This window comes from Gobio gobio, assembly GCF_949357685.1.
Source record: "Gobio gobio genome assembly, chromosome: 20".
In the NCBI taxonomy this organism is placed as follows: Eukaryota; Metazoa; Chordata; class Actinopteri; order Cypriniformes; family Gobionidae; genus Gobio; species Gobio gobio.
Window position 1 is genome coordinate 13,767,708 of NC_137113.1, and position 72,089 is coordinate 13,839,796.

Consider the following 72,089-nt stretch of genomic DNA (forward strand, 5'->3'; position numbering starts at 1 on the left):
CATTAATTTGGAATAAGTGGCAAACCCAAATGAAAGATGTTTTTGTGGCCTTTAAACATCAAAGGTTTGTCAAGCTGATTTTGAATTTTTTTTTACAATGAAGCTCATAATCACCCGCACAAAACATCCTTCAACCTTTTTCACTTTGGTGAAGAAAACAGAATCTGTCCTTCTGAACTTTCTACTCAGATTTCTGGGTCTTGCCTCTCACTTTATCGTCTCTCAATTACACATGTCTGTGGGGAATTCTTCTCCCTCGTTGCCTTGTCATTCATTCTTTCAAGATCTGCTTTCATTCCTAGCCTGCTTTCATGCACTTGGTGACACTGTAGCCTTCTGTCTGGGATGGAGGAATTTAAAGACTCTTTGTTTGTGTTTTGTTTGTGTTAATTATCATTTTTCATTTTTTGTAAGGTATGAGGGGGTGGAAGAAGGAATCAAATCTAATAAACTAAACTGTATGTTTTCTGTCTTTTCCTTCTTTAAAAAAAAACATTTAATTACTGTTTTTCTCACCTGTCACATGAGGCATCTGTATATTCTCTTATAGACCTTAGTCTGGTTAGTCGCCATATTGAATTTAACACGGATGCAAACGAAGCTTTGATGGACAGACATAGTATTTACAGGTCCTAGAGCTTATCATTTTCACAACTCGCAATGGATTTTTAGTGATTTTTGAGGTGTTTACATGACAACGATGTACTAAAAACGGAAACGTTTTTTTCCATATATTTTTTTGCATAGGATAACAACGTTATGAAAATTATGTCCATTTACAAGGATTCACGAAAACGACTAAAATGCTGTATTCTGCTGCCAGGCCAGTAGTTGGCAATGTCACTTTGTAAAGAAAAAACATGCGCCTATACACCGATAAGGCATAACATTATGACCACTGACAGGTGAAGTGAATAACACTGATTATCTTTTCATCACAGCACCTGTTAGTAGGTGGGATATATTAGGCAGCAAGTGAACATTTTGTCCTCAAAGTTGATGTGTTAGAAGCAGGAAAAATGGGCAAGTGTAAGGATTTGAACGAGTTTGACAAGGGCCAAATTGTGATGGCTAGACGACTGGGTCTTGTGGGGTGTTTCCGGTCTGCAGTGGTCAGTATCTATCAAAAGTGACCCAAAGAAGGAACAGTGGTGAACCGGCGACAGGGTCATGGCTTATTGATGCATGTGGGGAGCGAAGGCTGGCCTGTCTGGTCCGATCAAACAGACAAGCTACAAATTGCTCAAGAAGTTAATATTGGTTCTGATAAAAAGGTGTAAGAATACACAGTTCATCGCAGTTTGTTGTGTATGGGCTGCATTGCTGCAGACCAGTCAGGGTGCCCTTGCTGACCCCTGTCCACCACCAAAAGCGCCAACAGTGGGCACGTGAGCATCAAAACTGTACCATGGAGCAAGGTGGCCTGGTCTGATTGACTTTTACATCACGTGGATGGCCGGGTGCATGTGCTTTGCTTACCTGGGGAACACATGGCACCAGGATGCACTATGGGAAGAAGGCAAGCCAGTGGAGGCAGTGTGATGCTTTGGGCAATGTTCTCCTGGGAAACCTTGGGTCCTGCCATCCATGTGGATGCTACTTTGACACGTACCACCAACCTCAGCATTGTTGCAGACCATGTACACCCTTTCATGGGAACTGTATTCCCTGGTGGCTGTGGTCTCTTTCAGCAGGATAATGAGCCCTGCCACAAAGCAAAAATGGTTCAGGAATGGTTTGAGGAGCACAACGAGTTTGAGGTGTTGACTTGGCCTCCAAATTCCCCAGATCTCAATCCAATCGAGCATCTGTGGAATGAGCTGAACAAACAAGTCCGATCCATGGAGGCCCCGCCTCGCAACTTAAAGGATCTGCTGCTAACATCTTGGTGCCAGATACCACAGCACACCTTCAGGGGTCTAGTGGAGTCCATGCCTCTACAGGTCAGGGCTGTTTTTGCAGCAAAAGGGGGACCAACACAATATTAGTCATAATGTTATGCCTGATCGGTGTAGACTGAATATGTAAAATGCATGATGTCAATGGTTTCATAAATTTGCATATTTGTTGTTTAGATGGAGATGATAATAGTATCGTTTTCAAAAACTTTGAAAAGCGTTTTCAGGTTCCCAAAACGCCGTTGTCGTGTAAATGAATGGCCAAAACGCATAAAAAGTTTTCTGCTTTTAGTTGAAAACGGTTTCGTGAAAACAGCCCCTTTGTCTACTGAAAGCTTTTTTTCAGAAAGGCGTTTCGTCAGCTGAACAATGTATGTTGTCAAACAACAGTACAACCCATTGAACGCATTGTTCCTTCTATCCCTCGTTTTCATTCCTATAAAACTTAAAAATGGCACTACCCTGATTAAGGTCTTTCTACTTATTTTCCCTTTCTGTCACTGTTACAAACTTACATTTTTACACACATTATAGCCAATTTATGTGTTATATTTAGAGCATTATAATATATGTTACCATTATTATTATTTGAAAATTTGTTTGATGTTGTCTAATTTTTCCTGTTTCTCACTGTAGGGGAATTTCAACAGAAGACCTCAGTGATCTGCTCATGCCAGCTGTTTTTTTTTTTTTTCTTCCTGGTGTTTCTAAATTAAGATTTGTGATTTTTGTTTTTCTTTCCATCACTGTGGTCGACTGCATAGACCAACTTTCATGAACTCAGAGTGACGATTTGTTGTTTGCTCTACTGAAAGAAAATGTGTTGGGTTATCTCAAGCTGATTGAACCATTGAAGACATGAAATTGTACAGTATGGCTTGTTTGTGCATGGGACACAATAAAAAAGATTAGTTGTACCAATGATTGTATAGACTACTGCAATGCTACCAGCTGCGTTTACTAAGAAAGCACCAGCAAAGGACTGTAAAATAAACGTGTGCTGGTTTTCTATCACTCATCCTGTATATGGAGTTCTGACACGCTGCTTCTACCACTTTAAACATTGGACATCATACATATGCATAAACATTAATTTACATGTATAAAATATTAATAATGTGCAATCATAATCATTTTGGTGCAGCAACCGGACTAATGACTGTTTTCCAACTTTGTATTTATTGTCAATGTACAAATAACATTACACTCAATCTGAACAGAATATCTTTGTAATTGTTCTGTTGTATATATATATAAAATTCACTGAATGGGAAATTGTCACTGTGAGACTGATTGCTTGTATGACCTGATCACAGGGACATCATCGGGATAACTTCCCAAAGGGAAATTTATTTCACTGTCATGACATTTACATAAATGCTACAGATAAGTTTCTCAACAGAGGGTTGTTAAATTACCAGTGTTGGGAAGGTTACTTTGGAAATGTAATAGGTTACAGATTACAAGTTACCCTATTTAAAGGGGCTATATGCAACTTTTTCCCCAAAATAAACGTAACAATAGCCTTTTTATTTTACCATTTATGACTCAAACATCTCCTGATGAGCATACTGACACCTTGTCCGCTCACAGTGGGTGCACCTATAAACCTGTATCCTATTTTTCCTATTTTCTGGCGGGTAGGTTTTTCCAGCGCTGTCTGCGGATGTGACGTCACCACCGCTGCGAGAGCGAGCAGAAAATAAGAGCAGTTCTATTTTTTGGCCACAGGTGTCAGTCGTGAGTTTAAATTTCAGAAAAACGCATATAGCCCCTTTAAACTGTAATAAGTAGTGTACTTATTTCAATTACTTTATTAAAGTAATGTAACTGATTACCTTTTGATTATTTTCTAATTTGTATCACTCTCAGACAGGTTGTAGCCTAAAGCTTTCAGCGGCAATGTGGAGTGATGTAATTGGTAGATGTGGTGCTGCAAATTCAAACGAGAACCAATCAAAAGCATCAGAATAGCATCGCTTTACTAAACAGCCTTTAAATGGCAAGAGGCATCGTGCACATCAAAAACAGGCAAAGCGACAAATTAATATTAATTAACATATCCTTGCTTTTTACAGAAATATTCAGATGCAACCCCTTTTAATCATTAACATTTTCATAAGTAACTGTCATTTTTATTACACATTTTTTTCTCAGTAACTTTAACTGATTAGTTACATTTATTTTGTAACTAAATTACGCAATCTAGTTACATGTAACTGGTTACTCCCCAACTCTGGCCATTACATCAACAAATGACGAAAGCATGAAAGATATAGTTCACATTGTTGTTGTTTTTTTTGTATTATAACTGTATTAGCTATATGACCAATGTCACCTTTTATTTATACAGTGCTTTTACAATATAGATTTCAAAGCAGCTTTATGGAAAATAATGCAAACAAAGTAAAATTCTACAGTAAAAATCAGCTAAAGTCAGTTCAGTGTCGATTTTGTTAAATAAAAACATGGCCGTGCTTAGGGCGGTGCAACTGGTTTGACCATAGCAGGCCGCGCATATAGAGGCCTACCGTTCAAAAGTTTGAGGTCAGTAAGGTAAAGAAATGAATCATTTTATTCAGCAAGGATGCATTAAATTAATCAAATATGACCGTAAAGACATTTATAATCTATTTTAAGTAAATGCTGTAATTTTGAACTTTCTATTCATCATAGAATCCAAACAATTATCTGCATTATATCAGCAATCAGCCAGCCTTTGAAAATCTTTGCAAAGCAAAAACCTCTCTGAGCAATTTAACAATAAGACTTTGTATGTGCAGCAGGTGTATAAAAGTCTCTGGAAAACAATGCTGAACAATTGAGTGGATCTTTGGGTGACTCCCTCGTCCGGTAATGCCGACTTTTCAGTAAATGAAGTTGCAAATCAAGCTTCTCAGAATGTTCTTTTCCACAGCTGCACAAATGAGTTAGCAGTAAAATGTTTGCATATATCAGTATCAGTGGTTTTCTATTCCAGTAACTATTCTCCTTTATGCATATCATCAGTGGTTTTATATTCCAAATAATATTCACCTACACCACATAAATATTTACCAATGCAAATTATTTTATATGTTGAGGTTATCAATGCATCTCAGCCTCCACACACACAATGAAAGTCAATAGGGTCCAATTTTGTGTTGTTCAAAACATCATCTTACATTCTTTACTGGTTTGGAATGAGTAAATTATGAACTTTTAAATTTTTGGTTGAACTAGCCCTTTACCTTTTCTTTCTGTTCATCATACATATTTCATTCGTCTTATATTTCATTCTGGTGAGATAGCAGGAGCCACCCGAGCTAAATTCACCATCAAAACACAAACTACCTTCTCGTTTTTATGGCATGAAACATGATTTAGGATGCAGTTTCTCAAATGTCTCTGATCACCTTCATTGGTGTAGACGAGTTCACCCCGGCTGCCTTCTTGGATGTCTTCTCTGCAGCCTGTCCCGACGACCGTGTATCAAATGTTAAGCGCTGCCGGTAAAATCTAGATGCTGAATCTATATGTAATATGATAAGCATTTTCTCCTCACATTGAGAACACAATGTGCTGGGTATTTAAGGAGAAAGCAGACATAAAAACCTGTCCTTGAGACACAAGTATCTTTTCTCCAATGACATTGTATAGCTATAATCTTGGCGGCTGTTATTCTATTCCAAAAAGACATTTGGCACATTAAATCAATGAGTAGGTGTTATGGACGTATCGGTTTTCCTTATTTCCACCAACTTGGCTCTATTATGTAATATATCTTATGTAAATTACTTCTTCGCAATCTGCCGGTATAGTTTAACAGGAGACGAACCTTTAGCAAGTTGATTTCGATTATTGCCACCTGTCAGAGACAGACATCTTCAAGGGGTCAAAGTTTAGATGCACATCATTTTTAGATAAGATGTATGCATACATGATAATCAGAATATTTTGAATACCTGTATTATATTTCCTGTAGGCATAGGCTAGCCTATAAGTGCTTGTGTATAAGTGCATTTTTGTGAATGCAATTGACAAATGCAACTGCCTGTGAAATTATTTATTTGTTACAAAACATATTTACATTTTAAATATTTGTAGGCTATATAGGGATATATATCCTATAGTTTGGAGTTGACAAAACCAAGATGCTGATCTTCAACTTTCTCTGTTAACTCAGGCTTTGATTGAGGAATAACTTGCATATGAAAGTGTGGCAGTAGCGAATATATAGCTATATAAGTATAACTTTAACATGTAAACTCCCATAGCTTTATATATTGATTCTAAAGTGTATTGTATTACATTTTATAAACAAGGCTTAAGCCTAATCCCAGACTAAAATGCCTGTTTGAGCTGTTTTAAGTGAAAGCAACTTGCACTGACATCATTTAAAATATGTCTCAAGGCGCACACCAGTAATGTTTTTTTTAAAGGCACTTTTAAATAAGCTACTTAAATGGTTACCCTCGATTTCTGGTTTTGTTTTGTAGAAACATACATTTTATGGAAACGCCAAAGACGCTTTAATATATTATGCGTTTTAATCAGACAGGTGAGCTGTTCATGGACAGAAAACAAATCATTGTTATACAGTCTTATATCTTATTGTTTAAATCTGTTTTTCTTGATTTACCGCAAATACCATGCAAAATACCATCAGTGTACAACAAGTGTCTCATAGCAGGTGCCGATCGAACGCACAGAGCATTATAACATAACTTTCAACATACTTAAATAATGTATCTAATATGATAAAACAGCGCTGGATGGTAAAGAACACTGCTTAAAGCAGAGCCACTTTCATGGTGCCTGAAATCCATTTGCGCAAACTAAACTGAAATATATCTGCACTCAAAAAAATAACTAATTGGACAAACTCAATTTAATTGAGGGCAGGTTTTCCATTCAATAAATATGTGTAGCCCCAACTCATAAAAAAACGTATTAGTGCAATGAAATGTAATTGAGTTGGCCCAACTCGATTTTATCAAATACAGTTTAAATTATATTTACATACATAACATGAGTTTTGTATAATTGTCAAACTTAAATTAAAACATTTAATTGGAAAATCAATTATAAGCAGTTTCATTCATCATCATACACAATGTATATAATGAAATATAAGACAAGAGGTGCCACTCCTGACATTAGCAGATCACACTAGCACAGGCACCACTCTTCAGCATAACGGTAACCACAAAATTAAAAAAACATTACAGAAACCTCTCTAAATGTCCAACATAACTGAACATTAAACACTAACATTAACTAACAACATCATTCCCTTTACAGAAAAACATAAAATAACACTTGAATCCCTACATTTACTTTCCTAACGGAGTCCCTTGCAAAGCATGCTGGGAACTGCAGTTACTTGCTTCAACACAAATATTTCATGTAGTTTTAACACAGCTGAATTAAGTAAACGTCAGTTTTAAATATATATGGTTGAACACAATTAAATTAAGTTGTGACAGAATTAGATATGTTTAAGTAAAGTAAACAGAATTGTTTTTCTTGATTTACCGCAAATTCCATGTTTTACCATGCCTAATATCGATCTAGCTTTCTGCAGTGTGCAACAAGTGTCTCATAGCAGCCGCCGATCGAACACACAGAGTAGCATAACATAACTTTCAACACACTCAAATAATGTATCTAATATGATAAAACAGCGCTGGTTATGGAACATGGTAAAGAAAACTGCTAAAAGCAGAGCCATTTTCATGAATCCGTTGGCGCAAACTAAACTGAAATATATCTGGCTAGCTAAAGCTAAATTTACCTAAACCGGCTTCATGGTATTAGCCCCAGGACAGCACTTTTTATTATAGCCTAGTCAAATGATGACTATTTACTTTTGTGCGTGTAAACTCACTGTTGTGGTATATGAACAATCTTGTAGAACATAAAAGGGTGATATATTATTTGCCTGTAATGATCAGTGGCCATCTTTTTCGTTTTCATAATGTTGCACAAACATTAAATCGAGGGCTCAGGGTTTAAACAATTCCTTCCAGGAACTGTTTTTGATTATTATTTATTTATTTAAATGGGTAAAATCCTCACTTCAGGGAATTTTCTGTACTAAACCTGAACTAAACTCCAGCTGAAACTGGATCTTTGTTTACAAACAGATTTGCATCCTCTCATAAAGTATTCAACCACTTCCAGCCCCGAGCAAACTCACAAAGAACCGACTGTTTTCATCCAGGTGGGGAGAGAGGCTTTATACAGAGATCCATGAGGTTGGTTATCAGGTTTATGGAGTCACCACAGCGCTTATTCATACTGACTCACCCATTAAAACAACTTTTATATTCTGTATTATACAATCTTCATTCTTTACCACACAACTTCAAACGACTGACCCTTTGTCATTTGTGTAATAAAGTTCAAATGATAGGCCTTTAGGAAAACAAAGGTGTAAGATTTAACCAAACCGAGCATGTCATGTTTGCTAAGTGTCTGACGTTAGCTAAAGCAATTGTTGGAAACATACAAATTCAGTAAACCAGAAGTAATTCATCTGCAAACTCATGTTTACCTCACAGTTCATCAAACACACCCAGTGACTCATTTATAAAGTGCTGCCTTCAAGCTAAAAGAACATGGATGAATAGAAGCTGCTACACTGTATTTTTAAGTGTTTTTAAAGTGATATTTATGTCAGCAGCTACTGCTAAATTAGTCTCTGGTCAACATTAGCTGAATGTATGTGGTGACTGAACATATGTTGCATTGAAAAAGTATGTAAGTGTCCAATACTCATTCAGTGGCTTTAAAAATCACATAGTCAGTATGAGAGGAAAATATTTACTCGATATGTCTTCTAAAATGCATATTATTGAACTCCCACCTACACCCCTTCACCCCAGGGGTGGGGTTAGGATTAGGCAATCAGGTAGTGACTTCAGCGAGGGGGGTAATAATTTGGCGGGACAATTTGGGAAATTTGACACCGGTACTGCATGAGTTGTGTTCCAAATTTGAAGTCAATATCACAAATTGAGCCAATTAAAAGGTTTCAAATTATACTAACAACTGCTGGGACTCTGACAGTTAATAGTCTAATTTATATCAAATAAAAATTTAGCAATAACTGTGAAGCCAAATGTGTTGTGAAACAAACCACATATTAGAATGAGCACAAATAATGGTATGCAAACAAACTACTTTTTCTGAATTTTGAGCATGCTCCTCCTTCATTGATTTGTTGAAAAATACTGTAAAAAAGTTGCTGCCTTAAATTTTTAAGTACATTAAACTCAAATTACATTAAACTGACTTAAAAAATTAGTTGAATCTTGTATAAATTATACAAAAAAGTTGTTTAAGAGAGTTTAAGCAATGTAAAAACATATGTTGTCATAACTTATTGATCATAATTTTTTTAAAGTGAAAGAACAAAAAAAAACTTTTTGTGCCCTATTTGCATGTCAGATTATTTGTCCTCTAAAGAAGGTGCCTCGATCAGATTTTACAGAGAATACCAAAATTCCCAGAAGAGTTGACTGGCTTTGGTCTTAATTGGACCGTTCTCATGACTCCTATGTATTGTTTGTCTTGTTGCCCTTGCGGCCTCCCTGCTGGGATTCAATTTGTTGTACCTTGTGAGTCGTGACTTTTCATTACACACAACAGCCTCACAACACAGGAAGCTGCTGCGCAGTCATTATTAGCAGTTGCTTCATACTCACACAACACAAAGTCTTTTTGAATAGTTCAATATGTTTGCAGAAGAGATCCATACATCTGTAGCACTATCCATATTAATTTCATCCCACTGTTGGACAAGATAGAAGAGCAGCGCTGCCTGTCACAAAGGTGTCATTCTGTGACTGTCTCAGTTAGGAAAGGAGGGGAACAGTGTCGTCTTTGTGCGAGCTGGACAAAGCTGGACCTGTGTGAAAGCAGGTTAATGTTCCTCTACAGGTTTGGAAGCCAAGGACATCTGAAGGACCCTCACACACACTTATCCAAACCCACCTCTGGATTCTGCTCTCACTCTCTAACACGCAACAAAACTGTAAACAAAGCAAGTGCTCAGACAATTGAACCAATTAAAAATTGGTATTTGAACAAAAGGCAGTACAAAAAGATCCAATTCATCAGAAAATATCTCAGTATAACAGAGGTGTGTGCTGTATAACGGCCCTACTGTGCATTCAAGCGGGGTGTGGAGGGCTATAAATAACACACTTACAGTGCACACAATTGTGGAGACAATTTTCAACTTCTCAGAATTGCTAAAGAACTGTTGAGACGTGTGTGTTTGTGTGTGTGTGTGTGTGTGTGTGTGTGGGTGGCAGACAGCGTAATGACTTGGCAGTGAAACAGGGCACCATGCACAAGAAAGAGAGTCCCAGAGGGTTCCAGGTGTTTGTCCAGTGTGTTGTCTTACATCAGCAGGTGAATTAGTCCTGAAAGAGTAAAAAAAGCTTGGCACTGGACAGAACTTTGTTAATAAAGATGATAAAAACAGATGTCTGAAGGTTGCACACAAGCTGAACTCGTTTTGCAATGTTTATTTTCTTTTCTTTTCATGACGTCATAGCTATTTACAGGTAGCTCAGCAAATGGTGCCGTTTGCGTATATTGTGTACTTATATACGTATTGTGAATGCCTGTATGACATTCACTTATATTAGAACTTATTTGACATATTTAACTGTTGAACTCCTGTTAATATCATACCCAAAATGTAATTTCTTAAAAATATTTATGCATATACTGTTATATATATATATATATAGTGAAATAATATTTTTATTTTGTAATTATGTAATTACTCTTTCTGACTGCATAAAAAAGTGACATTGTAAAAGTACACACACATATATACACCATTCAGGCATAACATTATGACCACCTTCCTAATATTGTGTTGGTCCCCCTTTTGCTGCCAAAACAGCCCTGACCCGTCGAGGCATGGACTCACTAGACCCCTGAAGGTGTGCTGTTGTATCTGGCTCCAAGATGTAAGCAGCAGATCCTTTAAGTCCTGTAAATTGTGAGGTGGGATCGGACTTGTTTGTTCAGTGCATCCCACAGATGCTCGTTTGGATTGAGATCTGGGGAATTTGGAGGCCAAGTCAACACCTCAAACTCGTTATTGTGCTCCTCAAACCATTCCTGAACCATTTTTACTTTGTGGCAGGGCGCATTATCCTGCTGAAATAATGCTCACGTGCCCACTGTTGGAGCTTTCGGCGGTGGACAGGGGTCAGCATGGGCACCCTGACTGGTCTGTGGATATGCAGCCCCATACGCAATGCTGGCCGCCCATGACCCTGCTGCTGGTTCCCCGTTGTTCCTTCCTTGGGCCACTTTTGATAGACCGGGGCCACTGCAGACCGGAAACACCCCACAAGAGCTGCAGTTTTGGAGATGCTCTGACCCAGGCGTCAAGCCATCACAATTTGGCCCTTGTCAAACTCACTTAAATCCTTACACTTGCTCATTTTTTCTGCTTCTAACACATCAACTTTGAGGACAAATTGTTAACTTGCTGCCTAATATATCCCACACACTAACAGGTGCCATGATGAAGAGATAATCAGTGTCATTCACTTAATCTGTCAGTGGTTATAATGTTATGCCTGATCGGTGTATTACAGGTTATATAAAATAAACTAAAAAACATAAAACATAACATATAAGTAGTTATATTTGGTGAAATTAAAAAATGTTCACGATATATGCTGTTTATATAATTGTGGTATATAAAAACATATAAATCCATTCAAAAAAATATTTTGTTTTTTTGTTTGCCTCTTGTTCAGTTTAATTAATTACAACCCCAAATCAGAAAAAGTTGGGACAGTATGGAAAACACAAAAAAAAAAAAAAAGAAGTGATTTCTAAATTTACTTTGACTTGTATTTCATTGCAGACAATATGAACACAAAATATTTAATGTTTTGTCTGGTCAACTTCATGTCATTTGTAAATATGCATCCTTTCCTGACATTCAGACCTGCAACACATTTCAAAAAAATTTGGGACAGTAAAGCATTTACCATTTACTTTGTAATGTTACCATTCCTTTTCACAACACTTAAAAGACGTTTAGGGACTGAAGACACCAAGTGATGAAGTGTTTCAGGTTTAATTTTGTCCCATTCTTCCTGCAAACAAGTCTTAAGGTGGGCAACAGTACGGGGTCTTCGTTGTCGCATTTACATTCTCTATTGGAGACACGTTGGGACTGCAGGCAGGCCAGTCAAGGACCCGTACCCTCTTCCTCCGCAGCCAGGACTTTGTAATGTGTGCAGGATGTGGTTTTGCATTGTCTTGTTAAAATATGCATGGACGTCCCTGGAAAAGATGTCTTCTTGAAGGCAGCATATTATGCTCCAAAATCTCTATGTACTTTTCAGCATTAATGGTGCCTTCACAGAAGTGCAAGTTACCTTTGCCAAGGGCACTGACACAACCCCATACCATGACAGACCCTGGCTTTTGGACTTGTTGCTGGTAACAGTCTGGATGATCCTTTTCTTCTTTGGTCCGGAGCACACGGCGTCCATTCCTCCCAAAAAATACCTCAAATACTGATTCATCTGACCACAGTACACGTTTCCACTGTGTGATGGTCCATCCCAGATGCCTCCAAGCCCAGAGAAGTCGACGGCGCTTCTGGACACTGTTAACATAGGGCTTCCTTTTGGCACAGTACAGTTTTAACTGGCATTTGTGGATGTAACTACGTATTGTGGTACTTGACAAAGGTTTGCCAAAGTAGTCCTGAGCCCATGTGGTGATATCGCTTATAGATGAATGACGATTCTTGATGCAATGCCGCCTGAGGGATCGGAGATCACGGTTGTTCAGCTTAGGCTTGCTCCCTTGTCCTTTACGCACTGAAATTCCTCCAGATTCCTTGAATCTTTTAATTATGTTATGCACTGTTGAATGTGAAATATCCAAATCTCTTCCTATCTTTCTTTGAGGAACATTGTTTTTGAACATTTCAATAATTTTCTCACGTATTTGTTGGCAAACTGGCGATCCTCGGCCCATCTTTGCTCCTAAAGGATTAGACCTTTCTTGGATGCTGCTTTTGTACCAAATCATAATAACAATCACCTGTTGACATCACCTGTTTCAAATCACATCATTATTTAACCATTTTACCTCATTACTAGCCCTAAATTGCTCCTGTCCCAACTTTTTTTGAAATGTGTTGCAGGTCTGAATGACAGGAAAGGATGCATATTTACAAATGACATGAAGTTGACCAGACAAAACATGAAATATTTTGTGTTCATATTGTCTGCAATGAAATACAAGTCAATGTAAATTTAAAAATCACTTCTTTTTTTTTTTGCGTTTTCCATACTGTCCCAACTTTTTCTGATTTGGGGTTGTAAAATGAGCTACAGTAACATGTCAGATTTTTTAAAACATTCTGTCACAACTTAATTGAATGTGTTCAATCAACATAATATATTTCAAACTGAAGTTTACTTAATTAATTTGTGTTAAAACTACATTCATTTTTGTTGACAACTGGGTGGAAAACCTGCCCTCAATTAAATTTGAGTTTGAGTTTGTTCAATGAGTTATTTTTGAGTGTATATATAAATATAGACCAATAATAATATTTTTGTATAAAAAAATACATGTGAATCAATAGGAGGATATGAACAGTTTAATAGAGAGCTCACTTTGAAATACCTGGCAATAATGCATACGTTTTGTTCTCATGGCTGTTTCTAGCACAGGCAGTTCAGTAACAGATCAGGAAGGCATTACAGAGGGTCAGGAATGTGCAGACCTTGTCAGAAAATATGCCAGGGCTTATTGTGCTGCAAAGAGCATTTCTGTCGCAGGGATTAATGTATTTAAAAGGTCCCAGTCTAATTTGTGTCGTAATGAAAGAGACGCTTATGCATTTGTATGTGTGACTCTGTTTGGTCGATCTTCTAATGCCTTGTTTTCACATTTGTCTGAGTTTGAAACGTATCCAACCTATTTGCCCAAGGTAGAATCCACCAATGTCATAGCAACGGGTTTGAAAGTAATCCAGCAGTGTGTGTGTGTGTGTGTGTGTGTGTGTGTGTGTGTGTGTGTGTGTGTGTGTGTGTGTGTGTGTGTGTGTGTGTGTGTGTGTGTGTGTGTGTGTGTGTGTGTGTGTGTGTGTGTGTGTGTGTGTGTGTGTGTGTGTGTGTGTGTGTGTGTGTGTGTGTGTGTGTGTGTGTGTGGCATGTTTTCGTGAAATATCAGGACACAAATGTGTATAATGACATGGGTATGACATAGGTATTACAAAAAGAGGGTGAAATATGAGGACGTTCCCCATGTCCTCACTTTTCAAAATGCTTATAAATCACACAGAACAAGTTTTTTTTCACAGAAAGTGAACTGCACAGTCTCCTGTGAGGGCTAGGTTTAGGGACAGGGGCAGTGTAAGGGGATAGAAAATACGGTTTGTACAGTATAAAAACCATTACGCCTATGGAATGTCCTCACATTTCACAAAAACAAACATGTGTGTGTGTGTGTGTGTGTGTGTGTGTGTGTGTGTGTGTGTGTGTGTGTGTGTGTGTGTGTGTGTGTGTGTGTGTGTGTGTGTGTGTGTGTGTGTGTGTGTGTGTGTGTGTGTGTGTGTGTGTGTGTGTGTGTGTGTGTGTGTGTGTGTATTTTTGTTTATGCACACATCTGCACGTGCACGGTTACTTATCATCATTGAGTGTGTGAAAGCATGTCCAAGGACCTTTCCTCTTCTCGAACTGAGGACATACTCGCATACCATGCATAGTTACTGATTCACACAGTCAGAGGAGCAATAGCAATTGTTCTGTCCAGGCAGAAGTTCATTTGCACATTAAAAGCTCACCGTTTCCATAACATCCTTACTGTTTTACATACTTTATTTCCTTACTCAGTGATATCCACTGTCTATATGAATAACAAGTCAAGAATAAATATCACATGTAAATAAAAACATGCTCATACATATCAGAAACTTTCGAATTCAATGATGGATTCAATGAAGATTATGGATCTTTTTAGCTGCTTTAAAGGGATAGTTACACAAAAATGAAAGTTGTGTCATGTCGTTCCCATCCTGTATGACATTCTTTCATCTGTGCATGGAACATAAAGATGAAATTTAGACTATATATACCGATCAGGCATAACATTATGAAAATTCCTAATATTGTGTTGGTCCCCCTTTTGCTGCCAAAACAGCCCTGACCCATCGAAGCATGGACTACACAAGACCCCTGGAGGTGTGCTGTGGTATCTGGCACCAATATGTTAGCAGCAGATCCTTTAAGTCCTGTAAGTTGCGAGGTGGGGCCTCCATGGATCGGACTTGTTGGTTCAGCACATCCCACAGATGCTCGATTGGATTGAGATCTGGGGAATTTGAAGGCTAAGTCAACACCTCAAACTCGTTGTTGTGCTCCTCAAACCATTAATGAACCATTTTTGCTTTGTGGCAGGGTGCATTATCCTGCTGAAAGAGGTCACAGCCACCAGGGAATACAGTTGAAAGGGTGTACATGGAAGGGTGTACATGGTCTGCAACAATGCTTAGTTTGGTGGTACGTGTCAAAGTAACATCCATATGGATGGCAGGACCCAAGGTTTCCCAGCAGAACATTTACCCAAAGCATCACACTGCCTCCGCTGGCTTGCCTTCATCTCATAGTGCATCCTGGTGCCATGTGCTCCCCAGGTAAGGGGATCCACGTAATGTAAAAAAAAACGTGATTCATTAGACCAGGCCACCTTCTTCCATTGCTCCGTGGTCCAGTTCTGATGCCCACTGTTGGTGCTTTCGGCGGTGGACAGGGGTCAGCATGGGCACTCTGACTGGTCTGCAGCTATGCAGCCCCATGCAGCAACAAACTGCAATGAACTGTGTATTCTGACACCTTTCTATCAGAACCAGCATTAACTTCTTGAGCAATTTGAGCTACAGTAGTTTGTCTGTTTGATCGGACCACACGCGCCAGCCTTCGCTCCTCACGTGCATCAATGAGCCTTGGCAGCCCATGACTCTGTCGCCGGTTAACCACTGTTCCTTCCTTGGGCCACTTTCGATAGATACTGACCACTGCATCTACTGACCACTAGCCATCACAATTTGGCCCTTGTCAAACTCTCTCAAATCCTTACACTTTACCATTTTTCCTGCTATAACACATCAGCTTTGAGGACAAAATGTTCACTTGCTGCCTAATATACCCCACCCACTAACAGGTGCCGTGATGAAGAGATAATCAGTGTCATTCTTCACCTCATAATGTCATAATGTTATGCCTGATCAGTGTATACCAGAGTTTCCGCTAGAAAAAAATGGTGCCGGTTCGTTTTCCGGACATTTTGATGATATGCCGGTCAAATATCGCCTCTTAATTATTCAAGTTGAGGAAAACTGAAAGCAGTTTATGTAAGTTAAAAAAAATGACATAATCAGGCCGTATATGCAACATGTTTATTAGCCTAACTTTCAAATAGACGGAAAAAAAAAACATGAACGTCCGATTGGCGTCAATCAACCAATTTTTTTTACTATGGTTTCACATTTCATAGTTTAACAAACCAACCCCCCTTCCCCACATAAAATATCCGAATATAGCATTGTTTTTACTCAAGCAAATTTAATTATAAACTCAGTATGTCTCATTTAGTTGGTAACATTTAAATTGGCCACCGTGTGAAATGACTCCTTGTCAAATGAACTTGAACAAACAAATGACATTCTCAAATTATTCGACCCTCTTGTGAATCCGTTGCGTCGTCCTGCCTTTTCGCAGCGCGAACAGAACATTTTTTCGTTACCATCAACTACCTCACATCTTAGCCATGGGAACTTGTCACTCCATTCCGACCGATACGCCCTACACTTCGGCTTTTTCTCCGGTGGTGGCGGAGCTGTCTGGCTCTGGACATCTGAGGCTTCATGCGTTCCTGATTCAGTATCCTCCTTCGCGTCTGGCCATTGAAAAAAACTTTTAAGGCTAGTCTGCCTGGGCCTCGCCATATTTGAAACGATTCTCTATAGTTCGTGGTTTAGGTCTTTATTATAGCCGTTAGGCGTGCGCTTTATTTGAAATGCAACATGCGATGTTGTTTAAAAACTTTCAAACGGTCGATTCAGATTGTGTTAGGGGTGCGGGGCCGGGATTATTAAGCAGTTTCAATCTGACAATTTGACCGAAAAGATTTAATTTTGTCGGACATTTAATTTTTTTCCCGGCCAATGTCCGGTAATTACCGGACAACGGAAACCCTGGTATACATCCCAGCAAATATCTCAAAATAGCATATAATTCTGTAATTATCTTTATGGAATGACTGACTATAATAAGATTTTCCAGCATGGACACACCAGCTCATGCAATCATTAAAAATGTTCTATTCAAGCCACGCCAATCTCTGCTCTGATATGAGACCTGTGAGTTTACATGCCATGTCACTGAGGTTAGGTTTGCACGTTATATGACATAATGGCATTACACAATTTCTAAGAATACTTTTGAAATCAGTGTGTTTGCACCTAACAAAACATGAATAAACTTGCCTAATGAATGGGGAAACTCCTCCCTTTTAGGTTAAAATTTTCTCAGGTTATCATTTGAAAGCCAGGCCTTGTTTTTCCAGACTTAATCACAGGAAAACCAAGCCTTGTTTTCTCCAAAGAGTCAAACTGGTTTTTGTTCATGAGAACTCTTAAGTGATTCTGAGTCATCAGTATCGGTTATTTGAATGATGTAAATGCCCCCTCAAATTAGCTGAGACAAATTTTTTTGTTGTTATGAACTAAAGGGTTAAGGCCAGCACGTATGCTAAAAAATGAATATTTTCCATGCATGCAGATTTAGGTCTCATGGGTGCTGTGTGTTCCGTTTCTATGGATGTGCCTCTAAAACACACAGTCCCGTGGGAATGGCTGGATGATTACATGCGTCACTGATATTTTACAACCTGGCTGACCATAAAAGTGCCATCCATCCATACTTTAAAGGTCCCATGGCATGGCATTTTTCTATTATTTTATAGTGTTTCCTGAGGTGTACTTATATTGTTAGTATGATTTTTACATCATAAAATGTCATAATTTAGAAATAAAAGGCACTTTGTCTATACTGCTGTTTGCCCTGTGGCTGACTGCCCTGTTTCAAGAGGCGTGTCTGCTGTGAGACTTCAGTAAAAACGCCCACTGTTGTGATTGGCTGACATCTTTGCATTTGAAATGAGCGGAGGGGGCGTGGTTTAACGAGGTCTACGACGCACAAGCTGCTGCCAGACAGACGGATGGACCTGAGTTCACTTCTCATCAGTTCTCTCAGCATGTCTCAGTTCAGGGTGAACTGTTGTAGTTACTAGAATATACTTCAAGTTATTAGTTTATTTCTAGTCGGAGGGGCTGTCACTCATGTCAGAAAGTTAGTAACTTTAGTAAATTATGGATCAGCGCTGACTCGAGAGACGCGAACCGTTTAGAACGATTCAGTCCGATTTGGTGAACTGGTTCGGTTCACTAATAAGAACCGATTCAAAAGAATGATTCGTTCGCGAACCGGACATCACGGAGACGGAGCGATTGCTAACAAAGTTATTTATAGTAACTACTGAGTTGTGACTTGTGAGAGCGCTGTCAGTCAGCGCGAGTTTATTGTGTTTGTATCTGAGAGTTCTGAATAAACACGAGTCCCAGTCACGCCGAGTCCGTCTTCATCATTATTCTACTAACTTTGTAACACATGCAATGTACCATTACAGCGAGATGAACGAGTTAGTAAGTTTGATTAAAGCATTATTTCTAGATATGTTCCAATCATATGAAAAGCGTCAGTGACGCGCATTGAGTAACTTACACAGCGCAAACAAAGACACAACAGCAGTAATCGAATGTAATCCAGTTTATTGTGGGAATAGCTGGCTAGCCTAGCCGGATACCCTCACGCTTACCCCCCTTCTGCTAAATCTCACGCCGCGTTTGGTGCCTCCGCTGTGGGCCAGATGCAGTACTGGGGGTCGGGGATGTTGAAGGCCGAGCTTCGGCGTGCGTGAGGTTTATCTCTAAAGATGTGGCTCTGCCGATGTTAAGCAGAAACTCCCGACTGTATGCACATTTAAGAACAGATAGACGCGACGAGGACGGACAAAAACACTGACTCACAAGATAGAAAACACGAAAACACCGTTCTGTCTGGAGAGAGAGAAGCCGCAGTGTGTGCACGAATAATAAATAATTAGCTACACATAAGAAATCACTGATCATAGATCAGAAGGAACTGAAAAAAGACTTCTGTTTTCATTTGTACATCCAAACACTAAGAAACTGCCAGCATAGGCCTTTATCACAGAGGAATTGAATACCGGAAGTGCGCGTCGAAGCAGTGTGCTGATTCTTCCGGTTATGCATGTTTTCAATGTGCTGTGAACACCTAGCTGAACAAACGACCATTAAAATAAGCATCTGGAGGATGATTTAAAAATCCGGACATTTTCCGAGACAGGAGAAGAGATAAACTGATCATTACTGTGTACAGGATTTTCCAAACTCTGTTGAACTTGTCGTTTTTTAATCCGACATAAGCCGAGGGTCGTAAACATACGTGATTATTTCACCACACGGTGTCAGTGACTCAGTGCACGTCTAAATAGTGTCCGCGATTAAGTGTGTGTGAGACCTGACGAATAAGATCTGAATGAACATATTGATTTGTATTAATATTTTAGTCATTGTTCTGTCACTTTTCAGTGACAATCATTTCACTGTAGCCTACAGTATATGTAATTCACACATTTATGCCAAAATTCAGTCACGCTATTAACGTATTACTGTTTAAGATTAATTAAATGCTTAACATTGTTTACTTTCTTTAAGGCAGTTACCGCGCATTCATTCATCTATTTATTACAAGAAAATTAACCATGGTTTTTATTACAAATAAAATAAAACATGGTTATTGTAGTTTATCATGGTATTTTTTAGTAAAACTAATACAAATGGTAGTCAATCCACGAAAAAAAAACATGGTTACTACATTCTTACTATAATAAAACCATGGTTAACTTTCGTAAGGGTGTTTATCAGTCAAATTAATTAAAACATGTAACAACAGGTATGAAATATGATTAGTAAGAGAAACACTGTTAATGAGAAGACAATCACTGGACTGAAATTTATTTATTATTCAGAATGCACATTGGGATGGGAACATTTCAGCAGGCTGACGATATGAGACACGTAAACATCCGCAGTTTGGAAATGCATAGGCCTACAACACACAAACATACAACTTCATCCCACCATATCAGTCTCACCCATGCTCTCCTCTATTCTTTTAGTGTCAGGAAATGTTCAAATCTGAGGTAAGGATGTCACTATTTAGTATTAGAGCACGGGATCGCTGCAGTTACACCCGCGTTTTGATTGAGTCGCGATGGGACCGGAAGTAGAGGTGCACTGCTTCACTTACCGGAAATAGGAAGTGTGATAAAGGCCTATTCACTCGTTCACAACCCATGATCTCTCGAGCGTTTGCATGGGCGTGCCAGATTCTCTGGGCGGAGGAAAGGGAGAAAACCGTTCCTGCTTGGACGTCAAACCAGGAGACTTCAGGATTGGCTCGTCTGGCCTGTCATTTTCTCAAAGGCAGAGAAAGACAGCCAGAACTCGGGTTTACACCGATCAACATTTCTATCCACTTGGGGACAATATTCAGGCTAGGGGAACTCATATTAATGTTGAAATACCTCATGCCACAAAATTTCATGCCATGGGACCTTTAAAGCTACTTTTAATATATTTACTTTAAAGCTATTTTCCTTGGTCTGTCATAAAACTGGTAATGTAATGCCTATAATTCAATATTAATGATGTAGGCACAATTGACCATCAAAAGTTAATAAAAACAGCTAAATTAAATAAAGGTAGACTTGAACAAAACACAGTAATCGCAATGTTGTTGTGTTTCTCACACTCACGGCATTAATACAAATAGGCTTAACACGCAGTTAACATCACAAACATTCACTATTTACATTAATACAACTAGAGTATTTCTTTCACTATAATATCTAAATTGTATTTATTTAACTATTTATTTGTGTTATCATCAATTAACACCAATCATCATCATCATCATCATTTGTAGTAGTAGTAGTAGCAGCAGCCTAGTAGTAGTATTATTATTAGTAGTAGTAGTAGTAGTAGAAGTAGCGGTGGTGCATTTTTTTGTTATTTTGTATCTTATTACAACATCAAGATATATCATCTTGTTGATGTGAAAGGCAATGGTGCCACTGCCTTCACATTTTCAGCATGACAAGTGATAGATTATAGTCCATTTCTGACATCTAACGGCTATACTTGGTAGTACAGCCTGTTTGCACCCTCTGTAAGCCCCGCCTCCGAGAATCTCTCTCAACTTCTAATTGGTTCAAATAATTGTCTCTCTTTAGTCTGATTGGCTAACTAGATTCGCCATAGCCGTCACTCACAATAGAGGTCACACATGATTCAAAAATGGATGCGTCCTGTTGAAACGCTACGTTGTGAATGTTGTTATTATTTCAGTTATTTTGAAGCAAAAACGCTGAATCATATGGAAAATATGGAGCTTCCTGAATAGACTGTGTGAGCTGCCATCTACTCCTGCGATGCCTTCATTCAATGCTTGTTTACAAAGGGTGGGTTTAAAATTCTATAAACATATTCTTTATCAGCTATAATGTGATATAAAATACAAATCAGATCAAATTGCTAACAGCAAAATGCAATACGTTGAAGTTTATTTAGGGTATTGATTGACTGAAATGTTAAAAAGGGTTTTTCTCAACATTTGGTAAGGTAACTGTCCCTTGAATTACACGAGAAATAATATCCACCATATAATCATTCTATAAGCTAACATTTTATTAAATAATATTTTTATCATACACTTAGGCCACAATATAAAACAACATTTTTTTAAATTAAAATATCAAAATATAAATAATATATGTAGCATACGTTTATATATTTTTTTCTTTTTTTATAAAATTTTTACACACATACACCGATCAGGCATAACATTAGGAGCACCTTCCTAATATTGTGTTGGTCCCCTTTTGCTGCTAAACAGCCCTGACCGGGAGTTGAGGCATGGACTCCGCTAGACCCCTGAAGGTGTGCTTATGTATCTGGCACCAAGATGTTAGCAGCATATCCTTTAAGTCCTGTAAAATGCGAGGTGGGGCCTCCATGGATCAGACATTTGTTCAGCTCATCCAGATGCTCAATTGGTTTGGAGGCCAAGTCAACACTTCAAACTCGTTGTGCTCCTCAAACCATTCCTGAACCATTTTTGCTTTGTGGCAGGGCACGTTATCCTGATGAATTAGGCCACAGGGAATACCGTTTCCATGAAAGGGTGTACATGGTCTTCAACAATGCTTAGGTAGGTGGTACGTTTCAAAGTAACATCCACATGTATGGCAGGACCCACGGTTTCCCAACAGAACATTGACGAATGCATCACACTGCCTCTGCCGGCTTGCCTTCTTCCCATAGTGCAGTCAGTGGTGTAAAGCACGCCGCCACTGGACTCTAGAGCAGCGGAGACGTGTTCTCTGGAATGACGAATCACGCTTCTCTGTCTGGCAATCCGATGGATGAGTATTGCCAGGAGAACGGTACGTTTGATGGAGGGGGGGAATTATGGTGTTGGGGGGATGTTTTTCAGTGGTTAAGCATGGCCCCTTAGTTCCAGTGAAAGGAACTCTTAATGCGTTAGCATACCAAGACATTTTGGACAATTTCATGCTCCCAACTTTGTGGGAACAGTTTGGGGATGGCCCCTTCCTGTTCCAACATGACTGCGCACCAGTGCACAATGCAAGATCCATAAAGACACGGATGAGCGAGTTTGGTGTGGAGAAAATTGACTGGCCTGCACAGAGTCCTGACCTCAGCCCGCTAGAACACCTTTGGGATGAATTCGAGCTGAGACTACGAGCCAGGCCTTCTCGTCCAACATCAGCGACTGACCCCATAAATGTGCTTCTTGAAGAAAAAATTCCGATAAACACACTCCTAATCCGTGTGGAAAGCATTCCCAGAAGAGTTGAAGCTGTTATAGCTGCAAAGGGTGGGCCAACTCCATATTAAACCCTACGGATAAAGCATTAAAGTTAATGTGCATGTAAAGGCAGGCATCCCAAAACTTTTGGCAATATATTGTGTGTGTGTGTGTAATGTGTGTATATATATATGTATATATATATATTTATACACTCACCTAAAGGATTATTAGGAACACCATACTAATACTGTGTTTGACCCCCTTTCGCCTTCAGAACTGCCTTAATTCTATGTGGCATTGATTCAACAAGGTGCTGAAAGCATTCTTTAGAAATGTTGGCCCATATTGATAGGATAGCATCTTGTAGTTGATGGAGATTTGTGGGATGCACATCCAGGGCACGAAGCTCCCGTTCCACCACATCCCAAAGATGCTCTATTGGGTTGAGATCTGGTGACTGTGGGGGCCATTTTAGTACAGTGAACTCATTGTCATGTTCAAGAAACCAATTTGAAATGATTCGAGCTTTGTGACATGGTGCATTATCCTGCTGGAAGTAGCCATCAGAGGATGGGTACATGGTGGTCATAAAGGGATGGACATGGTCAGAAACAATGCTCAGGTAGGCCGTGGCATTTAAACGATGCCCAATCGGCACTAAGGGGCCTAAAGTGTGCCAAGAAAACATCCCCCACACCATTACACCACCACCAGCCTGCACAGTGGTAACAAGGCATGATGGATCCATGTTCTCATTCTGTTTACGCCAAATTCTGACTCTACCATCTGAATGTCTCAACAGAAATCAAGACTCATCAGACCAGGCAACATTTTTCCAGTCTTCAACTGTCCAATTTTGGTGAGCTTGTGCAAATTGTAGCCTCTTTTTCCTATTTGTAGTGGAGATGAGTGGTACCCGGTAGGGTCTTCTGCTGTTGTAGCCCATCCGCCTCAAGGTTGTGCGTGTTGTGGCTTCACAAATGCTTTGCTGCATACCTCGGTTGTAACGAGTGGTTATTTCAGTCAAAGTTGCTCTTCTATCAGCTTGAATCAGTCGGCCCATTCTCCTCGGACCTCTAGCCTCAACAAGGCATTTTCGCCCACAGGACTGCCGCATACTGGATGTTTTTCCCTTTTCACACCATTCTTTGTAAACCCTAGAAATGGTTGTGCGTGAAAATCCCAGTAACTGAGCAGATTGTGAAATACTCAGACCGGCCCGTCTGGCACCAACAACCATGCCACGCTCAAAATTGCTTAAATCACCTTTCTTTCCCATTCTGACATTCGGTTTGGAGTTCAGGAGATTGTCTTGACCCCTAACTGCATTAAAGCAACTGCCATGTGATTGGTTGATTAGATAATTGCATTAATGAGAAATTGAACAGGTGTTCCTAATAATCCTTTAGGTGAGTGTGTATATATAAATAATTTGTCTCTACATTTCATATTATGTATGTTATCCCCATAGCATTTTCAAGGGAATGGAAGGAAGAAGAGGCTGTTCAAATGTAAACACGGTCACTTGTCCACACTTAAATTCCCCCATAATCTGCATCAATCTATTTTTTTTACACTTTTCTACAGCTGTACACCTGCTACATGGCTCTCTTCAAGACCAGCCCCTGTCACTGGACCGTGCTCTCTCAGAACAGAACTTTGCACTATCCTGCCTGTAAACTGCAGTGTTCAAGGCCAGACTCTTCCTCCTCTGTCAGCAGTGTAAACCACACAGCGACTGTGTCAGGACCTGCGGACGAGGGCCCTCCATCGCCACCCTCCCACTGCTGCATGAGCGGCTGTCATAACTGTGTGTGGATCGAACATGCTGAAAAACTGCTGAAGTATTACAGCGATGGTGGAGAGAGAGCTTTGGAGGCCATTGAGGAGAATGTTCTCGATGACAACCTAAAGGCTTATCTAAAAATGGAGATCAAGTTACTGAAGAAGCTTTGATGACTGTGAACTTGGGTGGATATTTATTGAGAATTCAGAGTGTTTCATAGCAGCAACTAATTGCACATTTTGAATGGGTGAGTCTCACTAAATCTGTCAAGAACATGTCCGGGTCATATTTCACCTCAAAATCAGTAGGAAAAATATATTTGTGTATTGCAAGACAATAAATCCTAATCTTTAGACCTCTTTACATGCATACAGTTAAGCCCTTCCCCAAAAACTCTCATTATCATAATGCATTTCGATGTTTTGCAGTACAGTATTGGACTTTTCACAGAATATATAGTGCATTTAATTATAATGGAAATATACATGTATAAAAGTGTGGTGAATTTTTAAGGGCAAAAGTGTGGTGAATTTTTAAGGGCATGTTCAGAACTGACAGATGTCAGACTACACCCATGACCTTATCTAAAGAAGCATGTTTTTTGATATGTTCACTTGTGGTGAATGATGTTATGTAGCCTATTTTATAGATTTGCTTTAAAATGCCATAGATATAATAGGAGAACGTGCACAATTTCGTACGTATCACTACTTCTTTGAAAGATTTTGTGATGTTTTTGAAAGAAGTCTCTGTTGCTCCCCAAGACGCCATTTATTTGAGAAATACAGTAAAACGAGTAATGTTGTGATATATTGTTATAATTTAAAAGAGCTGTTTTAATATATTTTAAAAATAAATGTATTCCCGTGATGGCAAAGCTGGATTTTCAGCGTCATTACGCCAGTCTTCAGTGTCACATGATCTGTCAGAAATCATTCTGATATGTGCTTGTGGAAAGTGTGCATTTATTTGAAATAAGGCTTTTTATGGGGGGGGGGGGGGGGTGGCCAGATTGGCCAGATTTACCACTCAGGACAGTTTATAGATGACACAATAATAAAAACCAAGGCATGTAAGCAAAATAATTTGTGTAGGTTCAGTTGTTATCTTGTCTTTTTTTGTCCAAATGTTTTCTTGAAGAATGACTACAAAGAGAGATAACAAAAGGCCTTTAATGTTCAACTTCTTAAGAGTCGGTCTTTATCTATATACAGTCCCTGATAAAAGTCTTGTCGCTTATCTATTTTGTAGAAACACCTGCTATTAACCTGACTTTTAATTAATCAATTGGTGTTAGAAATAGCTCATATGAAAAGCTAAAACCATCCCAAATGATGTTTAATGCACTGAAATAAATTAGTTTCACTGAAAAAAGATTTATCATTTAATGAAAGGTCAAATTTTGGCAAGACAAAAGTTGTCGCCTATCCAGAAATTGAACAAATTTACTGCAAATACAAAAATATGTTAGCAAATTAAATAGTGGTGCTGTGAGATCCAAATGTAATATCTTGTATGACTTCCACGAGCTTGAAGGACTGCATCCATGCGGTTTGGCAAGGATTCATACAATTTATTGATGAAGTCATCAGGAATAGCAAAGAAATCAGTCTTGCATGCCTCCCAGAGTTCATCAATATTCTTTGGTTTCGTCTTCCATGCTTCCTCTTTCATCCTACCCCACATTATGCTCAATGATGTTCATGTCTGGTGACTGGGCTGGCCAATCCTGGAGCATTTTGATCTTCGCCTTGAGGAACTTTGATGTGGAGATGGAAGTATGCGATGGAGCACCACCCTGCTGCAGAATTTGGCCTCTTTTATGGTTGGGAATATAAGAGGTAGCTAAGATTTCTTGGTATTTTAGACTTTTGATGTTGCTTTCCACCCTGCAGATCTCTTGCACACCCCCATACTGGATGTAACCCCAGACCATGATTTTTCCGCCACCAAACTTCACTGTTTTCTAGGTGAATCTCAGATCCATGCGGGCTCCAGTAGATCTCCTGCAATATTTGCGGCGACTGTTGTTTAATTCAACAGAAGATTCATCTGAAAAATCCACCTTCTGCCACTTTTCCAGCGTCCATCCTTTTAGCAGGCTGTGGGCCTTGGCAAATGCCACACAGTTTTTCAATTGTCTTTTGTTTAGTGCTGGCTTCTGGGCACTGATTCGACCATGGAGGCCATTTCGAGACAGAATCCGACAAACTGTTCTGGTTGACACAGGGACTTCAGGTGACCAGGTCTCATGGAGTGGAAAATGGGCTGGCCTTGGATTTTCGAGCCAACAAACGGTCCTCTCGAGCAGTTGTCTTGCGGGGTCTGCCTGACCTGGGCTTGTCAAAAACTCCAGTCTCTTCAAATCTTTTTTTTATCCTCTGTACTTGACGCTGAGACACATTGAAGGTGTCTGACATTTTAGCAGTGGATCTGGTCTTCAGCCTCTTGATAATGAAAACTTTAGTCTTAGGGTGAATCTTGCAGAGGTCTAGTTGCAATTGATGTGAAGGTCTAGTGTACTGGGGGTTTTTTTATACACACCTGAGACCTAATTGATCCATTATTAGTCACAGGTGAAGCTCATATGACAAGTCGACAACACTTATGTCTTTGCAAAAATTTACTCAATGGGCTTTACCAAGCTGTGAATATTAGAATACTTTTTGACAGTTTTGTTTTTGCACTGAAACATTATTACAAAAGCTGTTGGGATTCAAATGAGCCATTTCTTGTAAAAACAATCTTGATTAGAAATATATTTCAGCGGCACTTCAGGTCAATTTGTACACAAGCGACAAGACTTTTGTCAGGGACTGTAGAATCACATCTAAACTCTTCCAATAAAAAATACTTTATGATCCAAATGCTGATTTAAAGGTCATACGTTTCCTTGTCTGATCAGCTCTCTGGCATTAGAACCCACATTGACTGGCTCAGTCACCAAGGTTGCCTAGCAGCATAGATTGTTCATGGCATTGGCCGGCATTTGTATGAGTGGTTTCTTTGACGACAGTCATTCTGATCTGAGTACCTGTGAGTCAGCAAATGAAGGCTTGATGCCGTGTGCCGGGCCCAGGGCTGTGATCCAGCTGCTTGAAGGATTTGTGATGAATGACGTGTATAAATATTCTGTGAACAAGATGTAGGCTACAGAAGACAATGTGACACTGTTTCATGGAGGTCATTAATGATGGTGAAGTTTGAGATGTTTTCTTACTCTTTGACTCTGAATATAATTGAGCAGAAAAACATAAAATAGTCCTCTGTTATATGAATAAAGTGTGTGTGTATGTATATATATATGTATATTATGGTCCAGTTCTAATGCTCACGTGCCCACTGTATGTGTGTATATGTATATGTGTATAAATATATATATATTTTATACACACACACACATACAATGGGCATGTGAGCATAAGAACTGTATATATATAATGGTCCAGTATATAATGGCTGCACGATTATGACAAAAAATCATAATTGTCGATTATTCCCTTAAAATTGTAATTGCGATTATTAATTACGGTTATTCTATAGAATTAAGCCTCAAAAGTCAAATATACATATAAGTAAAAATATGCATGGTATTATAATGTTATACTAAAAATAAAAACCATAGGGTAAAAACTTTTTTTTGTAATTGTGATTACATTTTATTGAACGATTACATAATTGTGGCACCCATAATTGTAATCCCGATTACAAATTCGATCAATTGTGCTCATTTGCCCATTGTATATGTGTGTATATGTATGTATATGTATATATATATATATATATATATATATATATATATATATATATATATATATATATATATATATATATATATATATATATATATATATATATATATATATATATACACACACACACACACACAGAGGGCACGTGAGCATCAGAACTGGACCACGGAGCAATGGAAGAAGGTGGCCTGATAAATCACATTTTCTTTTACATGGCTGGCCGAGTGTGTGTGCATCGCTTACCTGGGGAGCAGGATGCACTAGGGGAAGAAGGCAAGCCAGCGGAGGCAGTGTGATGCTTTGGGCAATGTTCTGCTGGGAAACCTTGGGTCTTGCCATCCATGTGGATGTTACTTTGATACGTACCCCCTACTTAAGCATTGTTGCAGACCATGTACACCCTTTCATGGAAACGGTATTCCCTGCTGGCTGTGGCCTCTTTCAGCAGGATAATGCGCCCTGCCACAAAGCAAACATGGTTCAGGAATAGTTTGAAGAGCATAACAAGTTTAAGGTGTTGACTTGGCCTCCACATTCCCAAGAGCTCAATCCAATCGAGCATCTGTGGGATGAGCTGAACAAACAAGTCCAATCCATGGAGGGCCCACCTCACAACTTACAGGACTTAAAGGATCTGCTGCTAACATCTTGGGGCCATATACCACAGCACACCTTCAGGGGTCTAGTGGAGTCCTCTCTCTCTCTCTCTCTCTCTCTCTCTCTCTCTCTCTCTCTCTCTCTCTCTCTCTCTATATATATATATATATATATATATATATATATATATATATATATATATACAGGGAGTGTAGAATTATTAGGCACGTTGATTTTCTGATCATATTTTTTTTCCAGGCACATTTGACCAATTCCAAACCACAGTAATCCTAATAACTACTATTGATTTAGTATTTAATAATGTATAAGTGATATATAATTGTTCATGAAGGCTGGAAATGAAAATCACCTTATATTCAGGTGTGCAGAATTATTAGGCATGTTTTCTTTTACAGATAAATTGAGCCAAAAAAGAGATTTAACTCAGACTGAAAAGTCAAAAAGTATTAAATGTCCATGAGAAGGATGCAATACTAATGCAATACTAGACATTGCAGTTAAGGCATGACCATTGGACAGTGAAATGCTCGTTGGGTCAGCAGGGTCAGACAAAAACAGGTGGTGAAGAAAAGACACCTGTTAACTGCAAAAGAATTAAGAATTAAGGTGAAGAATTAAGGGTGAAACCATCAGGAACCCTTTAGTCTCCAGCGCCACCATTTTCCAGAGCTGCAACCTACCTGGAGTCTGCAGAAGTGCAAGGTGTCAGGATCTCAGAGACTTCAGTTAGGTAAAGAATCCTAAAAAATGACCCCCACTAGATAAGAATCACAAGCTGAAGTGTTGTAAAATACATGAAGAAGGTTTTTTTATAGGCTTTATGGACAGATAGGTTGAGAGTGACTCTTGAAGGACCAGCACCACATCCTCTAGTACCACTGTTTGAAGAATTCATCTTCCAGAATCTGGCAGTACGTTTTGGGAGTTAATTTTTAGTCCATCTCTGCAAAACGGACTTCAGGATGGACTAAAATGAACTCCCAAAACGTACTGCTCTGGAAAATGGTGGCGCTGGAGACTAAAGGGTTCCTGATGGTTTCACCCTTAATTCTTCACCTTAATTCTTAATTATTTTGCAGTTAACAGGTGTCTTTTCTTCACCACATGTTTTTGTCTGACCCTGCTGACCCAACGAGCATTTCACTGTCCAATGGTCATGCCTTAACTGCAATGTCTAGTATTGCATTAGTATTGCATCCTTCTCATGGGCATTTAATACTTTTTGACTTTTCAGTCTGAGTTAAATCTCTTTTTTGGCTCAATTTATCTGTAAAAGAAAACATGCCTAATAATTCTGCACACCTGAATATAAGGTGATTTTCATTTCCAGCCTTCATGAACAATTATATATCACTTATACATTATTAAATACTAAATCAATAGTAGTTATTAGGATTACTGTGGTTTGGAATTGGTCAAATGTGCCTGGAAAAAAAATATGATCAGAAAATCAATGTCCCTAATAATTCTGCACTCCCTGTATATATATATATATATATATATATATATATATATATATATATATATATATATATATATATATATATATATATATATATATATATATATATATATATATATATATATATATATATATATATATATATATATATATATATATATATATATATATATATGATACATTTTAAATTCCAGATATTCCATTTTAAAACTAATAATACACCTGTAACATCAAATCAAAGGGTCAGTGTTACGATTGTTTAAATGGTTCAGATAACTACCAGGGATAAGTGTTTGGTCACAGGTTTATTGTTTGAGCTGGGTCATCACAGTAATCTCCCTAGCTAGTTATCAATTATCAGAGCATGGACTCCAGTAACCCACTGGCTTTGTATATAATTGATCGATTCCTCTATTGTGTCTCTTCAGTGAGTCTTCATATCTCATTACTCCCAGACGGAGCCAGGGGCACGTTCGACCCCATGACCTTGCGCTGAGGTTGTGGGGGCAAATTCTGACCCAAATACAAGAATGAGCAACCAATGACCCATACATCCCTTTTTTAACGCATCTAATTAGCTTTTTTCCCCCCTCCTACAAAGATTTGATATATCTAATAGTTATCTGTCAACAATTATTTTGGTTTCTGTATTTTATCATACAAACCAACTCAACAATGAGATATCTTGCAAAATGTTAAAGTGTTAAAAAGTTAACTACATTTACCCACCCATAGTAACGTACAACAAAAGACTCTGAGTTAATCTTAATCACAGATTTCATATTATTTAACTGACAACAGCCTGTCAATAACAAAGACTCTCATTACCAGAGCAATACAGATGGCCAGATGCCTGTAATCCTGACTTCAGATCTAGACCATCATGTAATCAGCTAATTAAACCTCCAACCTTTAATCTAGTGTCTTCAGCAGTAATTGTTTTTGTGCTGTTCTGAATGTAGTCTCAAAATAAAGCTTGACGAGTTCACACTCATATAATTAAATAGAGTAAAGGTTATGCGTATTTGGCGTGCTGGGAGGGCTCCGAGCCTGAACCCAAAGAACTCCCTTCATCCCAGTTTGGGATATGAATAGTTAGAAGTGAGGAGATGGGGAGCAGAGGTAAGTAAGCCTGCTGTATATATACCTCTTACCGTCAATTGAGTTGATTAACTGAACGTGCTCCTCCTGAACTTTGTTAATAAAACATCATATGTGTGAAATAGGTATTTTTTGCTCATTGGCAGGAGTCATTTGCTGAAAATGCAATAAAGACTACAGGATGAGTCGCTAATGTAGACCCCCACAGTGAGCCTGCTACGTAACAATAGAAAGTTGTAGAACAAACAAACCCTAGAAGAACGCTCTCCGTTTCTGGATATTTCCATTATGATATCCAATGTTATTTGATCAGCAAATCCAGTCTCAAGCAGAATTAACCCATTCTAGAAAGATTCTGCCTGTCGCCTTTCTTTTATTTATTTATTTTATTTTATTTACATGTACTAACTAAATTCTGCAAGCACTACATTTGTGCAGATTTAGTTCAAAAACATTATATATACAGTGGGCAATATAAAATAAGCATTTGACCAGTATTATATAGAAATACAGTTTATTAATTTGAAATATATTTATGTTATGCATAAATTCTTATAATTCATTCATTTATAACATGATATGTATAGTTAATTTAAATAAAATAAATCAAAACAAATATTATATTATGTTATATTATATTATATTTATCATATTATTAATCATTATAAAGGCAGCGGGTCAGCTTTGTATAAAAAAAAATATTTCTGTTAAACAAGCACTTTTTATTTGATTCAGTATACTTTTACTAGGCCTATATAAAGTGGCCTCATCAAATGTAATGATATTGAGATATTTAATGTGTCCAAATACAGTTTGAGGCCATTTTATATGCAATTTATTATGGGTATATGTTGTTTTATGATGTATAAAATCAAAAGGACATAAACAAGTTGCTAAAAGCACATGGTGTTACAAAAATTCACACTTGCCCCATTAAACACACACACACACACACACATTGTGTACATCTGCAGTCGAGGGGATCAGGGGCGGGAGGCGTCCCTCTCCTAATCTTCTGAGGGGGCTAGAGAGTATAAAAGACCTGTAAACCCTGCACCGCTCCCAAGGAAAGCCGAGCGTCGACATCCACTCCTCCTCAGGAGAGAGATACATAAGGGGAACGGTGCTGCAGCTGCACCCAGTCAACAGCCTGTCAATCAACCGGTGAGTAGAACCTTTGAATATTTAATCATCAATAAGGGAAGAGTTCTGTAATAATATTCTGTTGTAAAGTAATGTAGTTGACATGATACAATCTGTCAAAAAAATATATTATGTGTCTTGAAGGGTTTTATTGTGATAATGACCAGCCGACTGTATATTATCCTGCTTATTATATGGCTACTTATTGAATAAATAAATAAACGGTATGACATATTGATTTGAGATTAAATGATTTCATTACGAAATGGACATGAAAGGTTGCCTAGGACAATAACTTATACAGTTTATTGGTCATTATGTTAAAATATTTGGTCACAGAATGTCAGAGTTGACCAAACAGAATAAAATATTCAAGAAAGCTGTTTAATAATTTAATCTGTAAAGTATCATATGCATTCAAAAATATAATTTTTGTAAGTTATAAGTTATGATGATGGTGATTATTATTAATAATATTATTACATTATATACGAGTATTCAGTGCATACAATTAGTAAATTATTATTATTAATTGTATGCCTATATATATATATATATATATATATATATATATATATATATATATATATATATATATATATATATATATATATATATATATATATATATATATATATATATATATATATATATATGCATACAATTAATAATAATAATTTGCTAATTGTATACACTGAATACTCATATTTAAGATTTTTGCAAAATATGTATACAAACCATTGCACATATTATTATAAAGGGGCGGCAGTGGTTCAGTGGTTCATGTAGGTTGTCTACAAACCGGAAGGTTGGTGGTTCGATCCTCGGTTCCACCTGACCAAGTGTCGAGGTGTCCATGAGCAAGACACCTAACCCCGGCTGCTCCCGACGAGCTGGATGGCGCCTTGCATGGCTGACACCGCCGTCGGTGTGTGAATGGGTGAATGTGAGGCAATGTGTAAAGCGCTTTGGATGGCCATTGGTCTGTTAAAAAGCGCTATATAAATGCAGTCCATTTACCATTTACCATAAATATTATGTGATTATGAATATGATTTTAATAGAATTCATGATACAAAAAATTAATCACCCTTTGAGGAATATACCTGAAGGTCATATTTTGACTCTTATCCTTTCTGTTTGCTCAGCATGTTTGGTGTTATCCCTTCTCTAATAAGATTAACCCAAGTGCAGATTGCCACCATTGGGAGGGGGAGAGGAGGGGGGGGGGGGGTATTTATTAATCCAAGCTCTGGATTACACAAAATGGGTCACCCTACCCATCACTCATTCCCAGAGCTCATTTCAGGGAACATGGGCCATGATAGACATTCAATTAGAGCGGAATATGTATTTGGATTTGCGTATTACTCATCAGTAAGAGGATTATGGGTAAAGTTTTCTGCCATAGATGTTCATTAGGTGCCAGTTTGACCTTGTAATTAGTCTAACTTTCCTGGCCTAATGTGTATTTTAAAAAAATAAATTAAATACATGTGTTTAAAGTTCCATATGAGCCAGTAAACTCTGTTGTCCTTTCCAGAATTAAGCCAAAATCCATTTTACAGAAAAATCAATGTGTCATTGGGTGTGACCATAAACTCACTCCAGTTTTTTTTTATATTTTTTACATCAGTACTGCATCACGGAGGAGTGAATACAAAGAGAAGAGACCAACAGTGACCAACAACCATGAATCTTGAGCCGCCCAAAACAGAGATCAAATCAGCCACCCGTGTCACTGGTGGTCCAGCCACACCACGCAAAGGACCACCTAAGTTCAAGCAGAGGCAGACTCGCCAATTCAAGAGCAAGCCACCAAAGAAGGGGATCCAAGGGTAAGTTGCACTGTCAAAATCATGACTTTATGATAATGGCTTTGTGTTATTTCACACTTCAGTCATGTTTTATTACACTAAAGTAATGATAATAAAAATGATAATACTATTGAATAATTCTACAAAATGACTATTTAAAAAAATATATTAAAAATGGAATCTAATTTAGTTAAATTGAATATGTCTGATTAATTGGACTTTTTAATTTATTTTATTTATATTTTATTATTTTATTTTATTTACAGTTTTGGAGATGACATCCCTGGCATGGAAGGTTTAGGCACTGGTAAGCATAATCTGCTTCGCATTTTTCCTCACGTGTTTTGCCATTATGACACCTACCATCTATCCTAAGCCGCCCTTGTCTGACAGGGTTAGTCTGATCAGACGGTGCATGTATGTCAGACAAGCCTCTCATACCGAGCATCATCAATGACATTATGACATTATTAAACAGACGTGAATGCTACCTGGCTTTCAAGCTGCTTAAGTTAACCCTTTGGATGATAGATGAACTCATGTTGCTGTGTTTCTACCCGCAGACATCACTGTCATCTGCCCCTGGGAGGCCTTCAACCATCTGGAGCTTCACGAGTTGGCTCAGTATGGTATCATCTGAGCCCTTCACCTTCCCATCATCCTCCCTGTCATGGTCTCCAAACCACCTGCCTCCGTCTCCAAGTGGACCATTCCATCTTTTATAACAGAATAAACACACAAAAGAGCAACATTTATAAAAATGGAAAAACGAAGAAAAAAAAAATGTCTACAAAAAAAAAAAGTCTGACTATACATCCCTCCGGTTTCTCTTCTTTCTTGCAGTCCGAGAACATGTTCTGCTCAAACTATAGAACAGAAAAGTCTATATGATCCCGTCAGATCGCGTTCCGTTTGCCTAGAACAACTGCTGCTCCTTTTCTTTGCTCTCTTCTACTCTCCCTCTGTTTTCTTCTGGAACACGAAACATACGCAAGCAAGACAGCCTCAGAGTGAGTCAAAACAAGAGACGTACCCGTGAAATGCCTGGCTTCTCATTTCACGTGCCTCGGTGCCTCTTCATGTCCACCTCCGCCGAGTTCATAAGAAAAGGTCAAAGTCCTGTAGAGATGAAACACAGGCGCTTCAGTTAGACCACCAAAACTTTATTTCAGCCCACTCTTTCCCCATCAGGCTACCCAGTTGGGTAATAAATGCAGATTTTGGCATTTCAACCTTTTCACTCCCTTCTACAATTTTAATGTCTGTATATTCGGTGTAAGGATACCCTCAGGAACAGTTACATTTTTAAATATCACATTGGCTTTTGCAACACCTCCATTCAATACATGCATACATTAACACATACAGGCACAACTGTATCATTAGAATTCATTTTGGGATATGATTCTCAGTTTCAGTAAGTCTCTCAGGCGACTGTTAGGGAGCAGTGTTGGGCTGTCATGTCTTGTGTCCTTCATCCATAGTTTTTTTTTTTTCATCATCATCATCATAATCATCACATCCCTCTTTATCATTGTGTCCCATTAGCTTTACTAGTAATGTATTCATTACTTTTCATTGTATATTATAATTCATTATAATTTGATCTAAGCTCCATTTAAATGTCCTGTATTTTTCATAGATTTATGATTTTCTAGCCAATAATTTGCATTTCACTTTTTTTTTGTCATTGTGTCAAGTATGTGTTTATTTCCCTATGTTAATGTTTGTTGCATGCTCTTTCACCGTTATGTTTTATGTTCATTCATTGATTTGTTCAACCATTCGTTTAGTCACACTGTAATTCTAGTAGAAAAAGCCCATTTCCCACACAGTCAGCTCCTCATTTATCCAAATATAAATGATATATCCAAAGTAAATTCTATACTATAAAAAAGGGGTTTGCACAAGCATGAACATATGTTAATTCTCACACAGATCCTTATGTATTAAGATTGTGTCCTCCTGAATCCTCAAGTTGTGAGTGAAGTTCTCCTGTGTTGTTTTGGCCTGTATTTTGCAGATGTTTGAGGTTTGACTACATCAGTGACTAAAGTTAAGTTTTCTCTCTACAGGATGAGATCAAAATAAAGCTTGAAAAAAAAAAGAAAAAAAAAATGATTTGCTTGTTTTTTTTTTCATGCTTCTGATATCAGTGTAATAGTCCGTGGGTTGGGAAATAAATAAGCAGCTGATTTTGTAAAAAATAATATTACAAAATATTTGGATATAATCAATAGACTAGTACAAAGATATATATATATATATATATATATATATATATATATATATATATATATATATATATATATATATATATATATATATATATATATATATATATATATATATATATATATATATATATATATATATATATATATATATAAAATATAATGCATTAACTTAAAAGTAAAGAATCCACTTTTTGAATAAAATATAAAAAATAAACGTGTATAATAAATATAAAATAAAATATATAAATTAATAAAAATATTAGCAATGTCATTAAACTGTATTAATTGCAGTTTAAGTGAGTGCTGAAATATAATATTTTTGCTTAGTTTTGATTTCTACTTTTTACTGGATCCAGTGTAAAACAGTGCATCTATTCAAAATAAAATAAAATAAATAATAAATATGCTATATGCCTCTATTCAAAATAAGTAATAAATAAAAAATAAGGCTGTGTGTGTGTGTGTGTGTGTGTGTGTGTGTGTGTGTGTGTGTGTGTGTGTGTGTGTGTGTGTGTGTGTGTGTGTGTGTGTGTGTGTGTGTGTGTGTGTGTGTGTGTGTGTGTGTGTGTGTGTGTGTGTGTGTGTGTGTGTGTGTGTGTGTGTTTGTGTGTGTGTGTGTGTGTGTGTATAATGTTGTCATCACAAATAAGCATGCAAATACAATTTTTTATAAGATCTCTAGATGGAAAATTCCACAAAAACAAAAGCTATTAAAATGTGACTACAAAACGTTAAAAAAAATGTAAAAACGGTATTATAATAATAATATATACAAATCATTATCTTTTGGGAAAAATAGGCTACATACAATTTCTTTAAAAAAACATTTAAGATATACAGGAACATAACATATATCTCCTCGTTTCTATCCGGTGACTTTAAGCATGATCCTGTCATAGCCCGGACTCATATAGATGTGGCACCGGCTCTGTGAGTTTGGCATCGCTGCATAGACCCGAGCAGATCACATAAACAGCGATATTAAAATACGTCAAGTCTCATTTCGGCGACATCAAGAGGGACGGTTCATCCCATCAACATGGCAGAAAACATAGTAAGTGTCAGTCTGCGTGTGTATGTTAGCAGTTTAAGTGAAGTCTGTCATCCAGTGATGAGGCAGCAGAATTGTTAGCAAGATGCTAATGATCAGACTCAGCCAGAATGGTCCAGAAACGCATTAAACAATAAAAAACACGTTTATGTATGTGTTCACCTCTCATCTGACTCGTTAACTTATGATTTACCGCTGCGGTTTATTATTTCTGCTGAGGTTGACTTTATTTGGCTTGGCACAGGTTATTGAAGACAAGATGTGTCAGTGTAAGATAATGTCGGCTTATTTAATTCTAGATGTCTTTCATCTACATGACCAGTTGAGATATTAAGATATGACCTCAGTTAACTTAGGGTTGTTTTAAACTGTTGTGTTTCTTATAGTTTTATATCTGGGAAGTGAGTTGACATTGAGTAACTTATTAAAGTGTTTTGAATGGCACATGATATTTTGTTTTGCTTTCGTGTTAAGAGAAGGCGGGTGAGACCAGGAGTGTAGCTCTGTGTTCATATGATAATATGTAATAATAATAATGTCATTCAGTGAGATGTTTGGAGACATGTGTCATGCGTAGACCTCTGTACCGCTTTGACTGTCAAATGTCAATGGTTTCCCCTCCAACCACCTGTTTTGTCTTCGTACTGGCTTGTTTTGTACTGGTTAATAGTTGTGCTCTCGTGCCGTTTTAACCCAAGTGGTGCTCATTGCAGAGCCAAATGACATCCAGCTCCACCTCTCTGGACGTCATGTTTTCCACCTCTGTGGATCTAATGGCTGGAGGTATAGAGTTATGGGTTGGGTTAGGATGTGGTAGGACCTTCTAGCTCCATCCATTACGCTCAAATTACATCCAGAGAGGGGGAGCTGGACTTTTTTTTAACTTTTAACTTGCGTTGCGTTATGCCTATAGAGAATGATTGTAGATTGAAAGTTTGTATGTTTGCTATTCTGTTGCACTAACTGTAAACTTCCCTTTTCTCATATTTGCTCCATGACAGATCATCCGTGTCCAATCTCCAGATGGAATGAAAAAAATCGCCTCAACAAAGCGTGAGACAGCTGCAGCTTTCCTTAAGAAGGTACAGAGAATGACAATTTTGCCCTAGACCTCACTCTGTGCTTTGTGCTCTGTATTTTTTCCCCTCATATATGTAATTAAAAGATGAAAGCTGTACAATTGTCTCCTTTAAACCTCTTATTGGCAGTATTGCACTGCTATATTTGATTCTTATTATTTTAATAAGATTTCTATTTTCAATAAATGCTTTTCTTTTGAACGTTCTATTCATTGGAAAATCCAGGAAGAAAATGTATGATGGTTTCTTAACCAGCACATCTGTTTTCAACATTGATGATGATGATGATAAGAATTGTTTCTTGAGCATATTAAAATGATTTCTGAAGAATCATGGCTTTACCATCACAGGAATAAATCAAATTAAAAAATATATTAATATATAAAACAGTTCTTTTATATTGTAATTTTTTCCCACAATATTACTGTTTTATCAAATGAATGCTGCCTTTGTGAGCATGTGAGACGTCCCTCATTTACATTTAATCAAATGAGGAGAACAAAACTTTCAAAAACATTAAATCATTCTCACTGACCCTAAACTTTTGAATGACTGTATAATATGTATTTTCTCTAAAAAATGGAATGTAAATGTATCAAATCCTTTTTAGCCAAGCAGATTAAAGAAATAGTTCACTTTAAAACGAAAATTACCCCATGATTTACTCAACCTCAAGCCATCCTAGGTGTATATGACTTTCTTCTTTCTGATGAGCACAATCTGAGTTATATTAATAAATATCCTGATGCTTCCACGCTTTATAATGGCAGTGACGGGGTCCATTTAGTTTGAAGCTCAAAAAAGTGCATCCATCCATCCATCATAAATGTACTCCACACGGCTCCGGGGGGTTAATAAAGTTTTATTAACCATACATCTTTATAATGTAAAGTATTTAGCTTCCGCCACATCGCCTTCTGTATTCAACTTAGGAAGAAATTGTAGCTGGCACAGCTTAAGCGTTTTGAACTGCGATAGGCGTTACACTTTCCTCGTAAGTTGAATGCGGAAGGCGGTGTGGTGGAAGAGCATTATAAAGCTTGGAAGAACCATAATATTTATTAACTGATTGCGTTCGTCTGAAAGAAGAAACTCATATACACCTAGGATGGCTTGAGGGTGAGTTTTAAAGTTATTTAATCCTTTAAGTTGACTGTAGCAAAATATTTAAATCTTCATTCAAATGAATATTGAATACGCCGTCACATTTATTTGCTCACCCTTCACTATAATTATGACCGAATAGCTGTTACTATTCACCACAGATTGTATCCATTGTCTGCCTCTGCACTTATGCAATGGTTATATTCATAGCCTGTCTAGAAAGAAGCTGAGAATAGCACTACAACAACATCAGATTCTGTGAGTCATTAATAGTGGCAGCACAGACTCTTACTCCTGCTGAGTGCTGAATGTTGGTTTATTAATGAGGGCAGCTCTGAAAAAGGAGACCTACCGTATATGTCCATATGCTGCAGTCTCACAGATGTGGGCCGCAGTGACACGCATCTCTGCTGTGGTGCAAAGCTTGATGGGCGGTGTGCTTTCTGCAGAGTCAGGAATGAACCAGGGCTTGGTCCCGAAGTGCCATCAAAAGCCCAAAATATAAAATGCTTATAGCAGGGTTATTATAGTTAGCCGAAACTTAGTCTCGAAACGTAGAAACTTGGCTGGACGTCTGGTGCACATAAATGGGAGTTTCGTACTCGTCATCTGATTGGTTGAATTCTACAGGATTTCCAGGAGACGTGTGTGTTGCGTTCTTTCGCAGTCCGCCCGTAAAACAAAGCCGCTGGGACGCCAAACCCCTTCATGGAAGAAGAAAGCTGACGCGTTTACAACTGTGACAATGAGCGCTTATCAGGATCAACTAAATGCTGGATTTTCAAAAGTATGTGACGTTGGCTGCGCCATTGTTGCAAAAAACCTGCACAACATTTTTGAATTAATCATTTATTAGATGCACGCTAGTCTGTTATCATAGGGACATCGACTTTACGTTTCACACCCTTAAATATGATGCGGAACAAAATAAAATGTGATTGTTTGCTTTACATGTTGGTGGTCATTAGGGCTGCAACAAACGATTATTTTAATAATCGATTAATCTAACGATTATTATAACTATTAATCGACTAATCGTCGATTATTGTCATTGACATCAACGACTAATCAGTACATTTTTAACAATTATTCAGCTTTTTCAATTAATTGAAACATTGAGTTATACATATTCTAACTATAATATATAAAAAAGAAAATTACTTTTAATTTTGAAATGGTTGTTTTAGTTAACTTTGAGCCAAGTTTTCAGAACTCAAATCACACACAAATGCTCTCCAAGCATTGTTTAAATATTCTGTTCTCTTTCAATTGAAAAAATAAATAATAATAAACAAAATGTAGCTGCATTACAGACAACAACAACAACAAAAAAAGGATGTTTAAATGTAAACATCCCTTGGCAGCAGTATTAAGAGCTTCATTTGTAAAACAATAATAGGCCCACTGATTTTCTTAGAACTGAAACAGAAAAAAAGGACATTTACTTCAGGACACAAAGAATGGTAAAAATATTAATCTGCAAATTACATTGCAGACAAAGTGACATTAATATTAATCTCTTACATGACAATTGAGCTGACAGATTCTCATTCACCTTTTAATTAACAATATGAAAAGTAACTGCATAAAAGTAAATGAAGGTTGCGAGTTCTACTGTCAGTCTGAAGGTCTGGCTATACGAGACTAGCTGAAGCAAATTTGTTGCTTTGAAAATAAAATATAAAAACCATTCTCATTTTCATTTAGCTTAATTTGATGTACTGAAATAAATAAACTGAAATTAAATTAATAAAAACGATGTACTTTTTTTTTTTTAAAAATGCAAAATTACTATTTGTTATCTAACATGGATAATATATGTATTTCATAATATTCTATTTCTAGGTCTATCTAGTTATATATTTAGTAGAAGAGTAGTAGTAGGTAATCCAATATTCAGAATAAGTGCGGAAAAAACATTGTTACCTCATGACAACATCATGTCTTATCTAAATCTTGATTTTGATAGCTTAAATTGTCCGTAGGATTATATATACAGTATATGTCATAGAGGAATGTGGATTTTTTTTAGTTGAAGGTGTTATAGGCTGTTTTGAGACAGGCAGAGGGTTTGTGTTTGCCTGGTGTAGACACTGCGTGTCCCATTAAAGATTCATGTCTCTCAGCAGGAAGGCGGAGAGTGAGTCAGTGATCAATTGAGACCATCTCATCGTTTGATTTCGGCATTAAATAGCAGCAAAGAGACACAGAGAATTCGAAGAGTCTAGCTATGACCTCTGAGTGAGAAATGTGTGCTTGCTCATCTTGTGTTCTGGGGCTTGGATCAAAAGAAATGCATAATGCATTTTTAAAACATTTCCATGTTGAATATGTTATGAACTGGGTAGTATGTTACACTTGTCAAGCTATGAGTAAGTTCACTTTGGAATGAGTTTATACTGGTTCATACACAATGCATTTTTACATTCCACAGCACTACTTATTTATTGTTTTTCTATGTAAACTCGCTAGATGGACGTTTTTGACCGTTGTGCTCGTGCCGCTCATCATTTGCAGTGTTTCGTGCAAGACATGGCATTTGAATAACACAACGCTTAAGTTCAACTTTTAAAAAGCGTATCTCTAGCAGGGTTTCCAAGCGTCTTAAAAAAAGTCTTTAAAAGTCTTACATTTTACCTTCCACAATTTAAGGCCTTGATGTCTTAAATTCATTATCAAGTCATTAAATTAGGCCTGATGCTGAAAAAATGGATGAAAATAGAATAAACTATAAAACAAAACAAAAAAAAGTATAAAACCGATTTTATAGGGGCCTATATTTAATTGCAAAATTAAATTGCTTGCACCGCAAAAAATTGTCCTACCTCAGGTTTTTTGTTTTCCAGTACAAATTCAAAACATCCTTAGATCAAGATACATTCACTTGACATGCAAAATGAAGAAATTAAGTCTTGTTTTTTGAGAAATTGAACAAAATTTAGTGAAATATCTGTCATTTGGTATGAAAATTACTTCTATGGAACTCAAATCACTTTACAAAATGTCCCAAGGTTTCTTATCTCAAACTTTAGGCTATTTTTTGTCAAATGAATTAAGTTATTGGGATCTGTTGGAAAATGTATTTTCAAACTTTGAAGTGTTGCTACACAGCTAATTGTGTGCTTAAGACATTTACATATAAAGAACATATTGATGTATTTTTCCTTCAATTTATTCCTTCAATTTTCTTTAATTGGTCTTAAATTAAATCCATTAAACATCCATTTTATTTTTCTGCTCAACTGTACATTTGCCATGTTAGTGGCATAACATCCACTAGTGGCAGATATCCACAAGTATCTAAATTATTTTCCTGTGCACAGTACCTTTTAAAAGTTTGACATCAGTAAGATTTATGTTTTATTGAAAGAAATTTATACTTTCATTCAGCGAGGATGCATTACATTTATTAATATTTTCTGTATTTTAATCAAATAAATTCAGCCTTGGTTAGCATAAAATATTTATTTCAATATACTAAACCTACTAACACCAAACTTTTGAATGGTTGTAATTTTTGTTAGTATTTTATCCTGATTTTGTCTTTATCATGCAGGGAGTCTGACCACACATAATTTTCAAGTTCAGATCTAGTAGCTTATCAATTGGTTAATAGATGCTTGCGTTATGTATGTCTCTATGTGCATCTCTCTTTTGTCTCATTCTTTCTCTCAAGCACTCTACTCTCATAACTTCATTAGAGTTTGTGTAATGTGTTTATCTGCATGGCTTTAGACTCTCAAAGTCCTGCGGTCATCGCTGCACAGTCTCTGAAAGTCAAATAATCATGACTGACACCACACATTTTGGATGCATCCCTTATTTAATGCATCAAAACTTTATCATCTTATTAGTAGAGGCTCCAAAAGGAGGATTAGACAGACCAAGAATGAGAATAACTGTGCTGCAGTTATATTAATTATATCAGTTCCGGGAAGAAAATGGAAAAACGTATCTTCTTGTTTCTGACATCCTTTGTTACTTTCTTTCCAGGTTGCCAATGAGTTTGGCTTCAGTTCAAATGGTTTTTCGATCTACCTGAACCGGAACAAGACTGGAGAGATCCTGTCACAGAACAAGACCCTCAGCCTGCTGAAAATCAAGTAAGTGTGCAGTTGTGAGAGATTGGGTTTACTCGGTTGGGCACGTGTGGGCTTGTGTCTTGGCAAGAGCATAGCATTGTGCGTAAGTAAACGTGACTGAGTTGTTTTTCTTTGTCTTTTAGGCATGGCGACATGCTTTTTCTTTACCCATCCTCAGCTGGACCCTCCAGTGAGAACATGGACACAGCTCAGCCTCACACTTCTTCTTCCTACCCCTCCTTTCCTTCCTCCTTTCCTTCCTCCTCCTCATCTTCATCTTCCTTATCCCGCTCACACTCTGCACCACAGATCCCAGAGGATGAGATTGACCAGTATCTGTCCAAACAGGAGGGAAAGATCTACAGAAACAGAGACCCCCAGCTGTGAGTTGGCTTTTCTTTCCACACTACCTCTGAAACGGTTCTTATCTATGTTGCATATATTTTTCTCAAGTCCTAGTGGATTTTCAAAGTTATTTTCTTTCAAGATGCAGCTTATTGAATAATTAATTTAGTACTAGAGATATTTTTACTGTATATGTTTACAGGGCATTCTTTGTCATTGTTTTTCAGGTGCCGGCATGGTCTCATGGGGAAATGTGTGCACTGCGTACCTTTAGAGGTAAGAGCTTGTGATCTTGTGATCCTCCCTTGGAACACTAGAATACTGATTGGAAGATAGGTCTCAACCAAGGGTCCTATGCTTACAGAGGTGCCTCAAGATGACTTAAAATAAAATAAGCTAAAACAAATCAAGATGAAAGCTTACATCTTATTTCTTATTTTTATTTGTTCCCTCAACAACTATACTTTTTCCCCACTGTTGGTCCCCACAGTCTAATAAAACCTGGATATATGAATATAAAAGTGTGATTTCTAGACCTGGAAAAGTCAACTGGAAATTAAAATCTGAAAAAGACATGGAAATTTCATTTTTGCATTTGTTTCTAATATGTTGAGTAGAAATAGCTGAGAAACTGCCAAATTTGTGAGTTTAAGAAATATTTAGATAATTTATCTCAATCACAAAAAAAGTGGAAAAGTCAGGAAAATTCTGTCATTAATTACTCACCCTCATGTTGTTCCAAACCCGTAAGACCTTCGTTCATCTCCAGAACACAAATGAAGACATTTCTGATGAAATCCGAGAGCTCTCAGGCCAAAGTCGTTATATAAAGTCGTTCTTTTTTTGTTTTTGCCCACAAAGTATTCTCGTCGCTTCCTAAAATTACGGTTGAATCACTGGAGTCACATGGACTATTTTAACGATGTCTTTACTACCTTTCTGGGCCTTGAAAGTGGTAATTAAATTGCTGTCTATGGAGGGGTCAGAAAGCTCTTGGATTTCATCAGAAATATCTTCATTTGTGTTCTGAAGATGAACGAAGGTCTTACGGGTTTGGAACAACATGAGGGTGAGTAATTAATGACAGAATTTTCATTTTTGAGTGAACTATGCCTTTAATTTAATTTGTTATGTAATCATTACAATTATTGTAATATATTGTCAGTTGACACTCCTGTTTCTGTATATGTAACTTTACTAGTTTCTGTAAATGTAAAAAGTTTGAAAACAAGCAGCTTTGTCATTTTAGCAAGACTACTTAAATATTTTGGTCTACATAATGAGGGGTTTTGAAGTCAAAAAGGTTGAGGAACGCTGGTCTAACCTAGATGTGCATCACAGAGAGTACTGATTACAATACTGCAGTTAAGACTGATCAAAATTTGCTGTTTATTTTCCATTATCTGTTTTAATAGCCTTTTGATGAAGACTATCTGAACCACCTCGACCCACCGGTCAAGCACATGTCCTTCCACGCCTACATCCGGAAACTCACGGGCGGAGCAGACAAGTTAGTGCTTCTGGGAACTCTCCACTCTTACCTGCATAATATTTTGGAAATAAAGTGACTTATTAAAGTTTTCCTGTCTCTCAGGGGGAAGTTTGTGGCACTTGAGAATATCAGCTGTAAGATTAAATCCGGCTGTGAGGGTCATCCGCCCTGGCCAGAGGGCATCTGTACCAAGTGCCAACCCAGCGCCATCACTCTCAACAGACAGGTACCAAGCTCCTCTCAGCCTGTATCATAAACATCCTTACTTTCATCTAATCACTCTCCACTTCACCGTTTCACACTCAGGTGGGTAAATAAGTGCTCCCTGAGGTGCAGTGTCATTTATGCCCATGTTTTGATCTGCAAAATTCTTGTTGCAGAAATATCGACACGTGGACAACATCATGTTTGAGAACCACACCATTGCTGACCGTTTCCTTGACTTTTGGAGGAAGACAGGTAGCCAGCGGATGGGTTACCTATACGGACGCTACACTGAGCACAAAGACATCCCTCTTGGCCTTCGAGCAGAGGTTGCCGCCATTTATGAACCTCCTCAGGTGAGAGTCTCAGGCCTGACACAGAGTCAGTGGCCTATCATCCCAAGTATTTTTTCATCATTTTGAGTGACTGATTCTCTAAGCTCTTTTGAGTTATCTGCACTAGTACTAGGTAAACACAAGAGGGCATTAAAATACTTAACATTTATAGTTTGGCCCCCCATTCTCAGACAATATTAAGGCCCATAAAGATATTTCTGGTACTGCTGAAATGACGACATAAGCACATTTTCTAACTTTATTTATGGAAACTGTCATAAAATATTAAAATAATTAAATTATAATAATTATAAAGAATTCAAATAATTCTAGATGTTTCAATAACTGAATGTTCTGTAGGTTTTACCATTTTTCTAGCAATTTTTGATTACAGGACTTTTCCTCCCCACAAATAGCAATTTCTTCCTAATCAAATTTTAGAGTTTGACAAAAATGTATATTCATGATAAGGTTGCCCATGACTTTTAGCTTTTATTAAATTATTTCCACCTGCTTATTTTATTAAATGAATAAAAAAAGTCTGCCATTTCATACAAATTGCCACTTAATGATTAATAAAGTAATGCAGTATTGCTCTAGTTCCTTAATAATGCATGTATGGAATTTTTTATTCAAAAAGGTCAAGTATTTATTTGCTGCTTCAAGTTCTCTTCCTTTGACACCTGTGTGCTATGACTCAGATTGGAACCCAGAACAGCTTGGAATTGATTGAAGATCCCAAGGCAGAAGCAGTTGAGGAGATTGCTGCAAAACTGGGCCTACGGAAGGTGAGAGACTTTTTCCATGCCTCTTAAAAATTGGGTAAATAGTAGTTCATGAAAGAATGAATATTTTACCCAAGTTATTAAAGACAACAGGATTTAAAATGGGAGAGGAGAGAGCAGGGTCGCTCTCAGGAGCTCAGTGAATTCAAGCGTGGTACCGTGATAGGTTGCCACCTGTGCAATAAGTCCATTCGTGAAATTTCCTCACTATTACATTTTCTATGGTCAACTGTTAGTGGTATTACAACAAAGTGGAAGCAATTAGGCACAACAGTAACTCAGCCACGAAGTGGTAGGCCACATAACATCACAGAGCGGGGTCAGTGCATGTTGAGGCGCAGAAGTCATCAACTTTCTGCAGACTCAATCGCTAAAGACCTCCAAACTTTGTGTGACCTTCACATTAGCTCAAGAACAGTGCGTAGAGAGCTTCATGGAATGGGTTTCCATGGCCGAGCAGCTGCATCCAAGCCTTACATCACCAAGTGTAATTCAAAGCGTCGGATGCAGTGGTGTAAAGCACTCCACCACTGGACTCTGGAGTGTTCTCTGGAGTGACAAATCACGCTTCTCTGTCTGGCAATCTGATGGATGAGTCTGTTTGGCGGTTGCCAGGAGAACGGTACTTGCTTGACTGCATTGTGCCAAGTGTAAAGTTTGGTGTGGGGTTGTTTTTCAGGGGTTTGCCCCTTAGTTCCAGTGAACGGAACTCTAAACACTTCATGAAAATCAAGACATTTTGGACGATTTCATGCTTCCAACTTTGTGGGAACATTTTGGGGATGGCCTAGCCTGGATGCCAGCCGAACTTAGCCCCGCCCACAACATTTTAACTCTGGCAGTTCGGTCTGGACTTGCTCAATAGAGAAGTAATTATGCCCGAACGGAAGCTGTTCGGACCAATGAAATTGTCAGGGCGGGCTTTAGACGATGATGGACAGATGATAAACCGTAACGTAATCATCCACGTCATCAAAGAGCGCTTGGGTTGAATTTGTTCTAATCCTAAACGGAGAACTTGTTCATGTATACATTCACCTTTACTATTTCTCTCAGAAATGATGATCGTGTTGGTAAGTACTCTGTGTATCCTTAAATTCTTTTTTTACAACACCGGCAAATATCGTTTACACTTATCTTTTTCTTCTAACGTTAGGCTACTTATTCCAGCGTGCGTGCAGACAGGGTTGCCAAGTTTTTACAACGAAACCCGCCCAATTGCTAACGTTCCTCAAAACTAGCCAAAAACAAGCCCAATAGCTTTCCAGGGGGGTTCTCCGGGAAAAAAAGGCATTTGGGGGGTAAAATATGTTATTTTGGCAGGGCTGCCTGCTAAAATTCGCATTCCTGGGTCTGTATATCACATAATTGGGGTCGCTTCGACCCGTGGACTTGGCAACACAGTGCAGTTGAGTTCTGTTGACATTTGACAACTAACGTTATGCGTCGCTCCGTTGCTCTGATTGGTTGTAGGTCTATCCAATTGAGGTCTTTCCTGGTTCGGTTGAAACACTCCGCATAATCACAGCCCAACGGAGCAGTATCAGACTCAAATTCTGACTAGAATTGAGTATGACGACGTCAGGCTAGGGATGGCCCCTTCCTGTTCCAACATTACTGTGCACAAATCAAGGTCCATAAAGACATGGATGAGCGAGTTTGGTATGGAGGAACTTGACTGGCCTGCACAGAGTTTTGACCTCAACCCGATTTGGGATGAATTAGAGTGGACATTACGAGCCAGGCCTTCTCGTCCAACATCAGTGCCTGACCTCATATATGTGCTTCTAAATTAATGTTCAAAAATTCCTATAAACACATTCCTAAACCTTGTGGAAAGCCTTCCCAGGAGAGTTGAAGCTGTTATAGTTGCAAAGGGTGGGCCAACTCCATATTAAACTCTATGGATTAAGAATGAGATGTCATTAAAGTTCATGTGAATGTAAAGGTAGATGTCCCAAAACTTTTGGCCTTACAGTGTATATAAGTGGTAGGCTGGATGCTTTAACTGTAGGTCTGCCATAGTGTAGTCATTCATCCCATGAGGCTCTCTAATGGGATTCTTAGAGTTCCTCTCTCTCCACACCTCTATGACTTCCATATGATACTTTCAAGTTACTGATGGATGATAGAAGTGTCCCTTGTTTCTGGCTGAGCATGTGGAACAGCTTCCAAATGTAGTAAAGCTGTTTTTGATTAGTAATATCAACTATTCTTTCAGGTGGGGTGGATTTTCACAGATCTTCTGTCAGAGGACACCAGGATAGGTACCGTCCGCTACACCAGAAACAAGGTAAGTTGGCAAATGAAAGATGAGACTAACTACATAGTGTGCTCTAATATCGTTATTGACCAATGGAAATGTTTCACCTGTTCAGGATTCATACTTCCTGAGTGCAGAGGAGTGCATTACAGCTGGACACTTCCAGAATCAACATGGCAATGCGTGTCGGCTTTCTCCAGAAGGCCATTTTGGATCCAAGTTTGTCACAGTGGTGGCAACAGGTACGCAGCGTCCTCTTTTGCAGATTTACTGCTGCTGTTCACAGTGAGGTGATAAATTAAGGTATTTGGTTGTGTCAAAGCCTGTGTGGTATTTGCTTCAAGGCTGATAAATCACTGTCTGTTTCTGTCCATGCTGTCCATTTTTGCCCAGGGCATTTTATTGGTACCCGAGAAAAATTAACAGGTTTAGTATTTTTTGCTTTGGCAGGCGGTCCCGATAACCAGGTGCACTTTGAGGGGTATCAGGTGTCCAATCAGTGCATGGCTCTGGTGAGGGATGAGTGTCTACTGCCCTGCAGAGATGCTCCTGAACTGGGCTATGCCAAAGAGTCCAGCACTGAGCAGTACGTCCCTGATGTCTTCTATAAGGTACTAGACTAAAATGTCCCTCACACATCGTTATGAAACACAGATGCTAAATGCATAAAATCATGATGCATGGATGAATGCTCATACACTATATTGAAAAATTTGGGTCAGAAAGATTTTTATAAATGTTTTTGAAAGGTGTCTTACTGTGCATTTACACCAGACGCGACTTGCGCGTAGTTGGCCGCTTGAACATTTTGAGTTTACTCGCTTCATTCGCACGTGACATTCACTTCACAACAGATGCAAATTTGCGTCACGGGAGGGGCTTCTGCCAGCTTGCTCGTCTTGCGAAATGGCTGACATGCATTATTTTAAAATACGGCAAATAAGCTCAATTTGCTGGCTTTAACTAGCTTGTAGTCTCAATAGCCTATGTATAGCACAAATTGAGTAAAGAGTGCTTTTTACAACTTACCTCACTCACTTTCTTCCAAGCAAGATCCTTTTTATTCCTGTTTCTATAAAGTACGAAGATGTATCATACAGCTCCGGGTATCCACATATGATTTTGTCCTCATTGTTGTCACTGCTAGAGCAAGCTCCTGATCGGTTAACGCGGCGTGGATATCCGGCAAAGTTCAGATTTTTCAACTTGCGCGTCAAACGCTCAATTCGCGCGAATCGCGCCACAATCTTTGCATTGACTAAACATGTAAATCACTCTGCTTAACGCTTCATTCGCGTCTGGTGTGAACGCACCGTTAGGCTCACCAAGAATGCATTTATTTGTTAAAAAATAACTAATATTGTTACATAGTATTACAATTTAAAATAACTTTTCTATTTTAATATCATCACTTCAGTCTTCAGAGTCACATGATCCTTGAAATATCATTCTAATATGCTGATTTGGTGCTCACGAAACAAAGTTAAACTTAATATTTTTGTTGGAACCATTATACATACATTATCTTTCAATATTCTTTAATGAATAGAAAGGTTTTAAGAACAAAAATAGATTTTTTTGTAACAATGTGAAAGTCTTTACTGTTACTTTCGATCAATTTAATGTATCATTTGGTGAATAAAAGTATTCATTTATTTAAAAAATAACCTTACTGACCCCAAACCTTTGAACAGAAGTATGAACGCACATTTTCCGAACAGTCACACAGCTTTAAGTGGTTTCAAGTTTTTTTGCCTTTCGCTTTACATTTTCATTTCTGTTCCAGCATGTAACTGTAGCCGAGATCGTATCACTTGCAGGTTTTAACTGATGTCTCTTAACAATCTGAGCCTTCTTTTTATCGGAACTTGTCACATTTCTTAAAACAGAGGGAATGAAAGTTACTATGTCTATTGCTTTGGGCATAAACAGTCTTATCAGCGTCACTTCTGCCACTGGAATGCAGGGATTAGTTGTCAGCAAGGCATAACAAGGTTCTAATGTTCAAATCTTTTTCTTCACCTCCAGGATACAGACAAATTCGGCAATGACATCACGCATTTAGCCCGACCACTGCCGGTGGAGTACTTGATCATTGACGTGAGTAGTTGTTACAACCACATACTTTTGCACTGATCACACTCTAGACCTTTAACCTACGCATGCCAGTCAAAAAGTCAATGGGTGTAGGGGAGTAAGTTTATACAATTGTTGTCTTTACAACTTTGATACAAAGATGTAAGTGGTCTTATATCTGGTCTTTAAGACCCAGCAGAGAGCCATGTGCCAACTATGGTACATGGCATCAAACCGGCTGTAAACAAATGGCCCATTCCTGGTTGACCCACTGAACTTTTTCATTTAACGCTATGGAAATAAATGAATGCTATCATAGTCTTTGGTTTGTCAATGCAGTTTAACCCTCTGTTTCAGATCACCACCACTTTCCCAAAAGACCCTGTGTTCACCTTCTCCTCTACTCTTCGCTTCCCCATCGAAAACAGAGACGCTTTGGGAGAGACTCAGGTACACATTTAGGGTTTGACGTCTGTTTTCAGTCTAGGAATGATATTTTTTGTTCTGTATCATATCTGTAGACATTTGTCAGCTTCTGTTGGTGAAGATGAATTGAGGGTATGCACTTGATGTCACCGTCGTCAAGAGTGACAGCGGTTATGCCCACTGAGTGGCAAAAAGACTGAGAAGCAGCATTTGTTTTTAGCGTGAATGCCTTGAAAAACACGCACAACCCGGCCTGGCGCTTGGGGGGGCTTAGCCATGCTGGTCTAGGATCTGTTATCTTCAAAATAATAGCATATCATTAGCAAAAAAGAGTTGGCATAAGATCTGTATTTGTGCTCGTCAAATGATTCAATTTCCAACGTGTTTTTGCTTCGGTGAGTAATGTAGCCAATCACAGACATGTTTGTTGATTTCTTGGCCAATCATAGGTGTTGAAGTTAGAATCCACTCACCACTCGAGTTTTTGTCCAGTGCTGCAAAAGTGAGTTCTGTACGCGCACAAGTCCTCTTTGCGCTGTCTATGCGATTTATAGAAAAATAATTTTAAAAACATTTGTTTTCCATTCCTGACAAGCGGCCACACACACGCTTCAATACATATCCTATCCACATATAAATATGGCATTCACTCTCGAAATTGTAATGACTGACAGTGATAAATATTTATGTACCGAGATCAGGCTGTCAGGAAAACATGATTCCTGGCTGCATGTCAATATCCATGGATCACTAGAACTTTGGTAAGTTGTAAGGAACATGTATATCGAGTCCAAACTTTAGTTTAAACTGATAAACGTTTGTTTTATTTGTGTTTTCCCCTATTAAATCCAGTCATGCAGCAGCTCTTTTGCCACTCAGTCCGGCTGAGGGGCGTGTTCCGGCGGGAAAGTGATTTCGACGCATACCCTCTATAAGCCTTGCATTGCTCATGAAACTACTTTTAATTTTATTCTAACATATTTTTTTTTACTGAGGTCAAAGTAGAGTCCTACCTCCTAGATGTATAGTTCTTTGCTAAATATTCACTTGAAAATGTGTGTGTGCAGGACTTCCACAGTTTAGCGACGTATCTTTCCCAGTGTTCTTCCTCCTCCACCTCCTTCCTGGGCATCGTCTCAGATTTCCACCTGCTCCTCTTTCTTGTCACCAATGAGGTCATGCCCTTACAGGTGAGTTTTTCATTGTATTTATCTATATATACAGACATACACAAACACACTCTCCCCCTTAACCCTGTATTATTATTTTGTTTGGTTCTTCAGGTTGTCATGCTTGGTTTTTATCTAGTTCCTGTGTAGGCACAACTATGATACTTGTTGTTTGTTGTACGATACTACTACTACTACTACTACTACTACACTTGTTTTTGTCAAGAGGGAACCTCATCTTATAAAACGTTGGTACATTTATTTTGCCTGACAACTTCATCCCCTTCTCTCTTATATCTACAGGACAGCATCGGACTTCTGCTGGATGCAGTGAAGACATCCAATGAGGAATTGGCTCAGACCTGGAAGAAATCAGAGCAATGGGCCACAATCGAGCAGCTCTGCAGTGAGTAGTCGTGCAGTGTTATTTTCAGTATTATTTATAGTTTTTTTTTTTTTTAAGGACAAATAATGAATTGTTAATTGTCGAGAGAATCTCCATTTTGATATTGTGATTAAAGATGGGTCTTGTTCTTTTTTTTTTTTGTATTATTCTTTATCTCAGGCACAGTTGGAGGGCAGGCATCAGGATCTATGGATTATGCCATGGGTGGCCCAGCTGTCCCACAGTCCTCTTCGGCTGTGTGGTCCTGCGTCCACTGCACCTTCATGAACCAACCTGGCACCGAGCACTGCGAGATGTGCAGTTTGCCTCGCAGCTAGAACCACAAGAATTCGGGCTGAACCGTACATCCCACCGGGAACAGCAGTGAGAGTGGGCGTACTTCCCTGTATTCCTGCCGTTTTAGTATGCCTAATCCTTAACTCCTCCCTTCCCTCACTGACTGTGTCGGATCTAAACGCCTATGCCAGCCGCGTGCTCGAATATGCGCCCAATCCTACGCTGTAAGCTGCATCACTTTGATGATGAATGATGGCCGAAGATGATGGGTTGTACCCATGTAGCACTCTCTGTGTGAGCCCAGTGCATTCTGGGACTTTAATTTAGACAAAGCACTTGGGCGAAGCTCCTTACACCACACTCATCTCCCTTTGCGGTCCAATATAACCTTTCAGCTCCATTGGTAAATGATAATTCTTTTCTGATATTAAACGTCTTTCCCCAACTCTCACTGAGGATGTTGTGTAAATAATAAACAGAGAAGGAATAATGCTGTTATTTAATTTCAAAAGATTTTATATGTTGAGAGAAATTACTTTTTCAAGCCCATTTTGAGGTAAAAGTGCAGCTGAAAGATCTTTTCATATCACCCTGGTTTCTTAGATCTTCAATCATAGTGTTGCAAGTTCAGATCACTTTCTTCACCCAACATGCATGCTTTCTTGATTTTTTTTTTCTTTCTTTCTTTTCTTTCTTCGATTCATTTTTCTTAATCCTTCACTTTATTTTTGGTGGACGATGAGCGTCAGTTCTGAACGCTTCATTAGATTGAAGTTTGAATGGTTGGTTTGGCTGCAGACCCAGAGTGCGGTTCCTTTTCCTTAAGATTGCGATTGACTTCTGAAGGCTTAAGAATCTATGCTTTGAATGTGGATTGGTTTACGTTTGCTTCGTAAAAACTGTAGCCACTCAACTTTTGGTGCCGGTCCCCTTTTCTGCACCATTTCACTGTCATCACCCTTTCATTTTCAATTTCCCCTTCCGTCCCCCAGGCTCTTGTCCAGATTTCAGTTTTGGAGATTTTTTTTTTTTTTTTCCACCGTTCAGCCTTTGAGGAGTCAGTATCATTGCCCCTTCAAAGGTGTCTGTCAGGGCCGTCTCTGAACACGCTCACCCGCCTGTCAGCTCCACATCTGGTGGAGATAGAGAGATTGACTGATGGGGAAGGAACAGAGCTACAAATATAAAAGCAAAAGTCTAAACTTAGTCTACTTGATTGACATCAATGCCCTTGGACTTCACGTTTTTGTAAACCAGCCTCATAGATCTTGTAGATTGGTCCATGTAATCTGGACAGATTTTACTGGCTGGACACAGGGTTATACTGTCTTTTGACAGACTTTTTTCATTTGGTCATGACCTCCTTAATGTTTTAGAAACCAGCCCAAAGACATGATCTCTTAAAATATGCATTCAGGAGAATTTCAGCCATCTGAAATGATCTAGAGGTTTACATTTGCGCTATATTTTGTAGCGTTTCCTCAATTTTCTCGATTCTCAAACTCACCCATAATTTCCGACACTAAAATTCAGTCTATTTGTTCAAAAAGTAGGCACACACTGATCATTGTCCACAGGATAAAATCTGTTTTTGGTTCAAATAAATTGAGGTTTGAGGTTGTACACTGTCTTTTCTCTGAGTTGCGGATAGCTGTACTTACACCCCATTGTCACAAAACACAGGTGCCCTGAGTTGTATGCTTTCAATTGGTTTTGGGTTTTTAAATACAAAGAGAATAGTTCAACAATAAAACCGATTCCTTTGGATACTGTTGTCTCGTCTTTTTTGGATAGTTTTTTGTTGTTTTTTTTGTTCTTGCATTACTAGTGCATTTGTTTCATTCAACAACCAAATTTTGGTTATACAAAAGTTTATAGTTTTTATCCTAATGATTCATTTCCAAGATAGACAAAATGGTGCCCTGTGCTGCTTTATGTATAACTTTACTGTGCGTTCACACCGCCGCCGGCGAGAGCGTCAAAGTGGCCGGAAGTCATTCATTCTCAATGGGAGCCCGGCGGCGAGCTCCGGCGAGAGCGGCGCGGCGCGTCTTGGACGATTTGGGCGTCAAGGAGAGTTGAAGTCAGGTCAACTTTATGGTAATGAGCTATGACGCGGTTCGGCGGCAGCCGGCGGCAACCAATGGGAATGTAGAAGTGCTCCGCTTGAGATGATTCTAGAGAACGCAGTGCTGTAAACTTCGGTTCCGACCACATTAGTTCCCAAGCAAAATAGAGGAGGTTGATCACTGCTGGTGCGGCGGGTTTGATAAGAAGACGTGCAACATTATTTATCCACCACACAAATGGCTTTTAATTGGTTTATTTCGTTAGCAAACATGTAACTATAATTGTTAAGTTCTTTCCATCGATCTGCTTTTTTTAAACTTTCACATTTAAATGATTTCATGAGGTTATATTATACGGTTATACCCTACCTGTGGTTAGTCTGCACAAACGCAGATCAACATGAGTGTTTGCTTTGCAGCCCCTTTAAATGCCGTTTCAAAAAAGACCAAGCATTCGATCTACGTCAGAGCGGCAGCGCGTCCACGAATCTTTCTACAGCGTCGATGGCAGAGCGGCCAGAGCGAAGTTTGACGCTCTCGCCGGCGGCGGTGTGAACGCACAGTTATATATACTTCAAGGACTCTACATACAGTAGATCCCAAACAAATGGAGCATATAGACTTATTCAAGGGTTTGTTTTAAAATACGTAACATGGACTTCATAATACCTACCGCTTTCATTATAGGTTCATTTATGAAAGTTGCTCCTGAACGTTTGATTGTTCAAATTGTTTTAACAAACCAGATATTTTTTAGCATTTGAGTGTAACCTGAGAGGTGGGCTACTTTACAGAATGTATTTAAAAATGGCTACAGCAATTTTTGTGTTTCTTAAACAATGGTTGAAGAATAGACCTGATGTTTTTCCTCCAGTCAATCAGAAGGACCTCATGTGTGTGGCAGATGAAACGCTGGAATGCAGAGGTAGAGTGAACTCAACATCAAACATCTTACCTGAAGCTTTCTGAAGTTAAATCTGTAACCCCAGACACATCTGGATCCCATCTAGTCCTTCCAACTTTGCTCTTTATCTTTCTCTAACCTTCCATCCACAGAAGTGATGACCAATTTTATGGAACAGTTGTAGATCCCATAGGTAGATTCTCGAGAGACCACTGCCATTTTTATTTGGTTTGTTTTGAACTTTGGAGGAGGTGATTGGCATGTTGTTGTCGCTGTCGGTATGGTTTTAGCTGATGTGGACAAATAGGTAGGTATGGAAACCTTTTACGTCATGTTTGTAATAGTTTGATGTAACATTAAATAATTGTAATATATTATTCCTTTACCATTATTAGTGATACATTTCTCTCAGATGTTTCCTGGGATGTTTGAGATTTGCCTACAGTAGTTGTGTATCTAATTAAACTTTTGGTTAGAAATGTTTAATATACATGAAAAAGGCAGAAGGGTCCGTGTTTTATAAGCTGTTTTTCTTATAAAAGAAAGTGACATTGAAACTGAAACATAACTCCACTTTTAGACACGACCCAACCAGTGGGTGGGGTTAAGTCGGGATGTATATATAAAAACGGAAAGATTGCTATATTTTATGGTATTTATTTTTTTTATTTCATTGAGTCGTGAGACAACCAGACCTCAGGTAAGCACTTCTTTCTAGCAATAAAATGGTAATTTTACAAAATGTTATTTCATTGGCAGTACTTCAATATCGTATTACACTGTTTAACTCCACGATCTCTTAGCCAGTGTAATCACATTTTGTGTGTGTGTGTGTGTGTGTGTGTGTGTGTGTGATCGTGTGAATGCATTTGTTTACACAGGAATGCACTGTCTTATACCGTTACTTTTTGTGCTCTCCCTGGGAGCTGCTCAGAAAAGCACAAGACAGACCTTAGAGTGGGACTACAAAGTTGAAGGTGAAATACTGAATATGTACAATAAAAACGTTTCCTTTAAAAACTTCTGAAATGTTATGTAATTGCTGCATATTTAAGTTATATTGTCAAATATCCATGAAAAAGTATATCATGATACATTTTTTATTTATTTAAATCAATTAACTTAATTTATAAACAAAAAAACAAGTCATTTCTTTTGGGTAGACTATATATACAATGGTGCTTGAATGTTGTGAACCCCTTACAGAAACTGTGAAAATGTGAATAATTGTAACAAAATAAGAGGGATCGTACAAAATGCATGTTATTTATTTAGTACTGTCCTGAATAAGATATTTTACATAGAATATGTTTACATATCCACAAGACAAAAAAATAAAAATGACCCTGTTCAAAAGTTTATGAACCCTTGATTTTTAAAACCTGGATGATCCACGGCTGTTTTTTTTTTTTGTGTGTGTGATGGTTGTTCTTGAGTCCCTTGTTTGTCATGAGCAGTTAAACTGCCCAATGTTCTTCAGAAAAATCCTCCAGCCTTTTGCATATTTGAACCCTTTCCAGCAGTGACTGTATGATTTTGAGATCCATATTTTCACACAAGGAGAATTGAGGGACTCAAACATTCACAGATGCTCCAGAAGGAAACACGATGCATTAAGAGCTGGGGGTGAAAACTTTTTGAATTTTAAAATCAAGGTAAATTGTACTTACTTTGTCTTCCGGGAAAAATGTAAGTATCTTCTGTTGCTTCTGAAAGGCAGTACTAAATAATAACAACAAAAAAACCCTGATATTTAAACAATTTGGACAATATAACGCATTTTTATGATCCCTCTTATTTTGATTAAAATTATTCACATTTGAATAACCACTGTATGCAGTATGTATGTATGTATATTATTGTCCCCCGTTTGTTAGCTGAGAAGGTGAACTTGAGAGGATGTGCCAATCTCACCTTAGTCTTGGATAACTGGAAATATGCCATCATGACCCAAGTCAAAGACCTCCTTCTAAATGATCACAATACAGTGCTGCCAGACTATGGAAGGTACGGTAAATGCCTGTATGGTTTTTTAAATAGATGTGTACAACTGGACCTTTTGTTTAAGCGAAGAAAATCAGAAAAAGAACAAGACAAGTTACTTTTGAAATAGGACTGAAGTGTAATAACCATTAGGCTATAACTGGTGGAAAAATGTCTATTGTCATACTTGCCCCATTAATGTGGTCTTTTCAGGATTCAGCCATTATCTGAAGCCCTAAATGACCTCTACAAGGAATTTAACTCCTTGAAAGAGAGACTTGCAGAGCTGACCACAACGTTTGAGGGTATTGAGTTGTTTGTGGATGAAGCCCGAGCCGGCAGGAGCCACTCACCTCCTCGAGTGGAGCACCCACCTCCTGAAGGAGAGGGAAATCCAGCTGAGCCCGGCACAAGACAAGGACGCAGGAACAGGGTGGTGGTGCGAAGAGTTAAGAAACCCGATAATGCACAAGTTTAGGACTGATTCAGATATTTTCTGTATACATAAGATACGATTTATACATTGTCGTCTCTAGATATATTTTCTCTCATTACCAAGTTTCTCAGGTGAGAAAATGTAAGCTTTTTGGAATATTTAGGCAATATATGGGTCAATGTAAGGCTTTACTCTTTTTGATGCTCTTTTCACTTTTATTCATTGTAATTGCATTAAAATAATGTGGTGATAAACAATGGCAGCTTAGCCTATAGCCTAACCCTATCTCTTTAAAAACTTTTGTGTTCTGTATTTTCTGTAGTTCTGTTCATTGTTGATTGTTTAACTTGTGAATACATTATTAAACAACATCATTAAAACTTGTTTTTCGTTCCTACAATAGTCGGTGGTGTTTTACAAAGAATGCAATACGCGCCTGCTTTACAAATGTGTATACACTGTTTTTATGCTATGGGAATGAATTGGCTAATGAATATTAATTAGGCTCAGTAGGCCAATAGGTGTCAGCATAATCAAAAAAAAAATGTTTATCCTTTGTTTTACCGGGGTAGTCACATTGAGACAGTAGTCTCTTTTTCAAGTGAGCCCTGGCCAAGAAAAGGCAGCACATAGCTTAAAAAGACACATAAAAACAGAGATGGACACAACATAAAAAACATAAATACAATTAACAAGTGAGAATATGCAGGCTGTAAACAACAAAAAGTCTAGACACACTCACATGTATGATGTAAAGTGTCTGCCAGATATGACTTTAAATCAGAAATGGGGATAAACATGTTTAGTTTCAGTTCTTTCTGTAGTGCGTTCCAGGTTGACGGACCATTGTAACGGTAGGCTGTTTGACCAAATTCGGATTGAACAGTAGGCACATTGAAAAGTATGCTATTATTTGACCTGGGGTTATATCTATTGTTTGTTGCCAATGAGAATACTGATAAATATGATGGTAATGATCCAGTAATTGCTTTATAAATGAAAATCAACCAATTGCGTTGTCTGCGTATAGACAGTGGTAACCAACCAGATAAGCTGTACAAATTGCAGTGGTGTGTGTTATAGTCGGCTTTTGTTATAAATCGTAGTGCTGAATGGTAGACAGAATCCAGTGAATGCAATACAGACTTTGAGGCATGCATATAGATAATGTCGCCATAATCCAGAACAGATAAAAATGTGGCTGCTACAAGTTCTTTTCTAGCTTTCAAATTAAAACAAGCCTTATTTCTAAAAAAGAAACCTACTCTAAGTTTCTTTACCACATGCATAACATGAGGATTAAAAGAAAGATTTTCATCCAATAAAAAACCTAGATATGTGTAGCATGACTCTATCCCTGTGCGGTTACAATTGGAGTTAGAGATTTTACTTTGGACTTGGAGTGTGTGAACAACATGTGTTTTGTTTTTTTAGCATTAAGCACTAACTTTAATCTCCTTAAATTTTCTTGCAAGACTGTGAAAGCCTCCTGCAGTTTTACTAACGCCTCACATGGAGAGGGTGCAGTGCAATAGATGATGGTGTCATCCGCATAAAGGTGTACATTAGCATTTACGTAGGTGTACTGAAGGGTCAAGGGTCAAGCCAAACATCACTTGTCTCTTCATCAGACACATATCCTTCAAGAATGATTTTATGTTCAATATTAAAATAAGAATGAATGATACTCAAGTTATAACCATTTCCTACATTTGATAAATCAGTTCGCTATATTCAAGGAGTGATTTTGGATATTGTAGTGTTTTAGTTGCTCTGTGCTTTTGAATCCAGATTATTCAGGAGCTGCTCTGATGTCTGTGTCAAGACGTGCTGACAGGCAACTGTGTTGTAATACACTCCAGGGAGTAAAACGAGATCAGCATGTGTTAACTATATGTCTTACTGAGGTGACCCCTGGGGTCATCCATGTAACTGCTATGGGACTCTTTTGGGGAGAAATGTACCTCTCTGATATACTTTTCTTTCTTTATAGAATAGAATAAAGTCACTTCTGTACTAAATGTAGTATCAGCATGTTTTGCAGATTCAGCTTTGTTGATAGTTAGTTAAGATGTCCCGACCTTGATGGAAACTGTTTTTCTGGGAAACTTTGTGTGTGCGTCTCATGATTCTGTGCAGATCCAGCATTGGAGATGGTCCTTTCTGCAAACGATTCCAGACTTTGAGGCGTCTTTTCTGTGACCTCCGAGGTCATTGAGGATTAATCTGGGCCTGGGCGACACAGAGTCTACGCATTTTGAGAGATATATGTCCCTATCTGTCTACGAGTGGAAAGTTGCTTACATTGCATGTTGTTAGAACCAATCAGAATCATTCCACATGGCAGTAATGACGTGTCTAGACCTTGAAAACAGTATAACTGTTCAGAAAATTGTATGTACGTTAGACGGAGGCGGGGAGACTGTTAGAGGGAGTGCGGCCTACGAACTCCTCTTGAGCTGGCTTCTGCTGATGAAACTGCAAACTATTCTTCAGTAAAAAATTTCTTTAATTAATCTGACTCCTGACTCCTGGTCTTCATTTTTCACTACTGGTCCTGGGTCCTAAGCTGTTACCCCAACAGTTTATGGTGGAGATTTGGCGAGCAATCATTCCTTGGTACACCTCTGGCAAACAAGTAGATAAGGTAGTATATTTTTATTATTAGACTTGTCTGACTGGAAGAGACTGGGTTAGGGGAACGGGAGAGCTTTATTTCAATGGGAAATAGGGAATAATTATACTAAGGATTGTGTTTCGGCTACTCTGAGTAAGTCGAGAGCTTTTTGAGAAACACACAAGGGGTATAAGAAGTCGCTCCAGTAGGCCAGTAATTTGGAAACGGGGTGCAACGTAGGCATGCTTAAAGGGGAGAGAGCTGATTAAGGGCTAAGGTAAGGATACCACTCCTAAAAAAGGGGCATGCGGCACTGGACAAAGGGGGCCAGTGCATCACCGCAAACCTTCTCCGTCTCTTCCAACTCAGATAGGGGATCCCCGAATTTAGGACAATAGACAGTTAGGGATTAAGTTATTAGTTAAACAAAATAAAAATAGATTCAGGGTTGTTTGCCAGGGATGCATCAGGAACGATCCCGAGTAAAATGTAAGGTATGACCCAAATTGGAATGGACCAGTAAGTGACTTTTTCGTATAAGTGTACTTTGCAGTTTCATCACGCAGAAGCCACAGCTGTGTTGGTTAAAGATCTTCGCCTCCATCTCTGCTGGTATAATTTCAGGTGAGTATGAACTTTGACTAAAAGGATGGCTAAAAATTTGAGTGATATGATCAGTCCAGAAAAAGATTTTGAGACGAAAGACAGCAAACGCTGTAAGCAGCGCTGCTCTGAAGCCCTGACGTCAAAGAAATTTGAAAGAATTATCAAGTAAATGGGCAGCAAAGGTTTTAATTCTAATTTGAAAAGTTAATCAGAAACTTGACTTGCTAAAAGCTAAAAGACTGGAAAAATGTTTGATTCCTAACTGTTTGTGAGATAAATTGGCAGAAATCACTGAAAATGATGTAGGATTTCGTTTGTGTAGTCTGAGTAAAAGGACTTGAAGTTGTTTTTGAAAAGAAAAAGGAAAAAGCAGATATAGTCACGGACACGGAGGGATTTTAAACAGAGGTACACAGATTGAAAATAAGGAAATAAGTAATAAGTTCAATAAATTGAAGTCTTAAGGAATTCCTTTTAAAGGAAAGATCCATGATCATTTTAAAATAAATTATGAGGTTAAAAATTAATGGCAGTAACTATATAATTAGAGACATAGAGGGTTTAAATGATAAAAATGTTAAAATGATTCGTGAAAAATTCTGATAAAGTTTATTTGACTGGATGTTGGTAAAAACACCGTAGGAGAATGGGTGTTAAAAGCTAAAAACCCTAGAAGCTGATGTTTTGGTTTCAAAAGATAAGCTCATGCTGAGCTGTAATAAAACAATTCGCTTATCTGAATCTGGCCCACCATGTCATTTCTGGTGCTGTGGCTAAAATTGGAAGAGTAACTCAGACTCAATTTAGATGTTTGAAGTTAAATTTATTGTTTGGGCAAAAGACAAATATAAAATTATGGTTATTTGGAACCGTCAATTCTGGCAAAAGATAGAGTTAAAAGGAAAATATCTGTCGCTTATTTGAAAACAATTTTAATTTCTAGCCAGGTCTTACGCTGAGATAGTGTGAAGTCTGACGTTTATTGGAAGATAAATGTGATCTCTAGCCAAGTCTTATGCTGTGCTAGAGTGACAAGTTAAAAGTTTATGAAAATGCAGTACCAGTCCTGAATGCATAGAAGTCTCTCTCTATTTCAAAACCAGCTCAAGGCTGATATCTGAGCCTGTGCCACAGATGATAGAAGATATTGATAAGTAAAAGCACATGGCATCACTTGAAAATAATAAGACATGTTTTAGGGAAAACAGTGTTTAAAAAGGTATGAGATGAATTTCACATTGAAGTTAAAGTCTTAGAAGACTGTTAAAAAGGTTAGAGAGAGAGAGAGAGAGAGAGAGAGAGAGAGAGAGAGAGAGAGAGAGAGAGAGAGAGAGAGAGAGAGAGAGAGAGAGAGAGAGAGAGAGAGAGAGACTGCTTGTGGAAGCAGGGATGGTGCAATTTGTTATCGCCCTGCTAAAGCTGAAACAAAACAAAGAAAATGATATCCGAACCAAAACAATCCAGCTGACTTTTGTAGAGACAAATTAATAATGAGCAGATGCAAAAAATGAGTTTGAATAATAATTTGAGTAAACACTAAAAGTAAAATTTGCGGATGAGCAATTAATGTTTAATGTGTGTGTGGGTGTGACTGCACTTTATGTTGTATGTGTTCCTAGAACTGTTCTGTCCTAATTGGGTGTCATTAACCTCTGGAATGAGTATTTGACCATTACAGATGGGTTAAGGTAAACGACAACCTTTAGAGAAACTGATAATTTTGAAGGAATCTGGTGAAAAGATGATCCAGACCACGGGACGAGCTTTAAATGGATTATTATCCAGCTCTGTCTGTTATGACAACTTTTGTCATTTATGATGTTGATTTGAATTACTCTCTGGATTAGTTAAAGTGGAATTGTAAAGTTAAAGATTGCCGTCCATCATGGGTTAAAACCCTTGTCTAAATTCAACTGAGGGCTTAAATTTAAATAATGTAAATTGATTAAAAATGGTAAGCGTAAATGTTATAGACTTGACGGCAGAGACAAAGTGACAATTTGGCTGAAGTCACTATCTAAATTATCCAGAGACCCCCTCAAAATTCTGAAAGGCCGGAGGGCGACCAAAGAGATAACTTCTAAAAATGAAAAGTTTTATTTTTACTTTATTTTAATTTTTTTTTATGATACTTTGATTTATATAGAGAACCACAATTAATGTTAAAGAAGCAAGTGACTTTAAGTCTTTCTGTGTGACTGGGATTGAGATAAGAGGAATATAATATTTTGGTTTCTGCAGAGCAGTAGAGATAAGAAACAATAATGATCATATTGTGTGGCATCTGCAGATTGATAGAACAATAATGAGAAATAGCCCAAAGATTAATGTTGTGAAATAGAATTTAGGAACAACCGTAAAGTTAAAGGGAAAAACAGCTTTAAAGAAATTGATGATGACTTATAGTCCAAATTTAAAGTAATATGGGAAATTATGAAATCTGTAAGCTCTTTGTAAAGTTATGACACGTTTGGGTGTAAGTGGCAAGATAAGGCTAGTGAGGATTTGATGAAGTATCACTACCAAGTGACATGATTTTCCAGGTTTAAGATTTTGGTCATTTGGAGCTTACACCTGAAGAGTTTTAATGAACAAGACATTGAGAATAAAAGAAAATTAAAAAAGGGTACTTTAGAGAAAACCCTGATGAATGATCTTGAATGTTTTACTAATAACATGGTGATTAATAATTTGGTATTTAGTATGATTAAGCATAATATCAACAAGATAAAGATGAGTGAACAAGCTTATTGAATGGAATACGAATTGATAATTAAGTCATTTTGATGAAAAGGTTTTAACATTAACGATTTTCTTTTTATGGATAAGTCCATCAACAGTTATGTGGGCTATGAGGGGAGAACATGGGTCTGTTGGAAAAAGTAAATTTAGCAAAAGGGTTCTTGAGTAAAAATTAGGAACAAGTTTATGTTTTAAGTGGAAATAATGAGATGGATGATATGAATGTTTTATTTTATTTTCTATTCTTTTGAGGTGGGGCATGCTATATGAGACTGAATGCAATTGGATGGACTATTATGTTGTTTATTTTTATTTATTTACTTTTTATTTTTTATTTCAGGCCACTATTGAGTTTTATACCTGAAAAGGTCTGTTTTGAAAAAGTAATTACAATCCTATTTTTAATTGGAAATTAGGAACCAGCCTAAATTGGTAGACCATTAATACCCCCACTTTGGCCTCAGGAGAAACTTAAAGGGTGGGTTCTAGAATCCACTGCCTCTCCAATATAATTGTATATATATATCTTAATTAAATTTATAATCAAAGACTTAGTCAATATTTATCTTTCTATATTATTATCCTGAATTGAATGATCCTCCCTAGGTATGATGTTGTTTTTTCCTCTATATTTTCTAAAGTTTGTATTTGCTCTCTGAGTGGTGACTGAGGGTCTGTCCTAGGCGTGTGTGATGTCTCACGAGAACACTTGTATCAGGAAAACTGTGTGATCAGGAACTATTATTAACCTGTCTCCATGTTTTTACTCATTTGAAAGCAGACCCGGGGCTCTGCTGACTCTTGAATGCACTTTCCAAAAGGTTCCAGAGAATATCGGATCCTGTTGAGGGTCAACGATCTTAAGCGATGACCAATGAGCATGAGGTGATTCGCCGATGACGGGTAAGCTCTTCTGTTGGCCAGCGGAGGACAACCTAAGCCAATGGGGGTCACCGCCATTGGGGCACCTCCCAGAAAGGGGGGTGTTTTTATGTGAGGTGTGTATGAGAGGTGAGGCAGATGTCTGTGAGGCCAGCAGCATCACTGTGGGAGGGGAAGCTGTGTTTCGTAGGGGCCAAGGTCAAGACTGGACACAGCAGCCCCTGCCCTAATATTGGCCCCTCTATACCGCTCATCAAATACCGCATAATTGAGAGCCAGGAAACACCTTAAAGATTGGCATTCAAGGGTCAGCTGAGATCATTCTGGTCACTTTAACCTTGCAAATTTCAGTCATGTGTTCAGATTTTAGAGGCATCACACACCTCTAACTTGATGGGAATGCAGCAACAGAGATTGCTCATTTAGCCCGGCTTCCAGAGATTAAATATGGATTTGTCTTTTATTTTATTTTATATTTCCTTTTACTGAAACCCTAAAGAATTGTATGAATACTATTGTACTATATTGTCTGTTCCCCTCTCAATGAGAGAAAGCACGTTATCAGTATGTTGATCAGGAGTTTTGAGAAAAGAAGAACATTGGGGCCCTGTTTGTGAGTGGAAGGGGTAAAGAGCCTCAAAACGGGGACTGGTCTTTTTAGTGGCCAGCATGTCCGTGATGAGGTGAAGAGACAATTGTGACCCTAACGGGAAACATGCGTCACCACTTGACCTTCCGTAGTGACCTCACTTGTAGACCAGACGTGGCGGTATGGGACCCCCACATATGGTCTAAAAGGGGGGAATGAAGGGTCAAGGGTCAAGCCAAACATCACTTGTCTCTTCATCAGACACATATCCTTCAAGAATGATTTTATGTTCAATATTAAAATAAGAATGAATGATACTCAAGTTATAACCATTTCCTACATTTGATAAATCAGTTCGCTATATTCAAGGAGTGATTTTGGATATTGTAGTGTTTTAGTTGCTCTGTGCTTTTGAATCCAGATTATTCAGGAGCTGCTCTGATGTCTGTGTCAAGACGTGCTGACAGGCAACTGTGTTGTAATACACTCCAGGGAGTAAAACGAGATCAGCATGTGTTAACTATATGTCTTACTGAGGTGACCCCTGGGGTCATCCATGTAACTGCTATGGGACTCTTTTGGGGAGAAATGTACCTCTCTGATATACTTTTCTTTCTTTATAGAATAGAATAAAGTCACTTCTGTACTAAATGTAGTATCAGCATGTTTTGCAGATTCAGCTTTGTTGATAGTTAGTTAAGATGTCCCGACCTTGATGGAAACTGTTTTTCTGGGAAACTTTGTGTGTGCGTCTCATGATTCTGTGCAGATCCAGCATTGGAGATGGTCCTTTCTGCAAACGATTCCAGACTTTGAGGCGTCTTTTCTGTGACCTCCGAGGTCATTGAGGATTAATCTGGGCCTGGGCGACACAGAGTCTACGCATTTTGAGAGATATATGTCCCTATCTGTCTACGAGTGGAAAGTTGCTTACATTGCATGTTGTTAGAACCAATCAGAATCATTCCACATGGCAGTAATGACGTGTCTAGACCTTGAAAACAGTATAACTGTTCAGAAAATTGTATGTACGTTAGACGGAGGCGGGGAGACTGTTAGAGGGAGTGCGGCCTACGAACTCCTCTTGAGCTGGCTTCTGCTGATGAAACTGCAAACTATTCTTCAGTAAAAATTTTCTTTAATTAATCTGACTCCTGACTCCTGGTCTTCATTTTTCACTACTGGTCCTGGGTCCTAAGCTGTTACCCCAACAGTACATTAGCATTCATTTATGTAGATGGTAAACAAAAGTGGCCCTAAGATGGAGCCTTGTGGAACCCCAATTGTAATTGCAGCCTTCCCTGATGTAATACTATCACATGTGACACATTGAAACCTACCTGTAAGATAGTTTTTAAACCAATTTACCGCATTTGAGGATACCCCAATTTTAACTAGACATTTTAAAAGAATGCTGTGATCCACTGTATCAAAAGCCATAGAAAGGTCAATAAACAATCCTGCGCATGAGTTTTTGCAATCAATGGCAGACACAATGTCATCAATTACTTTAGTGGCTGCCGTGACGGTGCTATGCCCCTTCCTGAAGCCTGACTGAAAGGGGGTGAGGATACAATTGCAGGTTAAAAACTCTTTTAATTGTTCACTGACTGATTCCTCAAATATCTTAGCCAGTACTGATAATTTAGATATAGGGCGATAATTGTCCAATAATGTGGGGTCCCCACTTTTAAAAAGAGGTATCACATGTGCTGCTTTCCAGGATTCAGGAATAACATTTTGTTCCAAAGACAAATTAAAAATCTGAGTGAGTGGTTTGGCAATAATATCAGCTGCAAGGTTCAGGAGAGATGGATCAAGCCCATCCGGTCCAGCTGACTTTCTACAGTTTACACATTTCAGTTTTGACAGGACCATTTTCCTTGTAAATGGCTGAAAAGAGAAAGTGTAAACATTTCCAACATGGGACCTGTGTGTCCAAGGGTTGATTTGGCATTGACTTGAAAAGATGCCCAGCAGAGGCAAAGTGCTGATTAAAGGAGTCCACTATCTCATTTTTATCTGTGATTTGTCTAAAATCAACACTTATTTGCTTTGGTAAACTTGATGATGAGGAGTTAGATTTTAAAGATTTAATAGTTTTCCAAAATTTAGCTGTAAATGTTCTACAAATATATTTTATTCTTAATTTTTCTGACATACTCCAGTTCTTGTTAAAACACACTACACGTGCTTCTTGTGTGCATTTTGAGCACTTTTTGTGTGAAATCGTATTTATTTTGTCATCAAAAGTGTGCTTTCACTTTAATTGAGCGTCAGCAGAGCAGCAAAAATAGGCTCGGCGCCGAAACCCCCGCTTCCCTGCTGCTCACTCGACGCTTCGCTTGACGCTCACGCGCTGTGACAATATCAACGGATTTTCCCCCGGCCCGAAGTGTAGATGTCAATGGTTTTGTATCTTTCTCTTTTCTTTTTCATTTTTTTAGAATTATGGTATTAGTGTCGGTTATATTTTGAATCTTGCTCAGTGTCAATGTAACTTATTTAAAGGCAGATTTTCAAACCTAAAATATTTTAAAAAGGTTAGGCCTAACATACATCTCAATGATGACACAAATGTGTGGAGAAGAACTAAAAGTATGAAGAGATTCACTAATGATTAGCTTTAATGGCGAGATCAGATTTTAATCAAGACGTTAACGTTAGTGTTTAGCGTTCTCTAGTGGCGGTATTAAAACAAGCCACGAAGCCACCATTGCTGCTTTTCCTAAAGCAGTCGTTAACTTTAGCAGACAGTCCTGCTTCTAATGTGTGATTTATGGGTAATTTTTGTTATGCTGTAGTAGCCTACCTTTGAACTCTGGAAATAAAGAGCAGAAGTTATAGCCATAGATATCCATAATAAAGGCTAGATGCAGGGTTGCCAACTTTCACGCATTTGGCGTGACACTCACGCTTTCAGGCTCTGTCTCACGCTGCCCAACTTAATCTCACGCCAAACTGCCAAACCTGCTTTTGATATTAAACAAAGTCTAAGCTTTTAGATTTGTTTAAGTTTTAATGCGAAATTCAAACAATAAATAGCGTTTTGGCGCTAATATGGCATAACAGTTAAAGCAGTGTTGAAAAACGGAGATGCGACATGCTCTCTCATCTCGCGGGTGCGCGCGCGGTCACGTGCTCCACGGAGCTCTCAATACTTCTAGCGCTGTGTCAATGCATTTGAATGGCTTGATACACAACATCTCCACTTCAGGTGTTTGCAGCAAGTTTTGGTAAACAGTACAGCATAGTGTGCATTGATTATTACGTCAACCATACAGGATCGTTTTATTATAGAGAGTGATGGAGATGCAACATTAGTTAACATTAATGTTAATGTTTTTCCTGTATTTAGCCCTCATACACTCATACACATTGATGGTCAAATGTGACCATACACCTTAACTATTTTTCAATTGAATAAATGTTCTATATTTTAGTTCAAAAATATTAATTGAATATTTTGAGATATTTTGGTACTAAATACTATCTGTGCAATAATTATGGTCCTGACCACTTAAAATATTTTTCTTCTAATATTTTTCTTATTTATATTACAATTAGTATTAAGGTTGAATTAGAGAATTCTTATTCAAAGAGGCGAATTAGAGTCATTTTGTGGCTTGAAAAATAATAATTTCCATTTGTAATGCCATTACCCACTGGTGCCTTTATGGCTCTTTAATCAATATACTTGTATCTAATCTAGTTGCTCAAAAAAGTATTGCAGTTTTGCATTTTAATAAATATTTTGATATGATCAAACACTAGATTTCTTTAAAGGGGTGGTAAACCACGATTTCACTATTCTAACTTTAGCTAACGTGTAATGTTGCTGCTTGAGCATAAACAACATCTGCAAAGTTACAACGTTCAAAGTTTAAAGCAAAGGGAGATATTTGCTTTTAAAGAAATCAGTTTCTAAGGACTACAGCAAACGGCCGCTAGGGACTACTACACATTCACCCAGGTTTTGCTGACATCACCAGGCCCAATATTTACATAAACCCCTCCTCCGGGGAATATTAAATAAGGGGGGGTGAGGCCATTTTGTATCGCGGCGCTGTTGTGGTTAGTAGGCTGGAGTGTTGTTGCCGCGATGCCAAGGAAACGCTGTTATTTTCATCCGGATTGCAGGTCTGGGGTACTTGCTTTCTTCAGCCTTCATAGGGACGGGGGTGCGTTGCAGAGCGTTTAACATACAGCATGTTATATGCAAGTGTGTTTGAGTCAGCGGGGAATCAGGCGCGCGCGGGGCTCCCTGCAGCACATCCACGGAGGAGAACATCCACCGTCTTCGCGATTTCAATGCCAGATTTGCACAACGTCAGCTGCGTGAAAAAAACACTGCCGGTGCGTGGATGCACGACGCGCGCGCTGCACATTTCACGGAGGACAACACAAACTTCCACAAACTTCGCGAGTTCAATACAGGATATGCACAACGGCTTGTCCTGAAAGCTGGATTTACAAACAGAAGCTGTTCACGGGCCACAACCTGTAAGTCTGATTTATTTTTCATCGATGTGTTTTCCTGTAATAGGTTGTAGCAAGGAAGTAAACAGATGACAACGCTGTTCTGCAAACCAGTCTTTTAAATGCTCATTCATACTTAACGTTATCCGACGAACACCTATCGTTACAAACACTAACGTTAAAATCTCAACAGCGAACCTGGCATTAGTGTAAATGATTCTTTGATTAGAGCTTTTATGTATTGTTTATCTACAGGCTTGCTAAACATGGTTCTGTGTGTGATTTGGCTAACTTACTAGTTAAAGCCAGTGCTTAGTGTTTGTTTTTGGTTAGTTCTTGTGACAGATATTTGGCTATAATCGTTCTAAAAATACAAAAGTTAAAGTGCCATTCAGTAGCGATCATTATAGATCCGCAGTCTTTACTCTCGAGGACTGAACAGGTTCTGCTCGATCATCTTCACTCAAATGTTCTGGGTCTGATTCGGGCGGTAAGGGGCGTGACGTTTCCGATGTGCACTGCGTTTAGCGAATCACAACACACTGGGCCAGCTAACCAATCTGAGCCCATCGCGTATTTTTGAGGGACTGGCTTCATACAACCCGGAAAGCATCAGACCGTTTTACAAGGAGGGACAGAGCAGTGTAGAATAAAGGTCAAATATATGAAAAATAAGGCAATTTTTTTTAAAACGAAGCATGAACACATGTTACAGTGCACCCCACAAACACAGTCAAGCCTTCAAAAGATTGTGTTTTACCACCCCTTTAAATGGGAAATTTTAAAATGTTAATAACGTACATATCCTTATTTCCTTATATGTACAGCAGGCTATGAATTGATACT

General features: G+C 38.2%; 5 protein-coding genes across 13 annotated transcripts in view; all 5 read left to right on the forward strand.

Annotated features, from left to right (window-relative positions):
• gprc5c (G protein-coupled receptor, class C, group 5, member C) overlaps positions 1–3,178 on the forward strand; it is a 13,832-nt gene extending 10,654 nt beyond the window's left edge. For 2 of the 6 annotated variants that reach the window (XM_079845390.1, XM_079845391.1), the window contains exons 5-6: positions 415–458; positions 2,535–3,170. In XM_079845390.1, coding sequence (XP_079701516.1) covers positions 415–420 — 6 coding nt within the window. In that variant the 3' untranslated portion in view covers positions 421–458; positions 2,535–3,170. Of the gene's footprint in view, positions 1–414; positions 459–2,534 lie in introns of all 6 variants that reach the window. The other 4 variants (XM_079845388.1, XM_079845389.1, XM_079845393.1 and 1 more) reach the window with 2 other exon arrangements.
• An 18,172-nt stretch (positions 3,179–21,350) lies between these two features.
• Positions 21,351–27,989, forward strand: oxld1 (oxidoreductase-like domain containing 1). Of its 4 annotated transcripts, none has more exons than XM_079845884.1 (5): positions 21,351–21,554; positions 21,989–22,303; positions 22,417–22,538; positions 23,730–23,786; positions 24,515–26,074. In XM_079845884.1, the coding sequence occupies exons 3-5, from the start codon at positions 22,518–22,520 to the stop codon at positions 24,881–24,883; spliced, it is 447 nt and encodes a 148-aa protein (XP_079702010.1). In that variant the 5' UTR covers positions 21,351–21,554; positions 21,989–22,303; positions 22,417–22,517; the 3' UTR covers positions 24,884–26,074. The 4 variants fall into 4 exon arrangements, with proteins under 4 accessions (XP_079702010.1, XP_079702012.1, XP_079702011.1 ...); XM_079845885.1 differs by having other exon boundaries at positions 21,360–21,554; positions 22,225–22,303; positions 22,422–22,538; XM_079845883.1 differs by lacking the exons at positions 21,989–22,303; positions 22,417–22,538 and having other exon boundaries at positions 21,360–21,554.
• Positions 27,990–32,699: 4,710 nt separating this feature from the next.
• Positions 32,700–36,806, forward strand: pde6gb (phosphodiesterase 6G, cGMP-specific, rod, gamma, paralog b). Its single transcript, XM_079801557.1, has 4 exons — positions 32,700–32,810; positions 34,426–34,627; positions 34,873–34,913; positions 35,170–36,806. Exons 2-4 carry the CDS (start codon positions 34,482–34,484, stop codon positions 35,244–35,246), a joined length of 264 nt encoding a protein of 87 aa, XP_079657683.1. The 5' UTR covers positions 32,700–32,810; positions 34,426–34,481; the 3' UTR covers positions 35,247–36,806.
• Positions 36,807–37,717: 911 nt separating this feature from the next.
• Positions 37,718–55,702, forward strand: nploc4 (NPL4 homolog, ubiquitin recognition factor). Its single transcript, XM_079846293.1, has 17 exons — positions 37,718–37,897; positions 38,896–38,976; positions 44,071–44,180; positions 44,303–44,542; positions 44,732–44,780; positions 45,920–46,014; positions 46,099–46,222; positions 46,377–46,556; positions 47,237–47,323; positions 49,542–49,613; positions 49,699–49,825; positions 50,034–50,194; positions 51,612–51,683; positions 52,017–52,109; positions 53,153–53,275; positions 53,558–53,660; positions 53,820–55,702. The coding sequence occupies exons 1-17, from the start codon at positions 37,883–37,885 to the stop codon at positions 53,975–53,977; spliced, it is 1,890 nt and encodes a 629-aa protein (XP_079702419.1). The 5' UTR covers positions 37,718–37,882; the 3' UTR covers positions 53,978–55,702.
• A 769-nt stretch (positions 55,703–56,471) lies between these two features.
• LOC307144015 (uncharacterized protein) lies at positions 56,472–59,721 on the forward strand. The gene is made up of 5 exons (XM_079845936.1): positions 56,472–56,783; positions 56,880–56,930; positions 57,062–57,886; positions 58,787–58,916; positions 59,106–59,721. Exons 3-5 carry the CDS (start codon positions 57,793–57,795, stop codon positions 59,368–59,370), a joined length of 489 nt encoding a protein of 162 aa, XP_079702062.1. The 5' UTR covers positions 56,472–56,783; positions 56,880–56,930; positions 57,062–57,792; the 3' UTR covers positions 59,371–59,721.
• The last annotated feature ends 12,368 nt before the right edge of the window (positions 59,722–72,089 follow it).

Excerpts from the sequence above, each read along its gene's own strand:
- oxld1 (XM_079845883.1), top strand. The coding sequence starts at position 21,525 with ATGCCTTCATTCAATGCTTGTTTACAAAGG. Across the intron at positions 21,555-23,729 it reads TCAATGCTTGTTTACAAAGG|AAATCAAGACTCATCAGACC; the intron begins GTGGGTTTAAAA and ends ATGTCTCAACAG. Across the intron at positions 23,787-24,514 it reads TCTTCAACTGTCCAATTTTG|CTGTACACCTGCTACATGGC; the intron begins GTGAGCTTGTGC and ends ACTTTTCTACAG.
- pde6gb (XM_079801557.1), top strand. The coding sequence starts at position 34,482 with ATGAATCTTGAGCCGCCCAAAACAGAGATCAAATCAGCCACCCGTGTC. Across the intron at positions 34,628-34,872 it reads CCAAAGAAGGGGATCCAAGG|TTTTGGAGATGACATCCCTG; the intron begins GTAAGTTGCACT and ends TTTTATTTACAG. Across the intron at positions 34,914-35,169 it reads CATGGAAGGTTTAGGCACTG|ACATCACTGTCATCTGCCCC; the intron begins GTAAGCATAATC and ends TTCTACCCGCAG.
- nploc4 (XM_079846293.1), top strand. Across the intron at positions 44,781-45,919 it reads TGCACTGCGTACCTTTAGAG|CCTTTTGATGAAGACTATCT; the intron begins GTAAGAGCTTGT and ends CTGTTTTAATAG. Across the intron at positions 46,557-47,236 it reads CCATTTATGAACCTCCTCAG|ATTGGAACCCAGAACAGCTT; the intron begins GTGAGAGTCTCA and ends GCTATGACTCAG.
- LOC307144015 (XM_079845936.1), top strand. The coding sequence starts at position 57,793 with ATGCACTGTCTTATACCGTTACTTTTTGTGCTCTCCCTGGGAGCTGCT. Across the intron at positions 57,887-58,786 it reads GTGGGACTACAAAGTTGAAG|CTGAGAAGGTGAACTTGAGA; the intron begins GTGAAATACTGA and ends CCCGTTTGTTAG. Across the intron at positions 58,917-59,105 it reads GTGCTGCCAGACTATGGAAG|GATTCAGCCATTATCTGAAG; the intron begins GTACGGTAAATG and ends TGGTCTTTTCAG.